This window comes from Fundulus heteroclitus, chromosome 15, assembly GCF_011125445.2.
Source record: "Fundulus heteroclitus isolate FHET01 chromosome 15, MU-UCD_Fhet_4.1, whole genome shotgun sequence".
NCBI lineage: Eukaryota > Metazoa > Chordata > Actinopteri > Cyprinodontiformes > Fundulidae > Fundulus > Fundulus heteroclitus.
In genome coordinates, this window is record NC_046375.1 from 20888825 (window position 1) to 20960157 (window position 71333).

The window sequence follows — 71333 nt, forward strand, 5'->3', positions numbered from 1 at the left end:
CAGAAAAGTATTTACAGGCCCAGATAACCTGGAGTCTTACCATTGTTGCAGATATGTTCAATCTAAGTGTCCAAACCAATATAATACTTAAAATTTGGAAAGGTGTTTATGCTTTTCCCGTACATAAAGGTAGTGGCCCCTCTGACCTAAACAACTACCCCTCTAAAACAAAATTTTCAGTATTGGATAGGATCCTTGAAACATACTTTTTATCTGACACCTTATGTGATTATCGATCTAGTTCTATTAGTGATCACACACTAATATCACTGCTGCCATGGCTGTGAGAAATTACCTCACTGGAGCCCTGGTAGAAAGAGAGCATTGGGCCATATTATATATAGATCTTTTAAAAGCATTTGATTTAGTTGATCATCAATACGTTTGAACAATGTCAAGAATGCTGGCATTAGTTTAAAAGCTTGATTTCAAAACTATTTAAAAGGTAGGAGATCATAAATTAGACTTCCTTGAGATAACTAGTGGTGTGCCACAAGGATCCATTTAAGCTCCAATCCATTTTTTCTATTTTCATAGGTAATTTAAGTAAAATATATTTAATAAACTGCATTTCTGTGCATGTGTGAGGTGTTTCCATATTGCCACACACCTGATTAAATCATTAACAGGGTTATGCAGATGTTGAAGGCTATGCCAAAAAGGTAATGGAGTCATTTCAATAACAAGTCTTGGAGTAGGAATGCATTTAAAGCATGTAGGGCGGTGGAGGCTGAGGACCAGGACTGGGGACCACTCATTTAAACTAAGGAGATAAAGACGTAAGCTGGGGAAGTGAAATACTGATCCATGGCAAATCTGAATGAGAACATCTATCTATACATAGACTGGAAGCCCAAAAGAGTGGAGAAGTTTCTTAATGTAACATTTGGGTCATGGAGCTTATACCTCTGGCATATATTTTACATGGCATGTTCCCTTTAAAGAGCAGATTTGCTGACAATTCTGAGGCCTTCTGTGTGACTTTGCAGAAGATGGAGAACAAAGATTGGATTCCTTCAATCAAGACTACATGGAGAACCAGAAGCAACACTGACTCAAAGACTCAGCAACAGGTAAAAGTCAGAGCTGTACCCATGGGATGTTAGAGTAATGCAATTCTTCCTTCAGTGAAGAATAAAAGGATGTTATTGCCTTACCTTCTACATAACTCAAAACTGTAATTGAAAAGGGAAAGCTGAAAGGATGTTTCCATTAAGATGTATATTCCAGGTATTTCTGCCATGGCACACAATTTGGCCCAATTCTGAATTAAAATCATTTCCCTATATTTGCCCGTGTTTGTTTCCTTTCCTCGTTTCCTTTCTAAAGCCGGACTGTCATCTTTGAATCTTAAACTACATTAGCCTCTGAACACAACATGTGACAATGAATCATTCCCTGTCTACAGAGTGCACCGAAGAATGAAAAAAGCTTGAAGCAGTTCAACAAGTCGGTGAATGTCCAGCAGACGAGCAGAAATCAGAACAGGAGGAAGACCACAGATTTCCATAGAAAGGGTCACCACAAGGATGACGAGAACTGTCCGCCCTCTCCTACTCTGCCCCGCGTTCCTCGCTCTGCTTCCCCCCCTTCACCCTCACCGTTCATCTCCCCCGACCCTCTGTTGGCAGAGGACGGGACGACGGATGAGGAGGTAACCATCTCTGTGAACACCAGGGAGACATTATTTCCTGAAGGTGAGGAAGTCTGTTACCCACAGTGCCTTGCAAAAGTATTCAGACCCGATGAACCTTTTCACATTTAGTAAGAATTTTGGCTTTTACTGTGAAGTGGCAGGAATATGATACATATTTCTCAACATTGTTTACATATCAGAACATGAAAAGTGTATTAATCATTTGTATTCAACCGTCTTTACTCTGATACTCCTGGAAAAGACCATGTGCAACCAATCGCTTTCAACGATCATAGAGGCTAGCAAAGACAAGCAGAAAGACTCGAGAAGGATTGTTTGCAGTTTCTTACAAATACTTCAGGGAACACGGCAGGGAGGTAGAAGAACATGAGATGTTCTTGCACAATCTGACCACCATCTCCACTGTAAAACACGGTAATAGCTGCATCATGCTATGGGGATTCTTTTACCGACAGGGATAGGGAAGCCCATCAGGAAGTAAGGAAAATTTAAAAACCCTGAAAGGACTCATGTTATAAAGCGGAACTCAGGCTACGTTCACACTGCAGCCTGAAGTGACCCAATTCCGATTTTTTTGCCCATATGCGACCTGTATCTGATCTTTTCATGACAGTCTGAATTACATAGATCGGATTTTTTCAAATGCGACCCAGGTTGCTTGGATATGTGGTGCTAAATCCGATACATATCTGATCTTTTCAAATGACCTGTGTCTGTACGGCCAGGTCGCATTTATCCGACCTGTACATTACCGATACTCGACAAACGTCACTATTCTGCGTCCTGCTATGCAGAAGCGGGAAGAAAGACGACACCCATAGCGGACAACAATGAGAAGAGCAGTCAATGGAGGGAAAGCTCCGGTTAGAAAAGAAATTAATGACCGCAAAATGCGCGCCAGCATTATAATCCGTGTTTACTTCCGCAAACAATGAGCACGCTTTGCTACGTGTGACGTCATCGCGTCCTCGAGTGCGCATGCGGGACACTTAGGTTGAGCGCATTCAGTTCAGACAGGAGATCACATACAAGTCGCATATATTTGGAAATGTGAACGGACACGCAAAAAGATCCGATTTCATAAAAAAAAATCGGAATTGAGCATTAAGACCTGCAGTGTGAACGTAGCCTAAGTGAACATTGCACTTTTAGGTTTTCTTCTGCCAAAATGTAGGAAAATCATTATTAATGTTCCTTCCAATTCACACTTAGTCTGTGTTGGATTATCACATGATATACAAATACAGTACGGTAAATGGTTGTGACATGACAAAATATGAGATCATATTTCTGAATCCTTTTGCAAGACACTGTAAAAAACAACGACAACATTACCACCAATCCACAGTGCAGAAATACTCAGTGGCCTTCTGTCTATGCATGTATGTTCTAGTGTGTGGAGACCGGGAACTTGTCCATCTTTCCCCTCCGAAAAGCTCAACTTCACAACTCTGTGACTCTGCGCCCTGCCATGTTCCCTTACCAGCTGAGCCCATCAGAGACAGCGTCGGGTCCAGACCAATCCGACACACGCACCCGCTCAGGACAACTCAGTCGGACGGAGCGGCAGACCCTGGGTCAGACTGCTTCCAGGACAAGTACCACCAGGAGAACTCTCATCACCTTAGCATCAATGAGAGACTGGAGAAGCTGCAGACGTTTTACTCCTCTGAAAAGAACAGCATCTCTCCCAGAATGCTCCTGGAGGCTGGTCCCATTCTCTCCCCAGAAAGAGGGCAGCTGGGTTCCACCCAGACATCACAGATGTCCCCGTCTGCTCATCTGCCACGCCTACGCAACGTCGGGCTAAAAGATGGCAGAGGAAGGAAGGTGACATGGGCGGGCCTGACCAGACCTGGACCTCCTAGACTTCTGGTGAATGGGTTGAAGCCACCGGTTTTCCCCTCGCAGAGACAACATACGTTAATCATGAAGAGCCTCCGGCAGGAGAGGGGAAGAAGAAAAGAGTTCACTGCCGCAGGCGGAGGCGAGCGAGCAGGAGAAGAAATCGACGGAGAGAAGAGGAACTCTGTTCAGTTACGTTTATCTCCCCAGCGGCGGGGGGCGAACCTGAACCTGCCGCTGCTTCCTGTGGCGTTGCAGGGTAAAACTGACAGGAAGAACCAGATACAAAGTTTAGACTACTGACACACTCCGGTTAGAGCGCTGGTGTCCGGAAAAAAAGGTCCACCGAAAGTTCATGGAAGTCAGAATAGCAATAAAATATTAGTCAACTGTGTAGAAACAGAGGAGTACGGCCAGAAACAATTTCAACGAACTACCATAAATGGCAGCTACAAAATTGTACAGTCCTTAAGCTATGTTCCCGTTATACTGTTCTATTCATGCCACGCTCAGAGGAACCCATCCTAGACAAACACCATTCAGTTTGTTTAACTTTAGCTGCAGTGCCAAAAATACTTCAGCTTCATACCTCAGCTGCTGGATTTCAGTCTTAGAAGGACGGGGATTGGTTTAAGTCATGGGAAACATCTCAAACCCCAACCTCCTCCCATCGGATTGCAGCTCAGAATCTGTTCTGACCTTTGATTCTTAAACAAAACCTCTGAAGTCAAGTAAGTAAATGATAAAGGAAAAATAAAGAATGTCATCTAAAACGTCTGCTGTCAGAATTGCTGAGAGATCCACTTTATCATCCATCCATTTTCTACACCCCATGTGGACGGTTGCCTATTCCCAGTGGTCAGTGAGCGAGTTGTCAGGTTGTCAGTCTGCTACATAACCAGCACAGAGAACCACGACCAACATTCACACACACTCACATCCACGGACAACTCTGCATCTCCAGTTAACCTAATGGTGTTTGTTAAATTTGTACTAAGAAGTCCAAAATGTGTTTATTAACTGAAATGGCATCTAAAGTTTCCAAAAAAAAAAAAAAAAAAAAACCCTGAACTCAAAATTAAACATGGCTCCCAAGCTTTAAAAATGGAGTAAAGGTTGCAGAAATGAGCTGTTTGTTGGCACTTTGTGGACGGCTTATATATCTTCTTAAATCAGCGTCAGCTGTGGTGCGTGTCTGATTTAAACCCTGAAGTAGAAATGGATGAAGTGAACATGATGACCATCAGTCTGCCAATACAGCAGGTGGTTACCATGGAGACTGAATGCAGGCTGGCGGAGAGATGCTGCTGAGCAAGGACTAGCACAGCCTTCTCAGGTGTGAAAAGATATGACAGGGGATGCTACACATGTCTGAAGTAAGACACTATGCCACTGATATCTCCAATAGAAAAACAATATTTCTTCATTATATATTTTTAATATCTATAACCTGAAAATCAAATCCCTCAGTATTCTTGTTAATAGTGGGTATAGATAGTCATTGAGAACAAATATTATTAAGTCCACCTGCGACTGCAGCATGATTAAGATAGAAATGCCTCATTCCCAGATCCACAGTCTGACATCTGGGCCAAATTGAACATAAGCGCCATAAAAACATTTAAAGGTTTAAAGGTTAAATTAAATTTTCTTTCCCATACATGCTCTTACAATAGCCCGACATGTAAAATGAGTTTTCCACTATTTACCGTAGTTACCTCTATAGGCTCTATTAGTCAGTTCATGAGTGAGTGATTCAGGCCAAACTCTCTATGTGCGTGGGTGCAACGGGCTGCTTGCTCTTGTTCACCTGGTTACTTTGTTGAGTCTCAGTAATAATCGATGCGAGAGAACACAGGCTAACTTCAGGCTAACTTCAACACTGATAACTTTCCTACCTCAGCAGACATTACGCCTCTAGACATAAGACCTGTGCAGTCACAGCAGCATAGCAGCACATGCGTTTGCTTTTCTCCCAAGTGCGTGCACAACACAGGTGACGTTTCAACTTGTCGCCAGAGGGGGCAAACTTCTGCAAAAACTCTGGAACTTACACTTTGCTCCTATTCATTATAAAGGTATAAAAGAAAACTAAAGTTCCTTGGTTTCAGGTAATTATGGTTTACACTGTTATGCTACTATGACATTTTATTAGCACAAATGATCACCAAACCCTTCAATTATTTAAATTGAGAGTTTGGTAGCATTAATAAAATTGTTATTTTTAAACTAATTACGCTGGTGACATTGAATCTGAAAAAGTTTCTATTTTATTTTTTTCACCAAGCAACCATTGGCTTTTTATATTTGGCTAGTTTTTTGAGCATTTGATAATTTTTGGTTTTGACATGAAAGTCTTCGCTTAGGAGATCACACCTCTAAAGGTGTCAGATGCTATTTTTAATATGACATAATAACATAAAAACAGTTATGTTGCTTGGCTTAAATCTCATTTCAGTCACTTAGTTTTTGTCCACAAGTGAAGGTCTATGGATCATTAATATTTAGATGCAAAGATGTGGAGGAATCTGGTAGCTACTTCATGGCACTCATCACGGCTGTTGAATAATTCACCTTCTGTTACATGATGCTGTGTTTTCAGTCGTGTGTGTGTGTGAACCCTTGTGTGTGTGTGTGTGTGTGTGTGTGTGTGTGCCTGTGTGAATCGGTGAGGCGCTTGTCCGATGAGGACGGATTGAACCCACTCAGGTGAATATATCTCCCACTCCAGTTACCTCTGGAGTGATATGAACCACTAAGCTCTGATACTGTAGCAGAACACGAGCTGATATTACACAAAGCAGCCACACTATGAAGGAGCCGGCTATCGGTAAGCATGTCAAGATAAGTGGTTTCTAAAGATCACCGGGGATTCTTTCTTGATTAGAGTAACTTTAAAGACAGCTCATGTTTTGGTATTTGCTGTAAGCATCAAGCATTTAACATATATGCCGGTTTGTTTTTAATCTGAGGATGTTGGCTGGTGTAAAAGACCCTTTCGTCCCTCCTTCAGTCGAGAAATACGATTTAGGCTGAATCTAAACAGAACGTGTATGAAAGAAAATGGCTTGGAAAATCGATGAATAATTTAGGTCGGACATAAAGATGTATCCATGACTGCGAGGACATTGTGTGCACGCTACATTGAGCATTGTTCTCTCTGAACGTCATGTGCTCCCAACACTGACTCAACAACCTTTAAACTGTGTCAACGATTGACCTGCTGCCCTTTTGTTGATTAGACGTCTAATCTTGCTTTAGCTTTTATGTTGTATTTAGTTGAATAAAATTTGGATTTTTGTTCTGATACAATTGTGAATAAATTGACTGAATTTAGAAGATTTAGGAAAGTAGATAAAATACAATCAGAATAATAATTGCTGGTCTAATCGGTTTCACAGGGTTTCTGTGAAGATGTCAAAAGAAAAGTGTCACATTGGTGAAGATCCAAGGCTAATATTTTGTCACACAAATCTTAAAAAGGACCTTTTCAGAACATACCCTACCCCATGCTGATTTAGCTATGGAGACAGGCATCACAGCCACACAGCAAGGATTGAGATGGCATAGAAACAGAATGAATAGACAGAGATTTAGAAAATGTCAAGTGTTCCTGGCTGTCGAAATAAAACATTTAATGAAAGTTTTTCTATTTCAGGGGAAGCAGTGCCTAGTGCTCTAATCAAAGTTTCTGGGTTGCCTTATGTATTTAGTACGTATGCATGAATGGTTCTCTTGAATGTGTCTGTGTTTAGCCTGAGATGGACTTGCAATCTATGGTAGGTCTCCAAGATTGGAGATTTTTTCAGTCTATTTTGGGAAAGAATAACACTTTAATTGGATCCATTAGATTTATAAGGTAACATTTAAAATGACTGTTACTGACTTGTGAACAAACACGATGGCCTGTGTTTTTCCTCTCTCTTGTTCTCAGGGGCTGTTCTGTCTTCAGGTAACCTTAGCTTAGCTTTAAAGCTTCAGGTCCGGGCTGCTCAAACAGCAGCATGCGGAGGTGAAGGTATTCCAGAAGTGGGGTTTTACTTTGCTAAGTAAGCAAGTATAGAGAGAAGCCGCCTCTCCATAGTTACTTAAATGTGTTTGCTGTGTTGAGTACATTAAGCATGCCTGGACTCGTCTGCTGGTAACTTATTATTTTTATGTTAGTTTAGCGTGGGTTGAACTAGTGACTTATTAGAGCAGGCCAAAAAAAAATCTCCAGGTAGGATTTTGGCTGTTTTTGTAAAGTTTGGGAAAGGTCTGTGGAGATGGTTATGTTTATGGTATTTTTTTGCTAGATCAAAGATGCCCAAAAGTTGCTGCTTTAATGTTCTGGTTTTATGTTACCTCTTTAGGGTCTTTCCTTATATAACAACTTACCTTTTGATGACTAACAGGCCTCAGGGGGACTAAAGCTCACTTTAAATACAATGGGCAGATGTTTTTTTGGGGTCAGGGTTAGGATCAAGTTTGGATTTGATTTTATCTCAGTTTAAGAATAGGTTAAGTTATAGTTAAGGTTAGAATAAGCTCCAGGTTTATGCATAAATGAGGTCACTCAAATGAATGGAAGTTAATGCAATGTGTTGTTAAGGATAAATATACAAACTTGTGTGCAAATGTGTGTCTCTGTGTTGACCCTGTAATAAAATAAATAGTTAGGAACCCAACCTAATTACCCAGCAATCACTTGGTGGGTGCCCATGACTGACTTTTGAAGTAGTTACGAGTTAAGTGAGGATTTTGATACTTTTTTTGGTCCATCCTTTTTTTCTGGGCTAGGGGTTAGATTTAGGACTAAGGTGTCAGATAGGTTTAGGTTTAGGGTCATGGTAAGGCCATAGAAAGGGTTGAAAATGAATGGAAGTCAGTGGAAGTTATGGCATGGCTCTCGCTTTGTATTGAAAACAAGGATGTGTGTGTTCTTGTACCTGCAGCTGAGGGAGAACATTTTTACTCATTCATCTAGTAAAGTGAGGACTTTGATGTAAAGTTAGGACCTTTTTTTTTTTGGTCCTCACTTTTTTTTCTGGGCTAGGGGTTAGGTTTACCACAAAGGTGTCAATTAGGTTTAAGTTAGGTTAGGAAAAGGCTTCAAAATGAATGGAAGTCAAGGCACGGTCCTCACCTTGCATTTTAAACAAGAACGTGTGTGTGGATACATTGTTGATCCACGAGCATCGGCCTCTCCCTTCCTTGCAGCAGCTTAATCCTTGTTTCGAGGACTGATGAGAGACGTCCTCTGTCTGCACTCATGCCTGGAGCAGATGCAGGATTAAGGCGTGGTTCAAAATGGCACATATACATCTACCCTAACCGTTACCCTTCCCATACAACTAATGAGATTAACATGTTTTCATATAAATATTCATACACTCTAAACTTTTTTCCTGTCATGTTCCAGCAACACATTTAAATGTGTTTTGAACTTTTACCGTGAGGTGTTTTACCAGGAAAAACCTTAAAAGCAACTTTGAGGTGTTTAGAGGGATGTGAAATGCCCCTAAACAGTTCAATCAATAACCTTCGATGGATAATCTGTGGGCATAAATGTTCCCGTCCTGTTTGAGATTCTTGGACTGAGGTAGGCCTAGACTTGGACTGGACCATTCTAACACAGGAATATGCTTTGACCTAAACCATTCCACCGTATGTTGAGGGGTCACCGTCAGTATTTTGCAGCCTCTAACAGGTTTTCTTCCAATATGGCTTGTATTCAGCTTTCATTAATCTTCCCATCAATTCTGACAAACTTTCTTGTATCTTCTGAAAAACTGCATTCCCTCAACATGGTGCTCTTATATCCATGGTTCATTGTGGGGATGTCATTTTCCGGGCAATGTGCAGTGCTTTTTTTCTGCACATTGATGTATAAAAATAGGAAGGATTTTTTTTTTATTTTTTTTTTTGCATTAAAAGCTTCTAAGTTTAGCAGAATATCCAGCATGCAGCATGCAGCACGCAGGCTGGTGGTCATCTGGAGGTTACGGGCGCAGCGGTGGAATGAAACTGAAGCTGTTGCTCTATTAGCACTCCAATAGTCTTGGGTGTCCCCGGGAATAATCGCTGTGTCCATCGCATCGTTTGTGTGGGCATGTGTCTGTGTGGCCAAGCGTGTGTTCGCCAGTGTCTGGTTTCTGATGATGGTCATCCATAATTGAGTTTGGCCTCACGCGGTGTGGGGTTGGGATGGCACTTAGCTGGGCTTCAGCTGCTCTCCAGGACGGTGTGTATGTGTCAGGGGGGGTCAGCGGTGCACAAAACGTCCAGCGGCACTGGACAGTAACTCGAGCCCAGCGCTGTTTAATAGATGCCACGTCTGATTAACTGTCAGTTCATGATCAACACCAGTTAATTCATCAGAGACGGTGTGACCGGCGTGGGAGACGGGCGCTTTAAACCCAACACGAGCGCTCAGCGCACTCACCAGGCTGAAATCTGAAAACAAGACAAGCTATCAGAGACAGGATGCTTATCTGTCTTTAATCTACCAAACACATCAGGTTTAAAACATGACGTTATTAGCACCAGACAATGACTGGACATGAGAAAAATGTCCCAAAACACTCAATAAAAACCAAAATGATTATTGGTTCTGCTCCATCAGTAAACACACAAAGTGAACCAACATCATTATACGGCCACCGCCTTGTTTCGTGGTGGAAATGCTGTGTTCAGGAGGATTTGCAGAGTTACTTTCCCACCGCACCGACAGTTTAATTTTGGTTTCATCTGATCGAAGCCTCTTCACGTTTACAGATTCAATCAACACACAGGTGGGATGAAGGCAGCATTTTTGCGCAAGATTTTATTTTGGATTATCAAAGTAAAGGAGGCTGAAAACAAATGCAGGAGACCCTTTGTGTGAGAAATGTTAAGAAGTATTGATGCAGTGACCCAGCATCTAGGATTCAGAATATCCTGCAGCATTGGCCCATTCTCTGACTGTCACAAAGCCAATCCACACCTCCTGGCTAGAACTTTTTGTTTGTATGGATCTTTTTTTTTTTTAACAAGCAAAGTGTTTCTTAATAATAATTTTTTTAAAGCCCTAATATGAGATGTTATTTACAACAAGTTACTGCAATTTAATAGGACGACTCCAGGTCCTATCTTTCTGAAACATATTTACCTTCACGTCAGCCTTCCCTGATGACCTTCTTATCTTCCCCGTGAGGCGGATTTAAAGGTTTCTGTGTGCAGACAATCACAAAAAAAAATAGAAGAAAGAAAGGAATATGGGTTTGCTGCCAGACAAGCTTGCATGCACAAGTTCGTATCAAATACTAATGAACTCTCTGTAAAAGAGAGCAGAGCATGAGTCAAATCTGTTCAGTTCAGCACATGTTGTTGATTCTCTGAGGGAGACTGTAGAAAATGCCAACTGTTGCATTATCTGTGAAACTCATTCAGGGGGAAATTGTGCTGAAAGGACTTTAATGGCTTCCACTATAAAGTGCCTCAGGTTTAGTACGCAGAAAACAGGCAGCAGGAATCTGCTGATCGAGACACGCCATCTGCTGGACGTTCTCAGAAGCGCAGATTGATTTTTCTGCGCTATTACCACATTTTTCCCCCTGCATTATGAAATATTCATTACCTATTCTCTGCAAATAAAAACATATTTGACACCAAATAAGTTTCATTTTTTTTAATTTTGTCAATTATAATTGGTCAGAAGATTTTTTTTTATCAGCGCAGCTATTTTTAAGATGAATCCTTTAGTGTCCCACAATGGGGAAATTAAAGCGTGACAGTGTTTTAAGATCTTTCAGAGAGATTAAAAGCATATTATTCAAATAGAAAATGAGTTTTATCACATACTTTAAAACATTTGCTTAGTCTGCTCAATGTCATATACACACATTATAAACTCAGGTTAAGCTGTGGAGGAGTCAGGCTGAAATAACCATTGATTTATTTATCAAACTGATTGCCATAAAAACAAACAAAAAAAAAGGTAGATCCCTCTCTTTTACACGACGGGAGACTAATGTGGTGTAGAAGGTTTCAGCTCCAGTAAATACCAGAAAAATCTCCTACTGAGGACTGTTGCATAATCGATGTGCCGCCAGTGCAGAGCTTGCACTGCTGAAAACCAAAGATTCTTGTGTCAAACGATAATATCACGTACAGATTAAAGCTCTGCAGGATGGTCAGCAGAGGACTGATGAAACCTCCTTCAGATAGTATGGGACATTTAAAAATATAAAATAAAAATGACAGCGACCATGCGTCATGAGTCCTCCAAAAAGTGAAGCATCTTCATCCACTCCAATGTGTGTTCTGATTCTGTTCGAGAACACTGAAACGGAGTAATTTCTTTCTGTCGATCCTGGTACAATGTGGTGATGATTGGTGGGTTTCTCAGCATCACGGAGCACCAGGTCGTAAGGGGAAAGTGAGAAAATGGCTCAAAATAGGTACCACATGTAAATAGAGGTGAACATATTGTGACTCAGTCTAAACAGTAGCAAGATGAGCCTGAATCATCGTTATCATCATCAATCTTGAATCAAGGATTAATTTAACCTATTTGCAAATAAAGTCTTCTGAAATAATTTCAGATCCTCTTCAGTTTCTCATAAAAAAACACACAAACCATTTGTGACACCGCAAACACTTTTGACCATGCACCTGCGCTGATTTTCTGCCAAAATGGTGTTAGACAATCACCTGGAACCTGATCTTATACTGAAAATAACACCCTGTGGTGTTCTCAGTAGAACTACATGTAGCTGCAGACAGTAGGCATGAGATTCACCTTATATGATTTACTGCTAAAATAAAAAGCTTTTTCAGTCTTTTAAGGAAACCAATATAACATTTAGTTAGCATGTGTTGCCCATAAAGATTCCTTTCCGATCAATGAGGAGAGTATGCATATTTTCAACGAGTTATTTCTTAATGTAAACTTTTTTTTCCCCCCCATCACATATTGCTTTTTTAAATTATGACATGCCTGTCTCGCTTCCTTTCAGAAACAAACCTCTTGGCTGAATGAAAATCACTTTGAATCTAGACCTGACACGGGTAGGAATAGATAAACTCTTTACTCATGGTGCTTGAACAAGTCAATGTGGTGTGATCCAGTGTTTGGTCGGAATTGTTCTGCTGATCAGTAAATGCATCCTATTTAGTCTAGTCTGTCTAGTCGTAATTTAATTGTAGATATCTGAAATGGGTATTTCAGATAGTCAGTAATTCATTCGAGATATCTTGAATTGACGTCTCCATACAACTCAATGGAAAATCTGATGTCATTTCGACTAGTCAGAATGTAATTAGAGATATCTCGAATAGGTATTTTAACTAGTCAAAATACAATTAGAGATATCTTAAATTGCTAAAACGTCTAGTCATAAAACAATTTGAGATATCTCGAATGTAAGGGCGCGACAACCGAATTTATGTTAAAGCTGCTTGCCATTTGCTATCCTCACTCAAATATGATCAGACCGGGCAAAGCAGAAAGCCTTCTGAGCAACTTTACTGCAGCTCTCTGCTGCCCTCATGTGGAGACTTAAGAAAGCACAAGTGGTTCAGAAAGGAAGATCAGCCTTCTGGGAACAATTTTTAATTTTTTTTTAAGAAAATTACTTTTTATTTTTGTTTGAGCGCTCCTGCCCATCACTGGTTAAATACAACACAAATAGCCACAATGACACTCTGGAGTGTGTATTACAAAACAGCTCAGCTTATTGTAGAGGGAGAGAATGGGAGGCCTGGTTAGAGTTAAAACCTTTTTTTTTTAAACCAAAAGCAAAGCTTACAGAAAATAAATAATTAAAATTACATTCTTAAGGAGCCAGGACTGTCAGCTGCACAAAAGAAAAAAACAAACAAACAAAAAAAACCCTCTTGTTTTATTGAATGGCACAGTTGTTCTCTCCCAGGTCATCACCAGGTGTACAAATCCCTAACTGCATCCAGCAGCGCTTGTAGTGTTCACACCTACAGCGACTCTTTTCCAGAAAAATCCCACTGGAAAACAAATTGGATTTGATCCAGACAGTAACGAGGCAAAACAAACAAACAAAAAAAAAAAAGATGAAACATTCAAACAAACAAAGAAAATAACCGTACATAAACAGTGTAAGTGCTGCAGTGTAGACAGCCGTGTCGATTGCAGTGCTGATTGGCATTGTGTCCGGGACACAGGAGAAACCTGCCTACCGTTGAACACTCCGTTTAAAAATAAAGAGGAAATAATAAAACAGTATTTACACAGACATTCAAACATACAGCGTATACACTCACTTCATGAACAGACATGTACACACGGAGCTGTACAGAGCAGACAGTGCATTTACTTATTAGAGACAGAAATCACAGCCTTTACAACGCAGCCACTACAGCAGCTCGCTAAACCACGATGAGCTACTCAGTTATGAAAAAAAAAAAAAAAAAAAAAAGGTTCAGGCCTGCTTGGCAAGCGTTTATTCACCTGCGAACATCAGACGTAAGCATCCGAGTATCTCTCCCTTTCAAAGCGATGCTTCCTATGGAGCGCTTACCTGAACAGGATCAGAGTTTACTGCATGGGAAAGGCGTCGGCCACTGATGGGTTTTCAAATCAAGTTTTTTAAAGGTTAAAAACGTCCCGTCATACCGAGTCTAGGGTTTGAAGTCATTTTCATGAGAGGGAAAGTGACTGGAGTTTTCTCCATGAGTATAAAGCCCACCCCTCACACACTGCTGCGTGCTGCTGGTCAGCTGGCTGAAAGAAGCTTTATTACGGAGAAAAAAATCAAAACAAAAAACTAAGTTGGCAATTTGCAAACACGTCCAGTCACATAAAGTACATACAGGCAGCCAGGAGGGGGGGGCAAAGGAGCGCCACCCATCCTTCTGATTAGGCTGACGCTGTTTTAAAACTTCAGGTGGATAGCTGTGAGCGACGAGGCGGTTAAGCGGCTAGCTACACGAGATTACCCGAAAAATTAAACAGCCTGGTAAGCTTGCGTTATTCAATAAAAAAACAACAAAAACAAAAACAAAACAAAAAGGCAGAAGAAAAGGGATACAGTTCTTGTAAAATAAGCAAAACTACCAAAACAAATACATCTTGGAGGGTATTTTCATTTTTAATTAGAAAGCAATTAATCATGTTAAACATTTTTGCTATAAAGTTTTGAGTAAACACCATGTTTTTTTTTTTGTACTCTGGGTTATCACACTGTCAGAATCACATACTCCTTACTCCCATATTTAAAACTAAATGTATAACATGGTCCAACTTCTATTATTAAACCAAAAAACGGCAATAATTACTCATGTTGCTGCTTAAATAATGCAACATATTGCTTACTTGATTTAAAGCAATGTCATCTCATACATTTAGTTATTGTTTTTTTGGGGATTTTTCTACATATACTGAAGAAAAAGTTTTAATAACCCACTACATTTAGCTGTAGTTTTCAAGTGCTTATTTATTTATTTAAAAAAAAAAAAAACTCCCTTCGTGATGTCCTACTTTTGATAAGGAAACAAGGCAGAACAAGCTGATAGAAGCAGGTCAATCAGTCAGGCTATCTATTCAGGTAGCTACTAACAAAAAGCCAAATCTGTCCGTCGTATAAGTGAGGAAAAAGCGTAGGATCCTTCTTTAAGCCAGTTGACCAGCAGTGCACAGCAACAAGTGGGGGAGGGACCAGTCAGTCATACATGTGGAGAGAAAAAAATTCTCACCATTCCAACGGTGTCTCTTGATAAAAGGACGTGAAGGAGAACGGTCTGATGGAAGATTTTAGCAGCTTTTAAACTGGAACGTCTTAAAACCTTGGGATAACTTGACGCCGGTACCGGGCCTACGCCCTGTATGGGAAATAAGTTTAACAGTGAATGGGCACTTATAGGCAGCCACATTACTCACAGCTCCAGAGGCAACGTTAGTAATCTAACTCTTTAACTGATCCTGACACAGACGCACATTCAGTGCTTCGATGCTGCTGACTTTTTAACGCAACAGATGGGTTGCATGTAGCGATGCACCAATCCATCCTCCAGAAATGGAACCGGCCAATTTTCCTCTAATCGGATCCGATTGGATTTTTTTTCCCCCTCTTCTTTAAATTGATCAAAACTAGAACCTCCTACATTTTCAGCCTGTAAACTCATTCAACGACCATATGCATCGATGCCAAAGGAGGTACCGTTGCAATCCCTTCATTTGCTCTTAGATTCAGAACTACTACCTCTATAAAAAGAACCTTTTATTTATCCTATGCGCCGCTGTCCTCGGAGGGAAAAAGAGCAATCAGTCGAAGGTTTTCTTTGAAGCCACGCCTCTAAGAAAAGACAACAAAAAAATCGGCATCAGGTCCAGTCCGATTGGTGCATCCTCAGTTGGGTCTTAGGTCCGTCTCAACGAACCTAAACCTTGTTTCTGTGAAAACGTCAGAAATAAACGCCCTCCGCCTCAGAGACAAGAGGACAAATGGCGTTTAACTGAATGAAAAAAAATAATGCAGCCAGACTGTAGGAGAACCCATGATCACATCTGCATGGCGGCAGGCGGCGTGAAGTGGTTTTGCGCTGTCCCGTGCGAAGGCTTGGTCCCTCAGAGCGAGTCCGCTCCACTAGTGGTTTTTGGACGCACTCTTCATTCAAGCGCTGCGCGACAAAGCGACTACCGCAGACACAAGCGTAGCAAAAAACAAATAAAAAAAAGAAAAGAAAAGAAATAAGAACGAATCACGACACCTCAGGAGGGAAGGGAGAGCTGGCACCCAGGTAAAACAAAGGGAGGTTAGTAAAGGTTAACCTGATTGAATTTTGTCCCAGTTAGTCAATAATCCACTCCGCTGTCACCGCAGAGCACCAAGGTAGAATTAATTAGAGGGTAATGTACGCAATCTTTTACAGGAGGAAGTCCTTCTAATAAGCTTCATTACAGAAATTTTACAAACTCCAATGTTCTTAGAATATATATATCTATATACACAAGAAGTTATTAACATTTATCACAGATGAAGCACTGGAAGATTAAAAAAAAAACCAAAGTAATTGACCAAACGGTTAAATTCTGGACGAAGCTGGACCTGTAGGAGCCCGGGGGTTCCCCGAGCTGCCAGGTTTGATCGACAGCGCTCCTTCAGACATTCCTGTTCACACAATTAAACTGAGATGGCGTTCCCCCCAGGACATTACTATACATTCATAACACTATCTGGGTCCTCTGCATCTAGAGACCTGCCGCAGATTATCTGGAGAATCTGCGTTTAGCGCGTCTGTCCGGGAGTCCCAACCCAATGGAGCAGACTGGATGACGTTTAAGATCTCGATTCAGGACTGAGGTTAAAATTAGCTTCAGTTTAATTAGTGAGGTTAGGATAAAGAGATCTTGAACGCTCTGGGTAATGAGGGCCCCTGTACGGTTTGTCTTCTCGTGGCTCCCGCGGGCTCCTGTCCTCACAACGGAACAACATTTCCGTAGGAAACAATAGCACCTCATTGGCTCAGCAGCGTCGGCCAATCACCAGCGACAGAAGCCGAAGGCCCCGGGGCCGACCCCGTCGCCGTGACCGGAGTCAGAGCCGTCTCTTTAGGAATGTGTGTTTGAGCGCGTGTGAGTGTGTCTTGTGTGTGTGTGTGTGTGCGAGAGGAGGGCCACCGTCCGTTTCACTTGCAGCGTCCTTGTGGGGGGGGGGGGGTGTAGGGGAGGGGGTTCGGTTTCCGTGGTGAGGGGTGAAGTGTCGGTAAGCCGAACGGAGGAGCAGCCTAAACCTCTGCTGCCGTCAGGCCGATTCGTTCCTCCTCCTTCTGTCAGTCCTGGCTGGGCTTCTTCAGCGAGAACGCGAAGATGTTGAAATGCTTGCTGAGCTGTTGTACCTGGCAACAACAACAACAACGACACAGTCAGATTTTACATTCCCCATCTGTTTAAAAGCACACAACTAGGATTCTACGTTTTGCAAAGCTGCGACCAGTGAGAAACAGGCCGATTATCATTTACATGGATAAACCTTACATCTGTTGTTCTGCTTTTATCTGGCATTTTGAGTCTGCTAAAACTTACTTGTTTGCACGAGTTAGAAATACAGAAAGTGTCAAAAATGATTTGCCGACGATGAGAAAGTTGATCAGTTCGAAGTTTCAGTCTAAACGGAGGTTTTTACAGCACAGTGATGCGTTCAGGTAGACTAAATAAAACAAATCACTCAAACAAACCATGAACCGTGTTTTTATACATGTAGCAGAACTGGTCATTCGTTTCTAATTTCTTTAACTTAAAATCAACTTTGTTCTACTCAAAACAGTAAGCAACAAGCACCTGAACATAATTTAAAGTAAGAGTTTAAATTAAAGTCAGAGTGGCTCATGTTACCCTGAGCTACCTCTATAGTTATGCTGCTATAGGCTTAGGCTGCTGGAGGACATCAGGGTCTATTTTTCTCACTCTACTGAGTTCTACTGTTCTCCAGTTTTGCATTGCTAGATGTCATTTCAGCTTTTAAGTTTTTGTCCTCTCTCCTTTTCTTCTTAGTCGGTACACCTGCTCTGGCGTTCTGTTAGCTGAGACATCATCCAGGGAAGACAGATCACCCACTATTACCATCTAATGTAGAACAGATTACTGGATCAATGTGTGCTTCTGTGCTTTTTTGTCTCTCTTGTTGTGTCTCTGCTCTGTCTTCTCTAACCCCCAGTCGGTCGAGGCAGATGACCGTTCACACTGAGCCTGGTTCTGCCGGAGGTTTTTCCTTCCCGTTAAAGGGGAGTTTTCCTCTCCACTGTCGCTTCATGCTTGCTCAGTATGAGGGATTGCTGCAAAGCCATGGACAATGCAGACGACTGTCCCTGTGGCTCTACGCTCTTTCAGGAGGAGTGAATGCTGCTTGTCAAGACTTGATGCAATCTTCTGGGTTTCCTTAGATAAGAAACTTTTTGACCAATCTGTATAATCTGATCCAATTTATATAATCTGATTGAATTTGACTTTGGAAAGTCCCTTGAGATGACATGTGTTATGAATTGCCACTATATAAATAAAATTGAGTTGAACTGAATTAAAAAATATTGTCCTTTCTACCAAAATTAATTAGTTTTTTAAACATGTTGAACCCATAGATTGTTTTATTTCACTTGTCTTTTATCTTTGGCGAGTCTAAACTAGTAGAACTTTTTTTTTTTAAGAACATGTTTTAATCAGTGGGTATTCGTTGTATTTTCAGATTTTGAATGACCCTGGTACATTGTTAAGTGGAATGTACAGATGCCATGTGATGCAGAGGATGTTGTTAATTATGACTTTACATTGTTTATGATTATGTTTTGATTGAGATTGAGTCTTACTTTTTGGAAGGTCTTTTACCCGTAGATGGTAAGGATAAATGTTATCACTATCTGGCTTAAAGTGTGATTTGTTTTGCATTCTCATCAAAATTCTACATGTTTTTTTTTTGTGCACTTAATGTAAACAAATGAAAATATGAAAATTGGCATATATGAATGGTTGTTACACCCAATCCTTATTTGGTGAGGCCAATCTCCATCCTTGCACTCCTCTGTTGGAGTTAGCCAATCCTGGGTGGTTTAAGCAGGTTAAAAGGATGATAGATGTGTAAAACACAAGACTTTGAATATTTAAAAAAACACTGAGTTATTTATGTCACTTTACACTTTAAATATATAATTAACTCAGTTTGGTGAAACAGTTTCTTAATAGAATTTTTTATTGGTTGATTTTATAAATGATTACATTATTTATGTTATCATGGAAAAATATATTTATGTCATGTATTAATTTCAGATTTAATTAAAACTTTCATATTTATCTATACATATTTATTTGACCAAAAAATAATTTGTTGGACAGTGAACTTTTGGCCTTGCACAGTTTCAGCAGGGTACCTGTGTCAAGGAGAGAAACTGGAATTTTCTGGATCTCAGGATCAGAAGAACTGTGTCTCTTCTGCCGCCTTAACGGTTGTCAAGACATGAGCCAGACTTCAGGGTAATGAGGTACATGAACAAAATGTTTTATAAATTTAACTTTCATCTATTAACTTTGGGATTTAATTATATAACTGAAATATTGAAAAGATGATATCTTTAGAAATATAATACTGAGTTAATGGAAGCTCTCAACTCCCCCTTTAAAAGGTTTATTCTACTCAGTAAAATAAAAAAACAACCATTACCTAGAAATATATTGTTTAAACCATAATAAAGTTTATTCTGTCTTCTGCTCTGTGTCATCTTGCACACAGAATGTTCCATTAGAATGTTTAGCATCACAGTGTTCTATGACATCACAGCTGATGACATCACTATGACATCAACAGAATCTTAACTACTACTGAACACCAAGCTGGTTTTTCCTTTACTGTTCCCGACCTTCATCGCGACAGTACACCTTTGAGAGAGCACGTTCGAATCTTAGCCAAACAGCGAGAATTCGATCTCAGATATCAGACGCCTTTCAGAGAAGCAACTATATCTGATTTACAGAAAGTTAGACATGGAGCAAACGCTTTCATGGGTAGACATGGTCGACCTCGACATCCAAGTCGACTACGATGCAATCATCTTCCCTATGGAAGATGGCAGTGACGGTACCAGTGAGCTGCATCCCACCCAGCCAGGAGATGGTACAGAGATCCAAGGGGAATCTGGTCCCTCTGCTGAATCTGAGACTCCTCCTTCAGTGGAGCTTCAGCAGGATTCATCTTCCTCTGCTGACTCTGGGTCTCTCAACTCAGAAGATATCCAGCCATCTCCAAGGTCAGAAAAACCAAGGAACGACCTCAGGGCTTGTACTTCCTCTCAGGCACCTCATTCATACCCCCAGTACTTTAAGAGTGACAAGACGCCTGAACACGCCTCAGCTGTTACGGTGATCCCTCCCTCGTTGGACATTGAACAGGCAATCAAACGTATCAGTGATCTCACGCAGCAGGTGGACGATCTTAAACAGGAGCTGCAAGGTAAGGTCTTTGATCTTCACGAGGAGAGAGAGCGAAGAATCAAGTTTCAGGTTGATTGCAAAGCGCAGCTGGAACAGATCCAACAACTGGAAAAAAGTTTAGAACATGAACGCCACATGAGATTGAAATGTGAAGAGAAAGTGGAGAAGCAGGAAACACTTGCTGCACCGCAGACTGCAGGTGCATCAAGATTTCCACGCATTCCCAAAGTTACGGTCCATGAGAGCGTTCTGAATGAGCTTCAGTTTTTTAAGAGGCGGGCAGAAAAAAATGCCTTGAACAGTGAGAGGCTAGCAGAGGCTTTGGTAGCAGAACAGCAGCTGAGAGCCAAATATGAGGATCAGCTGAGGAGTAACTATCAAGAAGCCTCCAGATTCAAAGAACAGCAGGAAACAATCACATCTCTGAAGAGTCAGGTTGGAGAACCGACCGTAGAGTTGAACCTTGCTTTGAAAAACCAACATCCTAAAGTTTCCTCGCAAACAGAAGCGTCCACACAAACAGGGCCTCAGAGAAACAGGACTGTTCATGAGGTTAGAGACCCCCAGCATGAACACAGGAGACAGAATACTAACAGAGGCTTCAATGCAAATCCAGGCCTGTACCCACATGCAGACCACCATAAAAACGGAGGCTCCCATGAAAATAGGAGACGTCCTCCTTATAGAGGCCAGTAGGCAAACAGGCCTCCAGGCTATCAGAAGCACTGGATCAAATTCCTGACTCTAAGTGTGTTTTCGTGTAAATATGTAAATATATGTCACAATCTGTAAATAAAAGAAATGCAAGAAAATCTAGAAAACAACAAAAAAAAAGAACTCTAAAAAAATGACAATATAAAACAAAGGATTTTGTATTTAGTTTTATTCTTTTATATGAAATTTTGTATTTTTTATAATTACTAGTTTAGCTAACCAACACACTAATGCAGCCTCAAAGGTGGCCACAGTGTCCTGTGTCCTTTTTGGGTCGGTCCCAAGCCCGGATAAATGCAGAGGGTTGTGTCAGGAAGAGCATCTGAACAAAACCTTTGCTAATGGAGCTGTTTTCAGCCCGTAATAAAAGGGACTATTGACCAACATATTTGATGTGTATTGATGTTTTCACTTGAAACCATTGAATATTTGGTACTGGTCTCACAACCTGTGACTTCTTCATGGCCTTTATGATGTTTTTATGTTTTCATGATGTAAAGCACTTTGAGCCACCTTGCTGCTGAAATGTGCTATACAAATAAACTTGACATGACTTACTTTTATAAGATAAGATATGATATGAAATTCCTTTATTTTATTGTCCCACAATTTCCCCATTGTGGGACAATAAAACTTATTAACAATGCAAATTAATAATATCCATACCAGACTGGTCAGGGCTCAGATTACCAATGACTGTAATTGGTGCTGGTGACCAACGGGATCCTGGTGGAAACTGGGCTAGTGTTGGTCAGCAAAGAAGAGGAGGAGGAAGACATGTCCATAGGCAGAGAAAGAAGAGGAAGGACAAGAGTCTAGGAGTGAGAGTAGGGACTTTGTTGGACCAGTGACAGGAAAAGCTAGAGAGTTTGCATGAGAGTTGGCATGATGCAGAGAAGGGAAGGTGGACCTACTGTGTGTTCAGGAGATCAATTAGAAAGGTAAGGCTAGAAGCTTAGGAGTAGGGCTCAAGCTATGTGTAGATGGGAAGAGAAATGGTGAAGTGACTGCAAGGTAGTGGTTGGTGATACTGTTGTCAGACAGCACAGGATGGTGGAGTGTAGAATGACTCTGATGGTGAGGAATATAAAGGTAGTGTAGAAGATAGTAGAAGCTGAAAAAGGAAGAAAGTTGTGTGGCTTTCAGGGAGGAGATGAGACAGCCTCTAGGTGGCCAGGAGGTGCTTCCAGATGACTGGACCACTACAACTAATGCTATCAGGGAGGCAGGTGGGAGAGTACTTGTATGATAGGTTGGACAAAAAGGAGGGAAAGAAGGATTTTTACAGGTTGTTGAAGTAGAGAGGCAGAGAGGGGAAGTATGTTTAGCAGATTAGAATGATCAAGAATTGACATGGAAATGTACTGACAGGTGCAACAAGTGTGAGAGTAAGGGGGAAGAGTTGATGATTGAGAAAAATGAGAGAGAATGAAGAGTAGACGAAGTGACCACTGTGAACCAGAGAGCAGCAAAGATTATTAACAATGTAGCCAGAAAGGCTTTGAAAAGGATGAAGAGTGAAAAGGCAGTTGATCCTGATGATATACCTGTGGAGGTATGAAAGTGTCTAGGATAGAGAGTAGTGGAGATTTTGACTAGACTGTTCAGTGAGATTTCCAGCAGAATTGTAGGGATTCTGCTAGAAACATGTTTATGGTATGTTGCAATAATTTCAGAAAAATTCAAATGATTATCTCTTCACAGCTACTGAGCCTCCCAAACATTTATTCTTTGGGACGCTACAACAACCCGTATGTTCCTAACAGAGCACTTCGCTCTCAGACTGCAGGTCTGCTGGTGGTTCCTAGAGTCTCTAAAAGTAGAATGGAAGGCAGATCCTTTAGCTATCAGGCTCCTCTCCTGTGGAACCAACTCCCAGTTTTGGTCCGTGAGGCAGACACCCTGTCTACTTTTAAGACTAATCTTAAAACTTTCCTTTTTGACAAAGCTTATAGTTATAGTGGCTTATGTGTGCATGTTTGTGTGTGCTTGGAGCGCAAGATTTAAATTTTGATTCATACTGAGATACTGCGGTTACCACAATTAATACTAGGCTACGAAACTAGTCCCAGTTAAGAAACTAAATATTATCTGCACTCAAATAGGTGAAAGCTGCTGAGCACAGTTCTGAAAAGAAGCAGGAGAGATTTTTTATTTGTTGAACTGGAGAAATTTAAGTAACTAACGTTAGCATCTCAAAATACCCTTTTAATTCTGAAGTATAATACATTTTATCAACAAAAACCTAATCTCTTTTATAAAACTAAATATTCTGTGCCAGGCAGGAGTTCTGAAAACTGCTGGGAAGATGGAAAAGCAAAGACTGCAAATTATTAAAAATTCAGATTCTTAGCCACAGCCATCTGAAAAAGAAAAGGTGAGGGTTTCCCTTTTACCAATATTGCATTGTTATTATTGCTTTCATTTGCTGTCGACCCTTTGATGCAGTTCAGGCATAAATAGCAGGTGTAATTTCTTTTACATAATATACAGTAGAAGAACACTAGATGCTGCCTAAACTGCTTTTTTTTTTTTTTTTTTTAGACTTTTGCTTAGTTATAATAGCATGATTAGGGTTCCACAAAATAATAGTGCTATTTATTTGACTATTTCTACTTCTAGAATTAGGATAAAGACAAATAAAACAGAGGAACACTATTTACATTGTTTTTTGTACATAGATTTCCACACTGTCCATTAGTAAATTAGTACAAACAAGAGGCAGAGTTAGACATTCTACTTATCAGGGACTTAGCCCATAAAATATTACATCGTTACAAGAGTAATTTGGTACACCAAAAAGTAAGCAATTATTTAATCTGTTGATGTGGTTGCAAAATTAATGTAATATAGGCCCGTACATATCTTAAAGTTTAATCTGCTGTTCTTTAATAGTCGTACTAGTATATTGCAATAGTATATTAATATGTTCTCATTTCAGTGATGAAATGGACAACCACTCATGTAACAAATCAGTCTTGGTGTCACCAATCTTACTCAAACTACAGTATTGGGTCCTCCATGCTCCTTATGTATTAAGATTTACTGCACATTTAAACATTGATAACTCACTATTGTTAGGGAAATAATTAGTTGTCTGAGAAGATGTAGGTAAGGAGATGCTGTTATCCATTCTTCAGATATATGATGTAAGAAATGTGTTTGGAATGTTAAGATAAATTACATGAAATGAGTTAAAGAGAGTAACTACAGCCCAGTTGTACATTTGTTGCTTGAATTAAATATTTGAAATGCTCTCAGTGTCAGTGACACTTCTACTCCCAGTGCAGAGTAAATACAAGAAATTTATGTGCAGTCCCTTAAATGTATAATTTTGCTGTTTTATAATTCAGACAGAGTATCTTAGATAAACAACAAAATAAGGGTGGGGTTTATCTCTGCACATTTCTACATCTTCAAAAGAAAATACTGGATAAATCTAGACAACAGACATATTTTGACTATATTTGGTTTCATAGGAAACGATTTATCATCTGTCTCTGCTTCTGGTAGTTCAAACGGAAAAAAGTCCAAATTTGACATTCATCAGATCTGGTGATGCTTTAAACATTAACAAACAACATCTAGTGTGTGTCGTGGACGAAACGCGCCCTGACGCTTAAGTCAAGCCTCAAAAAACAGGAGCATGCATATTGCGTAGGATTAATGACCTAACCCTAGTTTTGTGTCTTTAGGGAAATGATTTCTCACTTTTATCAATATAGCTAGTCTAACTATTGCCATCATGTAGGTTTTACAAATGCACAAGGTTTTATCGAGTGAAAACATTTTAATCTGTTTGTCGCTGCTTTTGGATGGGCCTATATTGTAACTTGCTTCAGCTCAAAAATTTGTCAACTCTAAGAATCTTACATCTGGACTAAAAATGAAAAGCCTGTTGTTCATGGCAGGAATCACAGTCAACACTGGGGGGTGAGCACCCCTAAAGATCAGATCCTAGAATCGCCCCTGGTTACCCTGAGCTACCTCTATAGTTATGCTGCTATAGCCTTAGGGTGCTGGAGGACATCAGGGTCTATTTTTCTCACTCTGTTGAGTTCTCCTACTGTACTCCAATTTCCATTACTTGATTGTTATTTCATCTTTTACCTTTTTGTTCTCTGTCATTTTTTTTCTTCATAGTAGGTACACCTGGTCTGGTGTTCTTGTTAGCTGTGACATCATCCAGGGAAGACAGATCACCCGCTAATACCATCTAATGTAGAACAGATTTCTGGATCAATGTGTGCTTCTGTGCTTTTTTGTCTCTCTTGTTGTGTCTCTGCTCTGTCTTCTGTAACCCCAGTCAGTCGAGGCAGATGACCGTTCACACTGAGCCTGGTTCTGCTGGAGGTTTTCCTTCCCGTTAATGGGGAGTTTTTCTTTCCACTGTCGCTTCATGCTTGCTCAGTATGAGGGATTGCAGCAAAGCCATGGACAATGCAGACAACTCTCCCTGTAGCTCTATGTTTACTCCTACATTTACTCCTTTACTCCAGGAGTAAATGCTGCTTGTTGGGACTTTGATGCAATCAACTGGTTCCCTTATATAGGAATTTTTTTGACCAATCTGTATAATCTGACCGAATCTGTATAATCTGATTGTTTTTGAATTTGGAAAGTGCCTTGAGATGACATGTCTCATGAACTGGCGCCATATACATAAAATTGAATTGAGTTTTATTGAAAGTAGTTGCGGTCTGTTGATACCATGATCACAGACATCAATTTAGGCAATTCAAGTTACTCAATTTCTAAATTCCCTCAAAGCACATAATCTGCATGGAGGCTTTGTTAAATTCATTCTTACTATTCAGCTCCACCGGGCTCCAGCCGGGTCGTTATATACGTTGCCTATCGCACTGCTGACAACCTATGCTGCTGAAACATGGATCAATAAAATACACAACGACAAAATAATCATCCCTACATACGAATGAACACAATTCACTTTTATGATTAATTTTTTTGTTTTTTTTGTTTTTATGGAAGTTCATCTCTGATTAACCTGGTTCACGACTACACAGACCAGCTTTTCACAATACTCCTGAAACCTGCAGTGTGTTTTAAGGCAGGGGTTCCCAAACGTTTCAGTCTGCAACCCCCAAAAATAACAGCATGAGAGACTGATGACCCCCTTTTGGAGATGTTGGGAATAAAGTCATAATATTACAAGAATAAAACCTTAAATTGTGAGAGTAAAATCGTAAAATTACGAGAATAAGTCGTATTTTTATCAGAACTCTTACAAAAAAAAAAGTGCAGGAAATAGTGAATCTCTTTAGCACATCAGCTTAAAATCATCTGGCGACCCCCACATCAGGAACCCGTTTTAAGGAATCTGCATCAGCGTAGAATAACTTTATTCAAGTTTGAACTAGAGGTAATCAAACATGGTCCAGATTCCTTCAATAAATGCAAAGCAGCCCATTACCGCTCATTTAGCTCAAAGCCGGATATGCCGGATATTTTAAAGTGCTAGTGCTAAAAATAAATAAATAAAAAAAGTGCTAGTCAACTGCGACAGTTTAGATTTCTTTTTACCTAAGATGCTGCAAGACAAATGATTTTAATGTGGGAAAAGCTGTTTCTGCGCTTTCCCCACCAAAGTCATCATGACTACAGTTGGACGCCCTTCATCGTGTTTTAATCTGGTTCCACCCATATTAATGAGAAGTTATCTCAACCATAAACTCCTGCCTTGTCCAGTAGTTTTCATCACATAAACAACTTTCACCTCTTACAACCCCTTTCCCTCGTTTTATGGCAATAGCTTCACAACGTTCCCCCCAAACATCCCGTCTAAAGCTTTAACATATGGCATGAAATTGTGACTGGGCGTGGGTGGGAGCTCTTACCACGGATATGCCGTAGTGTATGTGTGTGAGTATGACAACGGCCGTCCACAAATAAAGCAGCAGCGTCTCGTTGGTGAAGACCCCCGTGACGGCTGACGCCACCACCCCGGCCATTGGCACCAGCAGCCAGGTCAGCGGCTGGCAGCGCGTGTTGCTCATCTGACACACGATCAGCTTACACTGAAAGTCGGACGCAAAAGACGAGATTAAACACACGTTTGGCTTTGGTGAGTTAGACATGAAATGAATAAATAAATGGTCTGGTACTCACTGTGACATTGGCGAAAGCTGTTCCCACCATCAGGTAGTATATCCTGGGCTGCAGCTCCAGGATCTTGGATGGAGAGAAGATAACCCAGGTGGTGGCCAAGACGAAGAGGAGGACGGGAGACAGGAAAGGCAGGGAGGCTTCGTACAGGCTGTTGTGCTTCAGGGTGTGGTTCCTGTAAGCCCTGAAAGATGACGCTCACACAGTTCAGGGTGCTGCACTGAGATTTTATCTGAGACACCAGCACTAAGCAGTGTGGAAAAACGTGTGATGTGCATTTGTATTCAAGACCGCCGAGTGAAAAACTTTGCTTTTTGATGTAATTACAGCAGAAAGCCTTTAGAGGGCATGTTTCCCCCAACTTTGGTCAGTTAGATATTTAACTTATGACAATTAAGGTCTGACAATTCTTAGCTAAATAGCTGAAGTTCAGTAAGACGGAGAGAATCTCTAAATATACACGTTTTCAAGTCATAGCACAGATTCTCGGCTGAATTCAGGGCTAGACTCTCACTGGGCCATCCTAAAACATGACTTTACTCTGAAATACACCAGTCCGCTTTAGCTCTGGCTGTATACCTGAGGGTCCTTTGTGTTCTCCATTAGGTTTTCTTCTATGATTACCCTGCATTCAGCTTCTTCCTTTTCCTCGTCAACTTGGACCAATTTAACTTTTCTTGAACGGAAGCGTCACAAAAGCAAAATGATGCCACCACCACATTTTAGAAGTAGGCCAGAAAGTTCTCTTTCTATTCCATCTGTCCGGAGCACCATGCGTTCTGTGTCTCCTATAGATTGAGCTTTTCCTCTTGCCGCTTTTCCTAAAGGCAAGACTTTCTGAGGACGCTTCTAATAGTTGTACTTTCTGTTCCACCCGAGCTACTGATCTCTGCAGCTCTCACAGAGATACCATGGCTTTCTTTGCTGCTTCTCTGATTAACACTCACCCGGCCCAGATGACGGCCATGTCTTAAAACTAACTGGGTGACTTATAAAAGGCAGCAAATTTTATTTACGGGGGTCAGACTAATGGGGTGCTGAATACAAATACATGCTAAACATTTCAGATTTGTATTTGTAAAAAACCTTTTTAATAGCATGCATTTTTTCTTTCCACTTTAAAATTATGTGCTACTTATTGCTCTAAAACTTAAAATGACAATGAAACATGATGGAATCCGTAGTTGTAATGTGACAAAATGAGAAAAGGTTCTATAACTGAATTAAATAAAAACTAGTGCGAACTGTACTCACTTCAAGACGTTGTAGAGGCTCATGGGTAACGTCACAGTGAAGGAACAGGCTGGAAATCGGCAGACCTTCATGTTAGTAGCCGCCTGAGCGAGGACACAAACTCCTTTTAAGTGCCCAAGCCCCACTCACCTATGATCATAAAGGTGAAAATATCTCTGTAGAGAAAGTTCCAGATGACCGGCTGGTACCAGGTTTCCACTCCCACCACAGCGGTGACCAAGTAGACCAGGGAGATTGTCTGGAAGGAGACGGGACCAAGGGTTTTAACGAGGCCAACCGGCTGAAACCACAATCACATTACATGTGTGCATGTGTGGGGGGTCTTCACCACTTGGCTGATGTCGTAGCCCCAGGGCAGAAACAGGATGCCTGTGTTGTACTTCTCCCAGTGGGACAGGATGAAGGAGAACAGCACCACCCACAGGAAGTAGTAGAGCGTACTGACGCTGACGCCGCTCTCCCCGCGCCCAAATATGGAGTAAACCGTGGCCACGAAGAAGATGCACGCCCAGCTGTCGAGCCCGTGGTCGAAGAGCTCCCCTAGTGGCGTCGAGGAGTTGGTGCGACGGGCCTGTTTGCCGTCAACGCCATCTGTGATAGGGCAGAGACGTTGATTTATGCGTTTAGTTATGTAAAGACATAACATAACATAACACAGAGGGACACAGAGGTCTCCCACCTCCACGCAGATAAAGCTGCTGCCCACACTCACTAAATTCTTTAGAGTCACACACATTCCTACATCCCACCACTACTACAGCAGCAGCATATGTAAGCTTCCTGCAAAAAAAAAAATGCACAGAAAGAGCTTCAGTATGATTCATGGAGCAAACGTCAGAACAGACATGCTGGTAGAGAAACTAGGCAGCAGCTTTCCCCGCCATCCTAAAAGCTACATGATTATTTGAAAGCATCTCTGTACTATAGAAATTCAAAAGCTGTTTACATGTGTGCAACATTGGCACAGATCCCGTTCACTACAGGCTTTCACTGACTTAAAGCATTGGGTTTTGTAGAGTGGAATGGTAACAAAACCAAAAAAAAGATTCATAAATTACAAGAAAAAACAGGAATGGGTGCATACATTTGAATTTATGGGGATTTTTTTCTAATTAAAACATGTGCTAATCACACACAAGCTCAACTATACAGCTAGCCCTCACCCACTCACTACTTGTAGATCAAGTTTCCTTTAGCAGGCTGTAAAAAAACTAAACTTTTAGTTGCTGTCAAAAAGCTTTCTGACGTATTTTTGGGAATGAATTTAGTCACACTTAATATTGATAGAGCTAATTTAAATTGGTTGGTTTGCTGACATCAATCTAGCTTTTAAACGGTTCACAATTTTTTATTTGGTTTAGGGTTGAAGCTTTGGAAAACCATAACAATGCATTAGTCTCCTTTATCCAGGCCAGGGTTTCACCCACCGTACTATAAGCTTAGTGGGTTGCCATGCTTTCCCCACCCCCCGCCAGGTGTAGTTTTTTTATTTTAAATTATTCAATGTTTGAGAGCGACATAAAAGTGATTAGTAAAGTTGCTGTCTGGGAGAAAACCTCCTGGTCAAAATAAGCTAGCGCTTGTGGTGAGGTCTCAGTCCATGGCGATGGGAAACCTCTGAAATTACCTTACTCAAGCTTTACTATCTCTACTGAAGGTAGGTCACTCACAGGAAACCATTCAATATAAATAAATATAAAGTCTACCAAGAAGAGCAATATCTGGCAATAAATACATCAAGAGCTCGCTAGTGTTTGGGGCCCTTAAGCAACTCCCTAAAGGATATTTATTCAGGTATTAGTGAGCATGTACTGTATTTTTTTGGACTATAAGGAATTTTCTCAAAAATGTATGGTGTGCCTTATAATCCGGTGGGTCTTATATATGATTACTGTTGTGTTTACTGACTGATTTAATGTGGTACAATGCGCTCATAAATCTGTTAAAATGACTTTGGTTAGCAATGAAGCGGCTCCACTCAATGGATATTCAGAGCATTACGGTACACTGTGTTACTACCTGATCGGACCCATGAGCTGTCTACCAGACTGCCTGACTGTAATGTCTAAACTAAAAGTGCATTAATGCAAGGCAGCCCTCGCCCGGAGCAACAATAAACCAAGTAAACTAATTCAATACAAAAGTTACGTTTATTTTGGCTTTATGTTAGAAACAGGGCAGTGTTGTCCATCGCGCTGCTTTTGTGTGAACACAGAGACAGACACATTAATTCATAGTGCGCCTTAAAATATGGTTTATATTTCACTCTCTGTGTAAGCTTTAACCTCCGTGGATTACATAAAGTCTAAAATACGGTTAAATTGAGCAACTAAATACATTTTTTTTTAAGAAAGACTGAAATAGTATGATTCCATACACCTTAAACAAATTCACTAAATTCCCAACAACATGAGGTTCATGCGTGAATGTAAGCGTCAGCACATTTACTGACTGTTACATCCAGGCCCTCCAAATGACAGCACCTGTTCACGTGACCCGTTTCCGAGCGTCTGCTAGACTTGTGACCCTCCACTGCTGAGCGGCACTGAGAGTGCAGAGAACAATAACAAGCCGACGACCCAACAGATTTTTGAGCAGAGAGGGGGGCTTCAAGCTCCCCCTCTGAGCTTCTCAGAAAGCCGGAGACAGGGGGAAAAACCTCGGACGTCGACGCAGGGTAGAACTCACCGAGTGTGTAGGCTAAGAAGTTGAAGATCCCAGCTGCCACCCACACCAAGCTAGGCACATGCGGGTTTCCTGGAGCTGAGACACAAACAACGTTAACGCACAACACAGACACATCAGAGACCTACAATCAGACTGACACTTTTCATATTTGACATAAATTCATCCGGGATACTGTGGGGGTACGTATGATGGGTTTAGCTGTTATCCTAGTACCCCACTGCTGACACAAAAACTTTTTAGAAGTCAAAGTGTCAGGCGTGTATGCAAAACATGTGTGGTAAGATGACACAACAGACAAGCCAGAACACAGAATGTCAACACAGATTGTTGTTCAGCCTTTGTTTCACAGAAACACACCAACCTGGCGACCCTGATAACTTTCTGTGTGTGTGTGTGTGTGTGTGTGTGCGTGTGAAGGATTTAACAAGTTAAATATTATCCTGAGCAATCAAAGTCCATCTTGTCTCCATGAGTGACAGACTTCGCCCTACATCAACAAATAAGGAGCTGACCTAACTGCAACCGCTACTATGTTTAAAGGTCAAAGGCACGCAAACCAGGAGAACAAAACCATGGACCTACAAGAGGCAGTGAAGTCAAAGTCGCAGACGGCCAACATGAGGAAGTTCAACACGAGGAACATAAAACCCGTAAATGTGATGAGGTTCGGAGCCAACCATGTTGGTAAAAACTGTTGGAAGAGAGACACAGAGAAAGAGAGAGATACAGCTGATGGACTTTTTATTTACATTACAGCACAAAGAAAAAGAACATGTAAAATCAACATATTTCTGTGCTTATACGAAGCTGATGCTGTTCAAAATGTTTCATTGTAATAATCCCACATTAATTCAGAGGGATTCACCTAAATCCCATATTTATTCTGTTATTTTCTCAACAAAATTCTTTATCTACTTAAATATGTTGCCTCAAATAACTTGTTCATCTCAAAGCAAATATACACAAATAGGAATGTATGATAGGAACCATTTTGATCAAATATGGGTCAGGATAAGTATGTTTTTAAACTAATCGTCATATTTTTTTTCCCTGTATTGTCAAAAATGTTTTACCAAACTGTTTACGGGCAGAGAAGAATTCCTCCATTTTGTTCATGCAAGTTGAGGTGTGGAGGGTTTTTGAATTTTTTATGCAAGCATCTAACAAAACTACTTTTATTCCTGCGCTGAACTGCCGGGGTGTTTCCTAAAACACTATGCTCCGGAGAAAGTGGGAGCGATTAGGCCCGATGAAGTGGGTTCATCAAAACTGTCCTCTCAGACCTTTGAAATTAACTCTGTCTTGGTGGTGTCTCGACCGACCAGGGACTTTCCAGCCGTGTACCTCTGAGGTATCAACAGCTGTGGTTTCAGTCATAGAGCGGAAAAAAACAGAATGGAGTGATGACAATCTCTGTATTTACTACAAGCAGCATCTGATTGCCAAACCCTGGACTGTCTGTGCTAAGGACGTGGTGACTGTGGCACACCGACAGCACAGATGCAAAATGTGTTTTTTCTCACTCAGAGAAGAAACCTCTCCCAGGCTAACGCCAGCGCCCGATGTTATAGAGGGACTCTGGCAGACAGGACTGCGAGCTGAGCAGAAAACATGAGATGAACAAGTCTCCCCACGTTTCCCCAAATCTCACAGCTAGAATCGCTCTGTTACCATCAGACATTAATTCAGGTAAATTTACCTGACTCCTTGTTGTAATCAATTCAGCCACCGAACTCATAACAAGCTTGCTTGTGGGGCTTAGTTACGATACAGAAGAAGTAAAGGAGAATAAATAATGTGTGAATTTACAGAGCTTAATGTCGGCGCCAAGACACTAAAGATTTTAACTCATGGCCAGCTGTTGGCTGCTCTACACAGCTCTAATTCTCACATAGCGCAGCGTAACAGAGGGACCAGTTTAGTAAAACTTTCTCTAGACTTCGTGTATTACCTAGCTGTTTGAATTACCCAGCAGAAGTATCCAATTTATTATGTACATGTATATTTTAAAAAAAAGGAATAAACTTTTTCTATATATTTTGGGTTTTTCGAATTATTATTCTAATAACTTCCTACAGTTTTTAGCTCTTTATTTTATTTTGTGCAGTTAAATGTTTACTGTCAGAGCTTAATTTTATTGTTATTTACAATTTAATGGGACTAAAACCCATCTTAAATGTACCATCTGTTCCGGTCTCTGCTCTTTAGGTCCCGCACTGCTTGCTCCACCTCTGTAACACAAGCTTTAAGACCTGTAGCCTTCCCCCCCTACGGTGTTCTGACAGGACAGTGATCCCTTCCCCCTTGATAACCTTCAGGTCTTGTTTTGACATCACTGTGTCAGATTTGTTGCTTTACTATTATTATTTTCACAAAGATTTGTGGATCCAAGTGGTAGAGAACGCATTTGGAATAAAGGCTCACACATGTAAAAGGACTCCTGTATTTTAGATAGCAAATTACAACTTGGTAGTTTGGAATCAGACATATGCCAGGATTTTTAAAACATTTTTAGGGGTCCATGGAAGTCTAGCCCTGTAACACTGGAGCTGATGACTGGAAACTTCATTAATGATGGAGCGCTCAGACAGACAGAGACGGCGCTGAACAGGTTTCTCTCTCTCACCTTGACTAAAAAGTTCCAGAAAGGATGCATAACGTAGACAGACAGGGGATTCGTGTCCACGGCGCTGTACTGCAGAAACACAAAAAAAAAAAACAACATGTGACTTTTACACATAACACATATTTCACCCATGTTTATTTCATTTGATTTAACACGTGCTGTGTTTACAGGATCATCAAGGGAGCCTTAAGATCAAAACAAACCCGACTCCAGTGTAACGTTATCTCGGTATGACAAACATGTGTAAGAGAACCCATTTAGCAGGAGAGCACGGCTGCTATCAAAAGTACACGCTGTCCACTGCTGGTCGTTTCAGTATTTTGGCAGGCCAGCTCCTACCCTGTCGATTTTTAACCTTTATCTGCCTCCTTTAAAGGAGTAGTAGGATTTTCCTTTTCACTTTCACTGCTGTGTTTACTGTGAGATGAGTAGCAGGTATTTTTACTACAGCAGCCCACCTAGGAAACAGTTTAATGTTGGAACACAGCTCTCTCTCATACCAGGACACCAGCATGGACTGGACTGCGCAGAAATGAGCTCATAGGGCCTCTTTAAGCTGCAAGTTAGATAAAAAGCGCTTATAAAGACCTCTATATTAAATATTATTTTTATTAGATTAAATATCATATTAAATATAATAATTTGAGATGTCAAGAGTGCCTACATTTTTACCAAAGTGTACGCAGGAATATCACAATTATGATTGAACGTTTAACATAACATTATTTCTGAAATATTTTGTTTGAAGAGCTTCAGTCAGGCTTCAGAGCTCATCAATAGCACTGAAACAGCTCTATTGAAGGTCACTAATGATATTCTCGTTGCCTCAGTTAATAGACTTCTGTCTGTACTTGCCCTGTTAGATCTCCGTGCTGCTTTTGATACAGTTGATCACAATATTCTCCTAGAAAGACCTCTAGGATTTTATTTTAAACTGTACTAGTGGTGAGGAACTGGAGATCGTCTAATTTGCATATTTGTTCACACATTTGTGACCCAGGCTGTAGGAATAAGAAGCTTTTGACAAGATAAATAAGTGATCAAAACAGAAATTAAATGTGTTTGAAACTACAAATGATCTTTATGGAATGTTTTATGAATTTCAACACAATACCTGAATCCACACTACATAAAACAAACTGTACCAAAAAGACAGCTATCAGAGGCACACAAAGTGAACGAGGTGAATAAGTGATTGAAACTGTGTGTAATCTGATTCAGGGACTTACTTTAGTGCAACAATTTAAAATTCTCCTCACGTATAAAGCCCTTAATAATCAAGCTCCATCATATAACAGAGCTCTGATTACCCCATATGTTCCTAACAGAGCACTTCGCTCTCAGACTGCAGGTCTGCTGGTGGTTCCTAGTCTCTAAAAGTAGAATGGGAGGCAGATCCTTTAGTTATCAGGCTCCTCTCCTGTGGAATCAACTCCCAGTTTTGGTCAGTGAGACAGACACCCTGTCTACTTTTAAGACTAGGCTTAAAACCTTCCTTTTTAACAAAGCTTATAGTTAGTTTATAGTTCAGGGTCCTCACTAAGATTTTTTTTTTCAGCATAATGGTGGACGGCTGGAGGGGTGTTGTTCCGTTCCCTGCATGCATTCCCAAAGCGGAGCGTTGCGCAATGCAGCTCAAAGGGGGCTGTTTGTCAAGCTAATAACTGCTAGCGTTAGCTAATGTGGTTTGGCCGGTTCATAGCTGTGCTGATGCACGTTCAGAAGCTTTACTAACTTTTCTATGTCGTTCTTTAATATCCGTGTCGCTCTGTTCTGTGTCATACTGACCATAGACATGTACACGGCTCATTGGCCGTGTACATGTCTATGGAGAGAACACAGCTAAGGAGACTTAGCTGTGTTCTCTCCTAGATAAAGCCCCTAGGAAGCTACTGCTGCCATCAGCATTTTAATTTTCTCCCGCATAGAAATACTCCTGGGTCAGTGCTTCAGTGTTTTTGTTTGCATGCTCTGTCTCCTCAAACCCCCCAGTCAGATGGTCGTTCACGCTGAACCTGATTCTGCAGGAGTTTTCCTCTCCACTGTCGCCACATGCTCATCCAGGAGGAGCGAATGCTGCAAGCCGATGGCTTGATGCAATCTGCTGGGTGTCCTTAAATAGAAAACCTTTTAACCAATCTCTCTGTATGATTCGATACAATCGACTTTGTAAAGTGCCTTGAGATGGCGTGTGTTGCGAATTGAATTATACGCAAATACAGATCACACATTGCACTTTTATCTTGCTAAAAGAGGAAGAAAACTTTTCACACCATTCAAGGGCTCGCAGCAGTCAGAGTTACTCGCCCTCGTCTGTATGCTTTGGTAAAATATTGGTAAAATGACTCATGTTAAACAGACGGTGAGTCTGAAAGAGCTAAAACATAAAGGATATTACAAGTAGAGGCTGCAATGTGGCGGCAGAAGAAACCCAACTCAGAATATCGTGCACAGCAGGTATGGGAATGTCCGTTGTAGCAAAGCTTTTAAAAGATGTGGTTTCCAAACTGTTAAAATTTTCCATCGCATCATTCCTCCTGTTTGACTCTTTATAAAAAAGGTGCCAGGAAAACCGGAGTGACCCCCACCTGTTACTGAACACTGGTTAAAAGGAGGCTATGACACTAAGAGTGGATACAAAGTCTGCTGTTTGTAAACGTTGCGGTTCAAAAATTAAGGATAGTCAAGGTGCGGTGACTAAAGGAGCACCACGCATCGCTCCAGTTCAAGTAATGCTGTTTTAAAAATACAGTTACCTAGCTACAAGGACCATGTTTGTTAATCAACTGAACAAAGACTGGCTACCTGAGCAAACAGCCTGGCTATTTAACCAGCTAATACCAGGCTGCTACACTTGTATCACCCTATAACAGCGATTTCAAGTTTCAGTAACTTAAACTTTATGGCCTTTTGAGACAAATATTGAAATTTAACATCTATATCAATTAAGATAAGCAACTAAGATAAGGTAACATAACATCTTTCTAAATTATATTTGACTTTAGTTAAATATAACTTAGTCAATTCAAGTTGATGATTTTCAACTTAATAATAATAATAATAATATTTATATTTTTTATACCTTCAACTTTTAAAAAAATGTATATCTAGATTACCTTAATTCAACCATTTCTTGTGGTCTACATTAAGATTCACTACACATTCACACTAGGCTTTAGTTAATTATTCTAATCTCCGTTTTCAAGTCAAGCCTCATTAAACACACCTTTTTTTAATCAGCTCTAAGTAGATAACATTACAAGGAGAGTTTTATTGTAATTGCCTCAATATGGATATGACAATTACATATAAATCTTTTTAAGGCCCCACAGAAACTCCACAGAAAAAAGAGCAATACAAGGAAAAGGCGTAAGATTTTGCACCATTAGTATGTCTACTAAAATTGATTAGCAGATTTTTCAAAATTTTTGTTGAAGTCTACAAAATATTGAACCTTAGTAATACAGAAATCGCTAAAATAACAGTAACTTAAGGAGTATGTTGTAGGTTTTTTTTTAAGAAGATGTAGGGATATGTCGCTTTTCTGTTTTAAATAGAGGTTATCGGATAATAGTACAAGTTTTTTTTGTTCTAAATTTCTGCATTAACACTGTGCAACTGTGTTGAGTTTGGACAAGTTGTATCACACCAATCCAAGTTTGGAACGCAATGCGATTACCAGAGGAAGGCAATTTACAGGCAATTACTGTAAAAAAAAAAAAAAAAAAAAAAACACCTCTTAGGACAAACAAAATAGCCTGGGAATACAAAACACACAACTAAGAAGCTGAAAGTGTGGGCTGTACTCTATTTGATTGAGAATTCTGCTCATATGTCACAATAAATCATATTCTTTTTCTGCATCGTTTTGAGATAAAACTGGATAATCAAGGAACTCGGAACAGCACTCCTTTCCAGTCCAGACCATCACACACACAACTTTGCAGGAACAGAAATATTAAATCAAATCAATATTGGGCTCTGGTTGCGCCATTTTTCCAACATTGTTAAGGCTTAAAGTCATATGCATTTGTATAAAATATGCCTGACAGCCCCTGGCTTTATGCTGGTGTTCAATTCTCATCCCTGCCTCTGGTTCCCTGGCGCCTTATTACAGCTCTACTACAACAGACACCAAATGGGCCTTCCATATGAAATCAGTCCTAATAAATCGGCCACTGGCAGAGAAAGGATGGCTAGCCATTAGCCTCTGCACCAGTGTAAGGCAGGAGACTGATCAATGCCACCTTACTTCCGGTCAACATGAAAAAAAGTGATGTTTGAAGACCCCGCTAACCCGATGTAAGGTGTCTCTATACAGTTAAGGAAGAGGAACAGGTTGAGCTTTGAAACGAGCCCTAAGGCAGTGACAATAAAGGGGGGAAACCAGAAATAATATTCCTAGCAGTTGGAATTTTCTCCCAGTATGAATTGAAACAAATAAAAGTTGGGTTCGACAACCGAACAGCGAACATTTTTTTTATTTAATATGACATGAATAAAAAGTGCGTACACCCTGCTTACAGTTGATTAACGGCTGATTTGCCGGGGAGATAGGACTGTCTCACATCCGGTATGGTTTTGGGTAAATGTCTCGTTTCCCCAGCATCAGAGGACAGTACCGCGACAGCTATCATCCCGACACCTTACGTCGGCTCCAATGATAAGTCCATCAGTCTTACCTTATATCTGTCGAAACCCGCCAACTGCTCCTTGGTGACATATTCGTAAAGAGCCATGGTGGTAAAGTCTGGCTCGATCTCTCTACCTCTGGAGGTGCAAATCCCTAACGCTAGCTGCCGACTGGAAGTACCATCTAGCTTTAGCCGCCGTCGTTCACGCCGGGTGAGGTGATGTCGAACCACCGGAGCCACTCCTACACCGAGGGGCACTCCCAGCTCATGGAGCTCAATACCGCCCCCTTCAGGCTTGGATGACTCTTATATTAACGCGGCTAGAAAAGCGAATCAAATGTGCTACTTGAATAATAAATACGAGGTACATCTAGTGTGCGGTGTTAAAATACCAATTTTCACGACAAAGACTTTAAAGGTTCCGACACAAGAGTTTCAAATGTGTTCGCGACGAAAGTGCGATCTATCAAATGTATTTCTATGGCACCAGTGAAATAAATGTGACGTGGCTTTAGGCTGCAGCGCAGCCGGAAGAGAGGCAGATTTATTTGCATATATGCCGAGAGGAGCTGGAGTGTCAGTTCAGCGTGATTGAAAAAAAAGGAAAGAAAACGCATTCAAGGAAGAAGGTAGAGACCACTGTCCATCCACTGAATTTCATTTTGATTATGTGTGTTTATTGCTACTCGTTTGAACTAATGCGTCGTCTCTGAAGTAGCATTGATTGCGCTTAGTTAGCCTACAAGCTAAGCTAACCCTACCCGGATTCACCAGCTACTGGCGATATTTGCACCCTTTTAAACGATTCCCCAAACTAATTTGAATTCCTCTAGTTGCTCTAGTTAAAAAATACTGAAAAATATAGGTTTCATGTTTAGTTGCAAACGAGTCCATGTATATTTTTGGCTGCAGCGACAACGTCTCATAAACCCAAGACGTTCTGTGGCACAAAATGTTAAGCTTTTAACAAAACGGCCATGGTTTTTGTTCGATTGAATAAAACCCAAATTATCTTAGAAGGCATGTATGTTTTATTTAAAATTTTTGTTTCACTATTGTTTCTCAAAGCTGCTAACCAGATTTTTCTATAAAAACTCAATATTCATAAATGGTGTTGTCATCCGTAGGTTTTCATAAACTTGTTTTTCTGTAAATCCTTACTTTATCAAGGTTAAATCTACCCCAACTTCCACACGCTAGGATGACATCACGCAATGCAACTGATCAAGTTATTAATTTTTTTGGACACCTCTGTTTCCTCTCTTAGCCCGAGGGTTTTCCCCTATTTAAAATTTACACCTGAATGACCTGATTGACCATCAACGATCTGTAACATTTAAAGCCATATCGTCTGGTTAATGCATTCCATTAAGCTTGAAGTTGGACACTAGCCCCACGACATTCACTAAAATGCTTACCAAGCCCACATGAGCCCTGTCCTACAAGTTAGTCCCACCATGCATCTGTGGTGTCGCCATTGTTTCATTGGAAACCAGAGGGAAGAAGCAAGAAAACTCCCATCACCAAGTAATCAGAAATATTGCTCAGGCGGGTACATTAAATGTGTTTAGACCGCCGCTGTGCCGGTAAATCATGGCTGTCATAATATGGCAATTATTCATTTTAATTGTAGTGTTAGATATGATCAGAAACCAATCAGATGAAGCAAAAGAAACGTGTACCAGTCCATTAGTGCTTTGGGCGGTGGTTGTCGTCAGTTTGCTTCATTCAGGGCAGCATCCATCATGGACTGGGGGACATCAGAATCTGACTTTTGTAAGGTTGAACCCTCTTTGCAACTAAAATGGTGAATTCATCTCAAAATCTGTCAAAAGCTGCTCTGTCATAATGTCAGAATATCAGCTCACAGTTTGCTTCTTTTTTTTTTACACCTCAGAGCAGTTTACATTTCTCTTCTTTGTGAAATCTGGCAGTTGAAATCCATATTTTGCTGTCCCTTTGCTTGTTATTGTCTCTGTTGTGTTGATTGGGGGGGGGGGGAGCTTGGTCATTTACCCTTTTTATTTGGAAAATATCTCAGAAACCTTTAAATTACCTCCTTAAATTAAAAAGTGAAGTCATGCAGCTGCCAAACCTCTGCAAGATTTTTTTCTTCTCCATCGACTGAGTTAAAAATGCTGTTTCTGTCTTTTTTGTCCAGGATGGTGACTGATGTCCAGCTGGCCATCTTTGCCAACATGCTTGGCGTGTCGTTATTCCTGCTGGTTGTGCTCTACCACTATGTTGCTGTAAATAACCCCAAGAAGCAGGAGTAGCTTTCACTACAATGACTGGACACGTGAGTGTATTCCTACTGGTTTGAACCACAATTTGTTTCTCTGTATTTGGGTTTTGGCTGTGAGACACTCGTTAAGCGTGTCGTCACCTCCTGATTGAAGTGCAGCTTTTTTGTTTTTTTTTAATTCCATGAAATCTGGGACTAAGTCTTGATAAAAGCCTAATTTTTTTCCCCCCCTCTCACCCTCAGGTGATCTGAGAATTGGAGTCCTAATCTTCCTACCGAGTCCACCTTTACAAGATGAAGTTCTGTTGCCCCCTACTTTTTTATTTCTAATAAAAAAATGTCAGAATTCAATTTGTTATAGCCTCAGACCTTTTTCCACACCTGCTTTCCTTCTTCATATTTTAGTTATTTTAAAAGATGCATTTAAAGCAAAAACCCTCACATGAATCTGTTGTACAGGGCCACCAGAGGTGAAATCAACAGAAATATTTAAAACCTTGAACATTAGTTTTTAACTGATTTATGCAACTAGAAATGGAAAATACAATCTTTTAAAAGCAGAATCAGCCGTAGCTGATAGTCCATCTGTTAGGTCTTAGGGATCGGAGTCTGAATTTATGAAGTCTGATTCATCAACCTGTGCCCTGGCAGCAACTTGTGATTACATTTTTAGACATGTTTGAAGACACTACTCTTGATGACGGACATGATACCTGCTTCTGGTGCCTGTTGTAATTTCAAGCATCAAATGTCTTTTGTGTACCAAGTACGATAGAAGGATCCGAATATCCATGCTGCTGTCGGTTTCTTGAAATAAGGAAGCTTCTTCTGGATTTCTACGTGTACAGGCGCTTCAACAAATTAGAAAAGTTCATATATTTCAGAGATTAAATCAAAGTGAAATTAGCTTAGATTCATTACGGTGAAAGTCTTGCTTCTGCACCTTTTTTCTACCACAATTGTTTCTTCCACTCACATCTTCCATCAACATGCATGCAGCACATTAGCCAGATTCTGTAAAAAAATATTTGATTTTTTTTTGTGGCACATGTGCAAGTCAAATAAAATTAGTTTTATTTAGCTAATTCCATTCAAAAAGTGAAACTTGTATATTATGTTCATTCATTCCATACACACATTTCAAGGTTTTTTTCTTTTGATTTTGATAACTGACAACGAAAACCCCAAATTCAGTACCTCAAAAAATTAGAATATATTGTGAAAAGGTCTAATATTGTAGACACCTGGTGCCACTCAACTAACTCAAAACACCTACTGTTGTTCTTAATTGCCCAGCAAACTCACCTGACCTTAACCCAATAGAAAATTTACGGGGTTTTGTGCAGAGGAAGATGCAATACACCAGACCAGACCTAACGATGCAGAGTTGACGGCCACTAACCTGAGCTGTTATACCACCTGAGCAGCGTCACACTGATGGACTCCATGCCACGCTGCAGTAATCCAGGGAAAAGGAGCCCCGACTAAGTATCGAATGTGTGTACATGCTCATACTTTTCATGTTCATCCTTTTTCAGTTGGTCAGCATTTCTGGAAATCCTTTTCTGTATTGGTCTTAATTTTCTGAGATACAATATACAAGTTTCACTTTTTGAATGGAATTACTGAAAAAAAAAAAAAAAACATTTTCATATTCTAATTATGATCAGCACATGTAACGTCAACTGTACAGTTTTGATTGCGTACACAAAAACATGGGCACATCAGGGTTTTTTTAATCACTAAAATTAAGCACTTGAAATATATCCCAGTATGTATTGAATCTTTGTTTCACCAACTGATCTGATTTACTGAGATATAATTGCAGTGATATTCTAATTATTTGAGGTGCTCTAGCACATATTTTACGGTGCCAGTTTCTCAAACACTAGAATATCTACAGTAATGAGAACTAAAGTTGTACTTTTCTAAAGCCAATCACTTGACCAAATGTTTCTTCAAGAACCATCGTCACAAAACACTACACAGCCCAAAGGAGGGAAATATCCTTTTATAAACAATAAAAAGCACGAAATACTTAATACAGTCCATTTTATAACTCTGGTTTAAACAATGACATTAAAAAAGTGCAGCTGCACTCAGGTTTGAAGAAGAAGGGAAAAAAAATCAATGGAAATAAAAGTTAAATAGGTGAATCAAAATATGTAGCTGTACATGATGGCATTGGTCAGTCAATGCATTTTTTACTTTGCTGAAACGATAATCGGGACCAAAATAACCAGGCGTAAATAAAACACAGTGATCGGAGCTGAAACGTTAAAGGGATATTTCAAGTTTATTCTTTAGCGGCTTTATAATCCGAAGGGGCAACATTTATGCTAAACTACTGCAGCTGCTGTTAAGGTGTCGTGAGGAAAGGCACTTGATCCTCAGTTGCTCAGTGATTGGAATGCACTCTTCGTTAATGCTGAAAAGGTTACTAGAACAGTTGTATTGCACATTAAACACACTCTCTGATTTCAAATATTGAGAAATATTTTGAAATGGGAATGTAGGCTCACAGTTGGCAAGAAATACTGTACTTTAATTGTAAGCTGCTGGACCTTGGTGCAGTTTCTAGGCTTCTCCACACAGGGTCGCTGTCTCACACAGGTTCATAACCTCTGGCACCGGCATAACTGGCCCCTCCTCAGCCTTTAAAGAAAACAACGCCTTGTCAAGCTTTAGTCAGTTGAAAAAAAATCATGTTTTTTTTTTCTACCTGAACCTTAGCATGTGGTTTCTCACCAGTCCTGCAGGTCCATCCATCTCTGCTGAGGTCTCTGCGTTGGCATCAGCCTCGTTCTTCGGACTCTTGTCTGTGTTGTTCACCAGCAGCGGCCTATAGCTGAGCAAACTGTAACTCGATCTTCAACCTTCTGGTGTTTGAATAAACCGTGTACAGGCAGGAAAATAGGGTTCGTTACAACGTTCATTTTGAAAGACTGAAAAGATTAAAAAGATTGTTGAGACGCACATTGTATTCGGTTAAACTCGATGATACGTTACTCCACTTGAACCGTGAAGAAACCATTTTCAATATAATTCAGAGATCGTCAAAGTGCAACATGAATATGTGATAGGTTTGACTAAATGGTTAAAAACATCCCAGTCATTGGTTCAAAATAGTGTTCGTGCCCCTTAAACCTTTTAGGCGTGGAAATGAAGATGTTTTACTTTTCTTAACGAAATATAGCAATGGTGTCGTTACATTATCGTTCAGTTAGTGTGAAAAGACTGAAAATGTAACACTTGTTGGTGCGATCATAAAGGATTGCTATGTCGCTTAAAACTCGATTGATCACTCAATATAACACGTTATGAGAAAGAAAACGGCTCTGTGGTCATTTTCACATGTGTCACGAAAATATTAGCTTTATGTTATTAGATTGTCGCATGTCTGTCTGCTGAAACCAATAATCCACCTTCCTGAGTTCATCACAGCTGTCTACTGCTTCTCTTTTTTCTTTTTCTTTTTTTGACCCGCATGAATAGATCATATAAAGCGGATTTCACGTGTGATCAAATGAACACTGAATAAAGAACCATATAGAGATATTAACCATATTAAGAAAACGAGATATGTCGCTTTTAAAAATAGAACAATGTATTAGGAGTTTAAAAAAATCAATTTAATTTTATTAGTGTGATGTTTAAAAATATTTAGACTTCACAAAGATGGAGGTTAAAAGTTTTATTGATTTCAAACACTCTCCCGACGCAGGGGATACAAATTCTGCCGTGGATAAGTCGTTTGGCACAACGACATCTGTCGCCTGTGCTATCCTAGCGCAGCAGGTCTTGGTGATATCACAGTAAAATAGGCAAAAGTCTGGGCTATTTCTGCCCTGCGATGAACTGGCGACGTGTCCAAGGTGTACCCCGCCTCTCGCCCATTGACAGCTGGAGATCGGCACAAGCACCTCGCGATCCCAGCAGAGATCTTTATTGCCATTAAGATCTTTGCCAACTAGCACCAGAAAATGCTATTATTGGGCTTTCTTCGTCTGGAAACAGATGCATACTACCCTTTAGGGGCGCAGCCATGATGAACTGGTTGAACTCGCTCAGCTGACAATACAGCGATCTGATTGGCTGAGCAGCAAAAATCGAATCACGAGAACCTCTTGGACCGGAGCGCAACAGTTTAGATTTTTTAATCGCCTATAACTTATTAATGTGCAAGTGAAAACGTGGGAACATCGGTGTTTTGAGATCACTGCTATGTGTAGCAACTTATCCCGCTGGAAGAAAGTTGCACCCTGGCAGTTCATACGAAAAGTCACCGTACAGATTCTGGCCCACGGCCTATTTCACCTTTCGTCACATTACAACACATTTCAGAGTTTTTTTGTAGGGATCATACTTGACAGAACACAAGCTAGAACAAATTGGTGAAAGAAATTAAAAAATTACAGTTTTCCATCCTTTTTACAAATAAACATATGAAAGGAGGTATGCATTTATTTTCAGATTCTGTTGAGCCAATACTTTGTAAAACCACCTTTAGCAGCAATTACAGCTTTGTGTGAACGTGGCTCCACCAGTTTGCACATCCATATACGGCAATTGGCTATTCTTCGTCGCAAAATAGCTCAAACTCAGTCAGACTGGCTGAAGAGCAGACTCTATTAACCCGTTAGGTGACCGCTGGAGCATCCGATCGTCCCGAGTTTTATTAACTAATGCCTTTCATGCTTATTACATTCTTTTCCCCATTGTATTATAAAACATATAGAAGCTTTTGATGTGACAAAATGTCTATAAGTTTGAGATGTGAATGATTTCACAAGACACTTCATTCTCATTTTTTGAAATTCAAATTTAGAGAAATTGATCTTTTGCCAAATGCAGACGCTTTGGGTAATTTATGAATGCACAGCAAAAATGAGTGCGAAAAGCGTGTGCACATGCCTGATATGGTCAGATGTCTGTGGAGGCCCGGTCTGAGCAGCTTCAAGACCTTCATGGTGGAGGCCACCTCCTTGTCTCCGGACAAGGGGCTAGAAGCTTTAAGGTGAGGCAGAGGAGCGTCAGATGATCCCGCTCTGCGAATGGGGATGCGGCTGGAGTGACGCTGCAGCTCGCACCTAGGCAGGCGGGAAGGAAATGATTAAATCTGGCACAACGATTTGTTTCTCTTCTCCAAATGCCGATATCCCTCCACGTCTGACCTCTTTTATTTTGGCTGAAAACCCCGAATTGCAAAAAGCTGGACTTACTTGCTGAATTTCATAGATGACAGGATATGTTCGGGCCCCTTGTCTTTAGACGTCTGTGACAGATCGACACATTAGGATGTCATAAATCAACTCCGTAACGCAATGTGGACATGTAGTAAGTATAGAGCAAGTACACAGAGTGAGGAGAACTTCTCCTCACGATGAGAGTCTAGATGAGCTAACCTCTCCACGGCTCTCTGCCGGGCGGTGACTGACTGCGAGACCTCGACAGCCTCGGCCTACACGGCCAGCACGCGTTCTGGACCAGACAGCCGTACTGGCTCCATCAACCTTAAAATCAGGGCAGCTGATGCCTGTCAACAACAGGAACGGACATAAATATAGAAGAATCTTGTGCACACTAAAGTTCTGGCACAGTTCAATCTCCTTATTTGCATTTCTTTCTGACTTTAAGGCAATTTTTAAAACGGAAGCTATGACATTTAAACTTGACACAATCAAGAGAGATCAGAGGACTCACACACACGCTATTAGCTTTGCAGGGAGACATTTTTTTTTTTTATTCCAGAAGTTAAACAGTAAGGCGGTAAAGGACAGCAGCACATTCAGCAAAGATGATATTAACCAACTATTACAAGGACAAACGCGTATCTGTAGTCTGGTGTGGGGAGGCCAGCACCACATTTAGGAAAATGGCACAATTCTCACAGAGAGCATAACGGACAAACGTCTAATTAACTATGCATACAGCGTTTCCACCTAAAAGCTGCTGTTCTCATGTTAAAACCAAGGTGGATGCACTTTAATGTCAAAACAGGCTGGACACAGACATCAAAATTCACAGTGAGTAGAATAAAACAGCTAAATACGCTAATCCCATCCTGCACGGTTCTCATCAAAACTGAGCACCAAACACAGTAAAAAAAAAAATAATAATAAATAATGGCTACATGAAAATAATCAGCATACAGATATTATAGGGGCATTAGATGAGGCTTAATTTGTCCCATCAACGCCGTAAGTTGCTCATTTGTTCTTAAAAAGCTGAAACTTTGCTTTAAGCCGTTTATAGATAAGGACAAAGTTGTTTTGAACAATAGAATGTTTAAAATATATATATATATATATATATATATATATATATTCTTGGGTAATAAAGATGCGTTAAAACACAAAACAAATTCATCTTCTATTGCAGTAGCATACTACAGTAAAAATGTTGAAAAAAAAACAAAAAAACTTTAACTTTAGTAAATGTACTCTGTGAGGAAAAGCATCCTATGATCCCATAGTCGCTTTTCACAAAATCTCCAGCGGCAAAAATACTTCATCCCCCCAAAAATCTAATTAATTAATTCATTTGTAACTGAAATATTTTAAATTAAATGTCAATTTTAAGTTGATCTGTTTTGTGTAACTGTCTAATAGGACTCCACAACTTCCTGTGTCTCTGGGGTATACATAGGATGTGACAGAGTTGTTCAGTTTTCTAAATCCAGCTGAGACTTTAACTGGAAAGACGTGTTTGTCAGATGAGACAACATTGAGCTTTCTGGCAACAAGAATTTCCAGTGGGTCTGATGTCAAACAAGGATGAACATGTAGAAAAGCCCTTTATTTCCACTGCTAAGTACGGTGGAGAGTCTGTGATCTTGTGGGCTGGTTTCTCATCCAAAGCCCCTGAACACTGTGAGAGCGCATGTCATCACAACTGTTTTATATCAAAAATAATCTGGCAGACTCTGAAAACTGGTTAGAACTGAGTCTTTTAGCAAGATAATGATCCAAAACACCATCAAATGAATCGTCAGAAATGATTCACCAAACTGTACATGAACCATCCTTTATGATCGCAAGTTCTGTCCTTTTTGCTAAAGGGGGTTGTACAGATTATTGAAGACAGCTGTACTAATAATTGTGCCGCTGAAGATTCTGTAATAAATAAATAAAAAGTTATTTCTTAACATGGGATTGAATTTCCTGCACCAAATAAACCCACGCTAAAAGGTCAGCTTTTCCCAAAAATTCAGTTTAAGGTTGTGCTGGTGCCTTTTTTTTTAAACACATCTTTTCATTTCATGGAGTTTTATACCATGAAAATGCTGAAAAGATGTGAAATATGGACAAAATGTTTAAACCAACAGTTTACAACAAAGCCAGGCACGCTATAATTACGATGTGTCACAGCACTGGGTCAGATGGCAGCTACAGCAACGCAAGGTCAGTAACTATTTTCACCCAGATCAATCCAACAACGTTCCTGCTACTGAACTCTTCTAATATCACAGATACTCCACCTTTGCATCATCAGTGCAACTAAAACAAACACCACCTTTAGGTACCAGGAAGACAACACATAAAACCAATGAACAGACAATCACTGTTTTTATTCCACAACTGAATAAAGAGTCAATATTTTTTTTCTTTAAAAAGGTATATAGCCACGTTATATGCTTATAAAAAAAAGACCAGAAAATGTTTGATCATCATAAAATAAGGTTATAAACATCAAGCGTCCATCCTGATAGTGTTTTGATAGTCCTTTCAGAGCCTAAATATAACCCTGCAATGGGCGCAATGAGCAGATATAAACAGATGTAGCTCCATCTACCGGCAGTATCGCAGGACTACCAGAAAGCCATTTCTGATAGACTAATAAATCACAATTAATAATAATGCCAAACCGAGCCTGACCCTCTGCAATGCCTCGCGGTGAAGCGGCAGCTCAGCGTAACCGAAGACCAATGGTTAACTAAATACATCGATCTAACAGCAACTCTTAGAGCCTCATATCAGAACATCGCGGAGAAATGAATGTCCCGTTCATAAATGCAAACAGGGACATAGCTCTAGGGTAAGAACCAGTCAATCAATCAATCAATCAATCAATCAATCTATTTATGATGTTTGTACTTCAGACTGCAGAGGCTAAGAAGAGCATTGGTATTACTATTATCGCAGTGTAAAGAAGGACGTTTACTCACTTCAATCAACTCTGCAGTCACATTCCGGTAGTTTGCTTTAGCTTTCGCAAACATCAACGTTCATACTGTATTCCCAGCGCTATTCCTGTCTTTTCCGTCTTGGAATCATATTTATATATGTTTTTGCGTTTTTTCCCCCACTGGATCTTGGACCATTCTTCATGGTTTTTACATTTCGCTGGGAGATGCTAATGGCCGTTAGCTGCTTCCTGGTTTAGTAATAGTAATATCATCTTTATTGTCATTGAAACATACATTGAAACATACATTACAACGAAATTTGTTCTCTGCTTTTAACCCATACCCTTGGGGTGTAGTTGGCTGCCATGTGCGGCGCCCGGGGAGCAATCTGGGGTTAAGGGTCTTGCTCAGGGACCCAGAGTGTCGAACCGGGTACTTGCATCCTTCTCTGAGTGCAAGCGCGCTGCTCTAACCACTAGGCCAACACTCCCCATACACCAGACGACTACTCAACCCATCAAGCCACAGTCGCCCCTCCTGTGGACACACAGTGTCATACTTCCATTGTTATAAATAAATAAACACGAACGGCTTCATTTACTAACAGATCAAAGAGCAAAAACGAAGCATAAAACGTCAAAATGATAACTAATACGCCAGCAGGACGTGATAATGTTACATAAAAACTTTGTATGCAACCAGAGTGAGCTTGTGACGTGTGTGTATATATATATATATATATATATATATATATATATATATATATATATATATATATATATATATATATATATAAATAAAAGAGTCAAATAACGTGGCTATGCACCTTTAAAAATGTATTTATTTACTCATGGTTGTCCTAGATGTTAAAAATATAGAAACTTTAACCATTGGCAGCCTACTGTGTACCTGCCAAAAGCTTTTTAGTTTACACCAAAAAACTTCAATAAATAAGCGCATATATTTTATTTACAATAAAATAAATACTGACATCATATAATAACAATAATAATATGTCAAACCTGACTTTTTTAAGTTACCGATTGTTGGCAACCCCTGTTTACTTTCAAGAAACTTTCTGATTGCACCACTAGTAAGGGTTGAAGCCAGTGACTTTCTAGATGATATTAGGCTACTCAGAGAACATTATAATGTCATAACCCTTGTGGGTCCAAAACTGGAATGACAAAGATTTAAGATGAATAAAAAACAATCACTGAACTTCATTAAAAAAAAAAAAACATACAAAGCTCATTTCTAAATCAAATTCTTAGTTTTCAGGGTGAAATGTACTGAACAGAACTCTAACTGAACCAAATGTAAATGACTGCAGAACGTGATACAGGTCTATGTAGCCTGCACTTGTTTTACATTTAAATAAGAATAATAGAAACAAAAACCGAAACAGTTCAGCCAAACTGCCAACTCAACTGTGAAAAATAATAACACTGCTACAGTTCTAAGTGCAACATGGGGGCATCTTCAGTTCTCTGGGTGATCACGAGCATTGCTCTTTGAAACACAACAGTTATTCTGAGCAACGACTATAAAGCTGAAAACAGACTGGCTCACGAAAATGTAAGTTACAATGATTTCTTTTAGCTTATTACTTATTCATAAACGCAATATTACCATACTTCAATTCCAACATATACATTTACTGACAAAGGGACAACAGAAAGGATAAGCACCGAGACAAGCACCCATGGGGAACGGTCCAGTTTGGAAATCGTTTGGTACACACGGCAATCAGAGATGATGGGTTTGTCAAGAATCCAATTAGCGGTGAGGTTTGACAGAGTGTGGAGGCTTGAGGCAAAGGGTTGGATTGCACAACTGCTCTACGGGTATAGATTAGGTATGGGCCTGGTTAGCGGCATTATATCATGGTTTTAAAAAGTTGCCTCTTTAAAACAGCATAATTATCCCAGAAATTAGAAAGAACACTATTAGCAAGCTGTGAGCAGCAGGCTTGTTAGGCAGCTGACTGGAAGCTGCACAGGAGCAGATAGCCCAACCAAATAATCCGCTAACATCAGCTTGTTATATTCCCAGGGTTATTCTCTAAAGAGAAAAGGCAAAAAGGGATCAACTTCTCTGCAATAAGCTTGAGGAACTTTATCTCATCAACCACGTCCATCTAAAAAGGCTTTTTGAAATAAGTTTTAGTTTAAATTAATGTTTAATTGCATCTCCCTAACATGATCTTTAAAATATCGTTGGCTTAAGGAACGTGATTGGTAATTCACTGTCATGAGTCTGAGTAGTAGAAAACTTTCACTGTCAAATTAAAATAAACAAATCAAGGAGAGCCTTATTATACAGTTTCTATTTTTACAAATTGCCGTAGCTTTACAGAGTCAACAATCAAGAATTTTAATAACATTCTGGACATTTGAGTGGAAAATGTTAAACTGGAACCCGCCTAGATAGTAGTCAGGTCTAGGTACCACAAATAATGAAATAAAAAAGCTATAATTGGCTTCTGAAAAGGTGTGGTATGGGGTCACTTTACCTCTTTACTGGAATCTGAACCAACTTCATCAGACCACCTCTAATTTTCAAACAAGGAATGAAGAATCTTCATTTCACAAATTTTTTTTTTTTAAATAATCTTTTTAATTTTTTTTTGTTTTTACAAGTAAGGTTTCATAACTGTTTTTATTGTTTTGCCAGGTCTCCCTTGAAAGAGATGGTTAATCTCAATGGTGACTTTCCTATTTAAAGATCTAGTTGGTAATCCTGTTCAGAAACACTTTTTACACCTTCCATCCGAAAAATAGTTAATACGTTATGTATTCAGAAAAATTAGGTTAAAAACAAAAAGGATCTCTGTGGGAGCTACAGGTCTGTAAAAGCTCTGAGAAATCCCTGGTCTTTGCACTGAAGAGCAGATTTTGTTCCTGCTCTCACTCACCTCTGTCCCTCAAGTTAGCGGTTAGCTTAGCAGTTAGCTAACGGTAAGGAAGCTAGTATTTATATGAATGTCTGAAACAGCAAAATTAGTCAGCTGCAAGGAGATGACGCGGTCTGCTCATGCGCTCTTTGTTATCTGAGAACCGAGTCAGGGAAAAAAACGGGCCGAGCCCACCCATCGAACTGGTCTAGATTTAGCGCGGTCCGGTTGTGTCTGACACGGTTCAGATTAGTTTGCGATCCATTTACACTCGATAGTTATCTCAGTTACCGAGCTCGGACCGGTCTCGGCACGGTTAAAAATGGGTAGTGTGAACGGGGTAATAAACTGCCATCAATGTAAAAGAAAGCTCTGGAAATATGATCTAATGTGCAGACCTTCTCATCGTTTTGACCGTCAGGTCATCTGCCTATAACATTCTACAACAATGCCACGGCTTGTTACCTTCGATGCTTGTTATTGATAACCAGATCCTTGTGAGTTAAACCGTTACTGATCAGCATGTGGCCCAAAATGACACCTAAATTAGACCATTCCCCCTGGGTGTTTAACAGAGTTTTTTTTTTTTTTTTTTTGTCAGTGAGTGTCTATGCACTGTTGATATCTCAATCTTTCACAAGGGAATGCAGCTTTAATCACCAAACCATTCCCTTGTGAGCACATACAGTCAACCCAGTTTACTGGGAAATTTGTGATATGCCTAAAAAGCTAGCACCAACAATATTTTTGCACGTAGAAACACACAGAGTTTTTATATGATTTAACAGACTTGTTTTATGATGGATGCTAACTTGGCCCATTCACGCACACAAACACTTCCACAGTCTCACTGGGCGAGTTAGAGTTAGTCCGAGTTAGGCCCCGTTGGAGAGCTGGTGGCAGGTGGAAGGCTCTGGAGGAGTAGCGGGCTCAGTTTGGAGAGCAGTCCAGGCCGGGGCAAAGCCTGGAGGGAGGGGAGCAAGGTGGACAGGCAGGGGGGCTGAAGGGTGTACAGACCTGTTATATTGACGACGGGAGCCGGTAGGGGGCAAGAGCCTGCGGCACACACTGAGGAAGAGGTGGAGGACGAGGATGAGGAAGGGGGTGATGGAGGGGGACGGGAGGGTTTGTGGCTGTTGCCGGGAGATCTGAGAACGGAACGGTTGTGGGGGGGGCGTCTCTTCTCCTGAGGTTTAGCGTCTGAAGAGAGAGAGAGACACACCTGGCTCAGAAACATGCAGGGACTGGGCACACACACATTCGCACTCAGGGGTGAAAGCTATTGAAGTCTTCCCACATTGTTTGTGTTTCGGACTAGATTTCAATTTTTTTTTTTCCAAATTCAGTCTCCGAAAGGTTCTTCTCCCCAATAAGCATGCAGAGATTTTATTCTTTGCAAAAACAACAGAATAAAAAGGTCCCACATATTAGTATTTGTGCACAAATGTGGACAATTATAGCTGCACCCTAATACTAGGTTTAGCCAAGCTTTCCTGTTTGGCTAAAATTTACCTATGGTTGACTAAATTTACCAAAGATGAAAAATAGCTTTTAGCACTATGACCGTCTTTAGATTTGTGAAAACATATACAGTAATAAAGGTGCAGTCTAAAAGGCCAAAATGCAGTTGCTCCAATCCTTAAAGGAAAGAAAAACTATCAGGAAGTCTTCAGAATGCATAGATCCATAGACATAATATAACAGTAGACCCCGCATTCACTGTCGCGGCGCAAGAATTACGGCCGCCATCTTGGGGCGGTCGACCTGCTACCTTAACTTGCTGATTCAAGCTGAACACATTAATGACACCTCAGCACTGTGTGGCGTATTTTTGTTTAAATCGACGGACTATTGACTTCAGGGCTCAAGGGATAACTTTTCACAAGTAGGATTAAAAGATATTGTTTATATTAGAATGTTATTTTTCTAATATTAGATAGAAAGATACAGGTCTACATGTCCAAGTTTTTGTGACTTAGCCTCTCCAAAATTGCATCTACTCCGCGAGGGCATCAGAGCTATAGACATTGGTGAATAATTATATATATATATATATATATATATATATATATATATATATATATATATATATATATATATATATATATATTTATTTATTTATTATTATTTTTTTTGAGTGAGTGAGTGAGTGAGTGAGTGAGTGGCTGTGTTTTGCAGCATACATACATTCTGTCAGAATATTCAATTACTTTTAACCACACTAAGAACATTTAAATGCACTGAACCATTTGTTATAATAGCTATAGCTTTAAAGTTTAAAAAAAAAAAAAGCCACGTGAAAATTAGTTCAATAATCAGCGAGTATAGTTGACTAAAATTGAGTCTGCACCTGGTTAACACATTACACTGAGCGGAGTTGTTGACCGCCCCAAGATGGCGCCCCTCAATCTCGTTAGCACCTATAGGCGAGAGCAGTCGATGCGTGGTCTACTCTTTATATATGTCTATGCATAGATCTATCAAAGCAGTCTACAGTTTAACAACAAATGACGAGAAGCTCTGGATACTCAAAGAAAATCAATTCAATTAGATATTTATAGCATTCGCTGTTACACTTTAGGCTTTGTGGCTTAAAGTGAAAATGTTTTATCTTAAAAGCAAATTGGTTTCCTGTTTTCTTTTCAAGGAATGTAAGTGCTAGGTTCTTGTCTACCAAGAACTAAACCAAGCACTAAAGTGTCCTCACAGTCAAAGGCTGGCAGCATCAAGCTGTGGGGATGTTTTTCAGCTGAAGCAAATGGGAGATTGGCTATGAGAGTAAAACATGAATGCAGAAAAGTACAGCGTAGATTAAAGCAAGAGTGTCTCCAAGGGGCCCACTGTCTCAACTTTTATTAGCTCCAAAACAAATAGCTAAAAGACCTTCTCAACCTGTCAGCTCTGCAGAAGCTTCTAAATGACCAATTTATTCAGTTTTTAGGGATGCACGGTATATTGCCATTGACATGTGTCAGAGTTTCGTTTCTGCTCTCAACCCCCTCTGTCCCTCAAGTCCTACCTTACCTATTGGCTGTTCCTCATGCCAATGATTCTGACGCACTCATGTAACGGCAGTGTGTGCATATTACTTGTTAGTTTCCGCTTGCTAGCTGTGCATGCCCACTTTTAGTTTTCGTGTATCCTGTTAGCTTAGCGGCTAAGTTAGCGGTTAGCTTCGGTGTTAGCCGTTCATTGTAGCTCCGCTGCTCTCACTGTATACTTTCAAAATGGCTGAGAGTCAGAAAAAACAAACCGTGTTCATGTTTATGAGAAGACGAGGAAGGCCTCAGTAGAGAGAAATAAGACCAGAGAGGATTTGGAAGATTTTTTTCACGCGATCCCCCTGAAGAGCGGAAGAGCAAGGTCAGACGGTCTTGCACATGCATAGTTACTGAAAAAGGGAAACTTCCAGAAAAATAGCTGACCCTAGCATTAAATATGTAGAGAACATTGCAACAAAATCTCTCTCTTTGTATCTTTTACACCAATCAGAATAAAAGGCCGACTGCTTAGCAGCTGGTAAATGCAGTCGTAACTTGAATGTATTACTTGGCATCAATCACAGCTCCCATGTCTGAGTCTCTAATAACTTAGTCATTCCACTCATTTACCTTTTTCGAACCCTTGTAGTTTTGGTTGCTTCATAGCCAACTTTCTCCGGTCATGAAGCCATCTGCTGCTGGACGTTTCAAAACAGTTTTACAACTGACATTTTAAAGCATTTTTTTAATTCTGCTCATAGTCCACTGTAAGGAAATGCTGATTTGTGCTATCAATAAATTATATCTACCAACTAGGTTATTTTGGTTTGATCATGGGTCATCAATTGCAAAAAACTGTTTGGATGCAATAGAGGCTAGAATATCTCAAGTGTCATGAATTCAAACTTCTTGTCTCATAATATATTTAGCTGGTTGGATTGACTGGAACTGCCCTTTGTCCTCACACCTGGTGTGGATCTTTATGACAAAGGTGTTAAAGCTTAATGACTGGTGGGGACATTTTGAAAACGGAAAATAAATTTAAGAGAGGAAATGGGGATAATCTCAGTGAATATCGTCATCGCAATATTTGAAGATGATATTGCTGTCTTGGGTTTTCCTAATATCTTACCCTGGTTTCTTTAGAGGTATGAAATGGTGCTGTGTGGGTAAGAAATCGGGGTACGAACTAGGAGAGGGATGAACTGATTAGGATCCCTTTAATCACATTAGACAACGTGTTATAGAAAAGCATGTAAACTGATTCAGTAAATAGTATTTACTGAATATGTACATGATAGTTTTAGAGAAGCAAAAAAAAAAAAAAACTAAAACAATCTGGAACCAAACAATTCTCCCTCTAAGTGAATAGTTAGATATCCTAACTGACCTGATAGCTGGATATTAAGTCTGAAACATACCAAAAATATGGAATAGCAAATGCAAAGACTTTAAAACATATTTTCATCACCTCCCAAAAATCCTGCGTTAAGAAAATATATGTTTTAAGAATAAAAAAAATAAAAAAAACTCTGAATTTGGTCAACATGATAAAATGCCTTATTGAAGACTAATGGTGGAATAAAAGCATGCGCTGGCAGAAGGAGGGTCACGCTAAGGTATGGCTTGGAGGGAGTTTAAAGTTACCATCCCAGTAAACTTAAAACCACCACACGTCAACCAGTCCCGAGTAAAAAAAAAAGGACGAGCCTCACAGACGGAGACTGTGAGGCAAAATCCCCTCTGGCAACGTGGTTAGATGGAGATCGACTTACCCCGAACAGGTCCAAGTGTCCTGTTGACGCCGCGTCCTCCGATGTGTGTGTTGTTGTGCTGTGCGTGACTTCGGGGCGGGGGGCAGCCAAAGGTAAAGCTTGGAGAGCTGTGCATTTTTGGAGAGGGAGTCTGGCTGCTGCTGCTCTGGCTGTTGCAGCGGACGCGGCCAACCGTGTTTTCTGACGCTGATCCAGACAGAAAGCTGCTGGAGATCAAGGACAAACACAGAAACCGGTGACCCAACCATTATCTGTAAGGAGGACAAATACAGGCACTCTGGTCCAGTTTCACAGAGAACTCACTTGTTGAAGCTTTTTGGTGGCGACACCTTGCTGCCATTGTTATGTACTTTTGGGAGCGCATTGATGTGCATATTCAGACCTTTGGTATTGCGGACGTGCTTGAGGATCCAGGCTCGGAGATTGGTTAGGCAGGTGTGCTCAGAGAGCACGAGACGTGGCCACGGATTACACTCTGCCATATCCAGGGCAGAGACAGCCACAGCACGTCCCACCTGATGCACATGGACAGGAAAAAACACACAACTATGAGCAGGAGCCTGGAGGCATCACCCTATCGAGCTGGAACAGTAGCCCACATTTTCACTTTACAACCACAAATGCAATCTATTTTACCATATTTTTTGGACCATAAACCGCACCGGATTATAAGGCGCACTAAATATTCTTCCCAGGTGTAATATCACTCCGCCCCTCCGTGTACACAGCTCTCTCTTCAGAGGGAGAGCTATCCGTCTGGAGGACAGTGTAGTTGGACTATGCTGCCCTGTTTCTATCATAAGGCAAAAATAAATGTAACTTTTATATTGAATTAACTTACTAGGTTTATTGTTGCTAGGGCGTACTCTGTGCACGGACTACCTAAAGGCTCCCACATACTCGAGCGTACTGTATGCATACTGTGAGCTTGGTGGACTCCTTGCTGAGTCTCCGCAGAAGTTTTACCCTTCATAGTCCAGTGTACTGTTGCCTACATTTCTTGTGGCAAATTCCAACAATTACCACCCTTTCTGCCAGTGGGACGAAGCGGCGGAACGGATGGTAAAATGTGTGATTAGCTAGCTGAGCACCTAGAGCTGTTTCTTTTCCAGCAGGCTCCCACCGCACGCCTGTCAGTGAGAACAAAGAAGGACTATGATGCCGCGCGTCCTGGCGTACGGCCGCGGAGAGAACTACACCCGAGTATGTGGAGGCCTTTACACGAATTTCACTTCTAGTTTCGACATTACAGTCAGGCAGTCTTATAGACAGCTCAGGGGTCCGATCAGGTAGTGACACAGTGTACCGTAATGCTCTGAATATCCATTGAGCAGAGCGGCTTCACAGCTAACCAAAGTCGTACTTACGCATTTTAACAGATTGTTGAGCGCATTGTACCACATAAAATCGTATCAGTTAGCAAGACAAGTATGGTAATCATATGTAAGGCGCACCATCAATTTTTGGGAAAAAGCCTAGGATTTTAAGGGTGCCTTATAGCCCAAAAAATATTTGTATAGGGATTTAGACGTATATTCCAAAACCAAGTAGGGCATAATGGTAAAGTGGAAGGTGAATGATATGAATGATAACTTTGCCATAAGTAACCTGTTTGAATGTAGTACTTTTTTGGTCTCATTTGAGCAGAGCATCTTCTTCTGTGTGTTTGCTGTGTCCCCTACATGGACTGAGCAAGCTGCCAGAGTGACTTTATGGTTTTCTCCTTATCATTCATCCATAAAGGTTAGATGTGTGAGATACACAACAAATCCACATCTTGTCAAAGGATTTTCCCCATCTGAGCCATGAGGCCTTCCTAGGACAGCTGCGTTCACATCCATATTAAATCAGACTTCTACTTACTAATTAGGTGACTTCTAAAGGTAATTGATTTTATTCAGTTTTATTTTTATTCTTATTTTACTCAGTAAAAAAAGGCTGAATATATATGCATGTCTAACTTCTCAGAATTGTATTTGAAATGCATGCTTTTCCTTCCACCTCACAGCTGTGCACTACTCTGTACATAAAACACGTCGCCCTCTGTTTGTAATGTGACAAAATGTGAGGAGTGAATACTTTTGCTAAACACCGTAGTAGCTGTATAAGGAAGGAAACATTCAAAACGTGTTTCCACCTACCTGCTCAAATATCTCTGGAGTGTATTTTGGAGGAAACGATGAGGGCGGAGGCGGGGTTGCCCGTCCGTTGTCGTGGCAGGCGGGTGGGATACTGTTCATGGTTTTTCCTGTGTTATAATTGCACTCCAAAGTATAACTAATGTGCACCAAAAAGAAAAAAAAAATTATAAATACACATCTATTAATCCAATGCCTTGAAGCAAGCAAGAACAAATGCTTTATAATTTAAAGTAAATACTTCAGCCGCTTTTTGGAAGTTCATTTCCACAAGACCCCCATGAGATGGAGTAACTGGGTTAAAACAAGCTGCTGGGTAACTTCTACAGTGAACATAAACCACTGCGCTGATATAACAGATGATGTCTAACCTGTGAAGCAGTCCTATTGCCTTGTGAACGGCCACCCGGCCACTGCCTTCTTTAGACTGACCATCCCTCTTGTCACGCGCATACATGTTTTTTTCTGAGAAGTTACAGCCCAGGAAATCAAAGTGGGCAGAATTCACAGCAATCAGCCTCGGATACAGCATGTTCTCCACCTGGGAAAAAAAAAAAAAAAAAAAACAATTACAAAATGGGGCGAGAAGAAAAAAAGAGAAAACCCATCAATTTAGTTGAAACAATTTGTGATTTTTTTTTTTCTGACAGTTCGTACAAAACAAAAGCAAGTCATTTCAACCATAAACCAAAATAATGCAAATGGAAGGACCTGCTCCCATTACCTGCTGGCTCTCATCTGGAAGGTTATTTCCATACATGAAACATCCGCGTTTGGAGGCGTGGCCGTGTAGGTCCACGTAATACGCCACGCCTCCCTCCTGTGGAGGCACTGATTCACTTTCCTCCACCTCTGGACCAACGCTCTCTCCCGCTTCAGAAGCCGCCTTCTCCGAGGAACCCGAAGAGCAGTTCCGGTCCTCTTTCCCCGACTCTGTGGCGGTCCAGCTGTTCTCCTCCATCACCATGGGCACCTCCGTCTGCGCGGGACTCCCGCCTTTCTCAGCGTTTCGTTGGTTCAAGCTGATTTCGAGGGGAGTAAGGGGAGGGGACTGATGCTGATTCGTTGGCTTGTTGGTTAGAGGAGCGGGCTGTGTCTGGTGGGAGCCGTTGCCGCGTGCGGCGGGTTGCGTGACGTGTAACCGGTTGTGTGTGTGGTGGTAAAGCAATAAGGTTTTGGCTGCATAGATGGAAGGATGGAGTTCAGGGCTGGGGTTCAAGTACTGTCGGTTTAGGTTCACCCCTCTGGAATCAGTTCTGTGGGGGACAAAAAGAAGTGACATTAATCCACGTTTCAAACAAATATAGGCCCAATATAAACACACTGGAAGAGTAGGCACTTCCTAACATGCAGTGCCTTCCAGAAGTATTCACGTTCACTGGACATTCTCACATTTTGTTACGTTACAACCAAAAACGTCAACGCTTTCCACTGGATATCTGAGTAACAGCCCCACCCCAAGTAGTCCATCATGGCGAATTGAAAACAATGCACTGTTTGCTAAACCCATATCCCCATGCTGTGCATATGCACCCAGAGTGCACTCCATTAATCTGGCCTTTATGGAGAGGCAAAAAGAAAGCCACAGGAAGTCGTGTTTGCACTGCAAAAATAGAACTAAAAACAAGTAAAATTTTCTTGAAATGAATGTATTTACCCTTGATTTGAGCAGGTAAATAAGACTATTTGCCAATAGAATAAGATTTTAGCACTTAAAATAGGAAGATTTCATCTCCATCATCTTATTTCAAGTGCAGTATATCTTATTATCTTATTTTAGGGGTAAAAATACCCATTCCATTGGCAAATAATCTTATTTACCTGCTCAAATCAAGGGTAAATACATTCATTTCAAGAACATATTACTTATGTTTAGTCCACTTTTTGCAGTGTGCAGTTTGCCACAAATCATGCCAGTGTTATTGCTAACAAGCGTGCTCTGGTCAGATCAGATCAAAATAGAACTTGTCGGCATAAATGCTGTACCAACGTCACATGCTGAAATATACTGCCAGCAGCAGCAGCATACTGTGGGGATTCTGTGCTTCAGCAGGAAGAAGGAAGCTGGTTAAATGCATCTCATACTTTACAGATTTTTATTTGTACAAAAGACTAAAAAACAACGCATCCTTTTCACAACAAAGGCCTACTTTGCGTTAGCCTGTTACGATGAACCACTTTGAGGTTTGCGGTTGTAATGTGGCAAAAATGTGACGAGGTCCACGGGGAATGACCAGCTTGAGTCAGCGTTTACCCCTTATAGATGACAAACGTTCACCTGTAGTGTCCTCGGACAACCCCGTCCGGGTTGAGCATGGGAATGAGCTTGAACACAAACATGCTGCGCAGCACGTGCGCCCGGGGGTCGTCCCGTCGAAGGATGAAGTGAAGGAAGCCGTTGAACACGAACGAGGACGGCGTTTCTCCGGGGTGCACGCGGCTGCTGAGGAAAAACACCTGCGCGCACACAAAAACGGCAGAGGGAAGGATGAGCTCGGGCCCGTGCCGCGGCGACCGCCGTTAGCAGAGCCCCCGCAGAACGCATTACCCTCTTGTCCGGGAAACGGTGCGGCCTGGGAGTGTTGGTGTCGGGAAACAGCTTGGGCAGACGGGCTTCTCTCTCGTCCTGCATGCCCCCGCAGTTGGTCACAGTGAGGAGGTCCACCCTGTTGCCATCGAGAGAGTTGCACAGCAATTCCCTGTGATAATACACAGTGCCTGGTGGGCTGAAAGGAGAACACGAACGATGAGCGGGGAGGAAGGAAGGAGGAGAAATGCGAACAATGAGCGCAGCCAGGACGCTCGACGTGAAGCGCATTTCTCCTCATGCGCGCGTTTTACCTGCTCGGACTGAGCTGAGCGGCGTTGGGGTGGCTCTCGTCCAGCTGCCGGAGCATCTCCTGGCACTCGGTGTAAGAGAACGGGTAGCAGAAGGAGAAGTAGGTGGTTGCTCCTCGCACATCCAGCAGCCGGTGAGTGAAAGACAGAATGAACTGGTTGTTTACGATCTGGAGGGAGAGAAGGATTTTTTTTTTTTTTAGAAGGATAATAGCCACACTGACAGTACCCTGCCTCTTTATCTGGTCGGTTCCCAGATTATCACACAGAGAGCCTCACAGTACCTCGGTTGTGGGTCTGTCGCGGACTCTTTCCCAGCGGTTTTTGCCAGGTGAGGTGCGCACCAGAGGAGCCATACCCTGACTGTAAAGCTTCCGCTGATTGTTCATGTTCATCACGTTAATCTTCAGCAATTTCCCCGGCATGGCGCCCCGCAAGCTGAAGTAAAACCATGACCTGGAAAAAAAAAAAAGAAACACGTCGTAAAACAATAGACAGCAAATGATAAAGATGACACGTGTTCAGTGAGGCCAATTTACCTGTTTCCATTCTCGTATTCTGTGCCAACGCAGTCTGGCTGGGTCCACACGTTGAACTCGTAGTCAGGGGTGAGGTGTGGGCCCGAGAGGGAACTTCCCCCGGAGGGTCCATCAGAGGGAGGGCTCGAGCTCCCCTTCTCTACTTTCTCCACTCGTGCCAGGTTACCCGAGTCAAACTTGGAGCTAAATACGATGTTACCGAAGCGGACCTCCATGCCCCCGAAGTTTGGAAACTCTCCTCTTTTTTTTTCCCCCTCACGCCAAGTATTAAGTGCCAGTAAGATCTCTGACACAAACGGCCTGTCACAAAGTCAGAAATACAGCAGATTAGTCACATATAAACAGAAAACAAAGTGTTTTATGCACAAGCATTACGCAAAAGTTCTTTCCAAAAGACGCCTGTTTTTTCCTGATATTCACAACAAAAACAGTTTTACTTTTGGCCCTTTACTCGGTCATTGAATTATTGGGTTTTTATCTGTGTGAATGTCACAAATGTGGTTGATTATGCTAAGAAGAAACACGAGGAGAGCCAGATAAATTAAGGTAAAGGGCTTTTTCTGGATTCTCAGCAAATATGCAGCCGATATAGACTTTTATAAAATAAGAACCATGCACAAATTAGAAAACCATGAAGAGAAAACATTAATTTTAATACGGTTTATTAGTAAAACATCTGAGCGTCTCAGTGTTTGATGGAAAAAACAACCTGCAACAGCAAATCAATGATAAACAACAGTGTTGTGTGCACAATAATGCACAATAATTACAATAACAATAATTCCTTTCGGAAAAGTAGCAACTATTTATTACATCTTTTTTTTTTTTTTTTTTTTACAAAGTACAGTAATTAGGCCAATAATTGTTACTATTACCACCACTATTGTGTCACTTGTTGGGTTGGATTCATTAGGCACGACGGGAAAACTGTGTTTTCAACGATGACGTTCGTGCGGAGTTCACACTACCATTGTTCAGACTTTTTAAACCATCACGCCATGCAAACAGTGCTTCCTGTTTCCTCTCCTGGGGGAACGGTGTGCCTTGCCACAAAGCATTCCAGGTGTTCACATGGCCTCCAGATTACGTTTGTGAGATGGGCGGGACGAGCAAGTCCGACTGGCAATATTCAGAAGAGGTGGTGGTCATAATGTTCTGCCTGATCGGTGCGTGCATTAATCCCAGACGTTCAAGAACCCCAGCGGTGTTTTAAATGTAATTAAAAAGAACATTTCGGAAAAAAATTAAAATTCCCATATTATTACTCACTTCATATTCTCAGGTAATATTAAATCGCAAAATTATTTAATTATTATTAAATTATTATAATGGAGGTACTCCAGTTCTAAAGTCAGCGGGTACCAGCGCCGCCCCGTGGCCGCTCAGAAAACTGCAACCGTGTCTGGCGCAAACAAGGTGCGACGTGATCTTTAAAAACACACGCAAACAAAACGTTTGCGTGTGTTTTCACTGCTGCTGGCCGCTTTGCCGTGCAGTCCAGACAGCCCGAACACAACGGCGTGTAGGAGGACACAGCCACGGCCTTGTTTAGGATTAACAGCGTAGCAACGCCAACAGCTGACTGACCGAGCACGGCGTGAATGGGGGCGTAGAGTAACAGCTTCTATAACAGTATAACAACACAGACTACCGGCCGGTCATGTTGTCCCAACAGCCCTGTTACGGCCGCAACACCAAAACGTCCCGTGCAGCGGTCGCTCTTAACCCGTTAAAAACGATGCGTTAAAGCGAGCGGACGTCTCGAAGCTTCCCAGGCTAACCTAGCCACCAGCCTAGCAACGACCGCTCGGGAACGAACGCCGTTTTCACACGAAGTGCGTTTTAACGACCGGGCTGCACCGCCACGTTTATGCGCTACACGTTTCCTCACGCGAACAAACGAACTGTCAGGCTTACCGGGCTATTTTCGGTCGATGTCCATTTTTTTTGTTGTTGTCCTCTCTCTCTATCCCTCAACGCATCCTTCCCTGTGCTGCGTTCACGTTTCTCCGGAGAAACGAGACTGCCTGGAATTTTCTGCGTCGCCTGCCTGACGCACCCAGCTGGAGGAGGGCAGCGCGCTCCTCAAACATGAAAATAAATACCACAAACCTAACAAAAAGCAACCCGTAACCTAAATAATCATTAAACATACACAAACAGATCAGACACTCTGAAAATTCAGCCCCCTTTAACTTGATTTCAAAATAGATCTACTGTTATAAGTGGCTTGATGTTGTTTTTCTTTATTATTATTTTTTGTCCAAAGGCTTATAAACAAACGCACTAATTTAGTTCAAACAAAAAATAAATAAAAAACAACACAATAAACAAATTCCACTGAAATATTACTCTTTGACATTTTGTCTGGTGTACATTGCACTGCAACAAGTTGTTTTTGGGATGCTTTATTATACTTTTTCCTCATCTTTTGCAATTGTTGGATTATTTTGTGTTTCGTTTCCAATATTATCCAACTGCAGCGTCTTATATGTTATTTTTTGTACCAAATGCATCTGTTGACTAAGTCATTGTTTCTCTGTCTGAATGAATGAACGTTTTTTTTTACATCTCATATTTAAAATCATGCAAAATAAATACATGTGGCAACCTTCTGTTTTAATCTCTGTTCTCAGAAACAGTAAAGAGGAACACTTGTTCAAGGAAGTTCAAAAGCATGTTGCAGTGAAAGGGAGAGAAGCAGTGGCCTTCACTGCTAAATGATTACCCTGTAAAACTGTGCATCATAGGTGATTCAAAATGAATTTAATTGGTTCCTGCATCTGTTGTGTTGGCTTTTAAGTTACTGTAGAACTGAGCCACGACTGGGATGAATGCTGAATCAGAATAGGAATAAACAAAAATGTCACACCTGCGCAGTCTACTGCTCCCCTAACTTATAAATGTCTGTTATAACCTAAAATAATACTCCCAGAGAGCTATAGTAAGAGGCCACGCTATTGTGAGCAACATCAACCTTTGGGGGCAAAGTCTTCAAGGTGTACTCCATGTGGAGATTTCCCCAGTTAAACGATCTCTTGATGTTTGATGCATTCGGGTAATTTTATTGGAACTGAATTTGTTGCTGACATTTTTAAATGTTACCTGCATGGTGACCAGTTGATTTGTAAGCTTTGTGCTCTTGTTTCAGAATGCAGCCGGAGCCAGTTTGCGCCACATAGTGAAGGGCAATCCCACTTTTAAATCTTGCGACCCAATTGTAAGAAATTAGATGGATTTAGGTCAATCAATATTGGTCTCATGACTGAGTTGTTTACGAAATAAAAAAGAAAACATTGAGGGAAGAGCCAGCTTCTGCAGCCGAGGATCGGAACGCCAAGGTCCCCGCCCTCTACTGCTACCCGAGGGAGGCGGGGGACATTGAGTCTGAACGGACCATGTTCCGCGTCTCTATTGTTGAGGCGGCTAGTCGGAGCTGTGGCCGCAAGGTTGTCGGTGCATGTCGCGGCGGCAACCCTCGAACCCGCTGGTGGACACCAGCGGTGAGGGAAGCCGTCAAGCTGAAGAAGGAGTCCTACCGGGCTTTTTTGGCCTGTGGGACTCCGGAAGCAGCTGATGTGTACCGGCAGTCGAAGCGGCAGGCGGCTCGGCTGGTCGCCGAGGCAAAAACTCGGGCGTGGGAAGAGTTCGGAGAGGCCATGGAGAAAGACTTCCGTACGGCTTCGAAGCGATTCTGGTCCACTATCCGGCGTCTCAGGAGGGGGAAGCAGTGCAGTACCAACACTGTTTACAGTGGGGGTGGTGTGCTGCTGACCTCGACTCGGGACGTTGTGTTTCGGTGGGCGGAATACTTCGAAGACCTCCTTAATCCCACCAACACGTCTTCCATTGCGGAAGCAGAGCCTGATGACTCTGGGTCGGGTTCTCCCATCTCTGGTGCTGAGGTTGCCGAGGTTGTTAAAAAGCTCCTCGGTGGCAAGGCTCCGGGGGTGGATGAGATTCGCCCGGAGTACCTTAAGGCTCTGGATGTTGTGGGGCTGTGTTGGTTAAAGCGGCTCTGCAACATTGCGTGGACATCGGGGGCAGTTCCCCTGGATTGGCAGACTGGGGTGGTGGTCCCCCTATTTAAAAAGGGGGACCGGAGGGTGTGTTCCAACTACAGAGGAATCACACTCTTAAGCCTCCCTGGTAAGGTCTATTCAGAGGTTCTGGAAAGGAGGGTCCGTCGGATAGTCGAATCTCAGATTCAGGAAGAGCAGTGTGGTTTTCGTCCTGGCCGTGGAACACTGGACCAGCTCTATACCCTCAGCAGGATTCTGGAGATTCATGGGAGTTTGCCCAACCAGTCTACATGTGCTCTGTGGATCTGGAGAAGGCATTCGACCGTGTCCCCCGAGGGGTCCTGTGGGGGGTACTCCGGGAGTATGGAGTACCGGGCCCTTTAATAAGGGCTGTTAGGTCTCTGTACGACCGGTGTCAGAGTCTGGTCCGCATTGCCGGCTGTAAGTCGGACTCGTTTCCGGTGAGAGTTGGACTCCGCCAAGGTTGCCCTTTGTCACCGATTCTGTTCATAACTTTTATGGACAGAATTTCTAGGCGCAGCCAAGGTGTTGAGGGGATCCGTTTTGGTGGCCTTAGGATTGCGTCTCTGCTATTCACGGATGACGTGGTCCTATTGGCTTCATCAGGGCGTGATCTACAGCTCTCACTGGAGCGGTTCGCAGCCGAGTGTGAAGCGTGCGGGATGAAAATCAGTGCCTCCACATCCGAGACCATGGTCTTGAACCGGAAAAGGGTAGAGTGCCTCCTCCGTATTGGGGAGGATGTGCTACCCCTAGAGGAGGAGTTCAAGTATCTTGGGGTCTTGTTCACGAATGAGGGGAAGATGGAGCGGGAGATCGACAGGCGGATTGGTGCAGCGTCTGCTGTGAAGCGGGCGGTGTACCGGTCCGTTGTGGTGAGGAGAGAGCTGAGCCAAAAGGAGAACCTCTTGATTTACCGGTCGATCTACGTTCCTACCCTCATCTATGGTCACGAGCTTTGGGTTGTGACCGAAAGAACGAGATCCCAGATACAAGCGGCTGAAATGAGTTTTCTCCGTAGTGTGTCTGGGCTCTCCCTTAGAGATAGGGTGAGGAGCTCAGTCATCCGGGGAGGACTCAGAGTAGAGCCGCTGCTCCTCCACGTCGAGAGGAGCCAGTTGAGGTGGCTCGGGCATCTGGTCAGGATGCCTCCTGGACGCCTCCCTGGTGAGGTGTTCCGGGCACGTCCCACTGGGAGGAGGCCCAGGGTAAGACCCAGAACACGCTGGAGGGACTATGTCTCCCGGCTTGCCTGGGAACGCCTTGGGATTCCCCCGGAGGAGCTGGCCCAAGTGGCCGGGGAGAGGGACGTCTGGGCCTCCCTACTGAAGCTGCTACCCCCACGACCCGACCCGGGATAAGCGGAAGAAGACGGACGGACGGACGGACATTGAGGGAAGTGAAATTGAGATAGTGGACTCATAAGTACCTGGGTGTTCACTTGTTCTACCTGACATAGAGGCTGATGCTTTTGAAGTGCAGAGGGCGCACCTGAAGAACTTTTTTTTTATTCTGTCTGGCAAAAAAAGAACATAAATGTTGGTTAATGTCGCCCACCCCGTGCATGTTGCAGAGCTGGAAAGCTCACTTTTGAATCATAGGAGCACAAAGGAGCATTATCGCAGAGCCTTCCTCCTAGCCGCTGCTAGACTTTCTAAGCATCAGTATCCAAGCAAACTCAGTAAGTGTTTACATTTCTGCTTTTATTGCATTTTATATTTCTTTTAAATAGTATGTTTTTTATGCATAAAATACATGCATATTCTTTAAAAATCCCCCTACTTAGTGGCACACTTCTTTAATCTTTTAGTATGTAATTTTAACTAAAACTGTACCGTTTTTTTTCTCTTTTGTTGCAAATTCCTCTTACTGTACACTCTCCTATTCATTTTTTAATTTTTTTTAATCTATTACCCTTGTGTGTATCTGCACACTTGCATTTGCGTTTCACTTTGCTGCCAGTACACCTGAATTTCCCCACCGTGGGACAATAAGGAATATTTCAACTTTATTCTGTTATGCATTTGAAAATTAATCAACAGGAACTCCAAGAGCTACAAAGCCAACGTGCATTTTTCCTCCATTACAATAATAAAAAAGGAGGTCCTTTACTATGTTGCCCATATCCTGACACGTACATCCATTTTCTATACCTGCTCAATTTATCCATGGTCGTAGGAGGGCTTGTGTCTGTCTTACACGGCCATTGGGCCCTTGACCAATGACAGGGCTCACCCTGCACATGTCACATGTAGACAAAGGGCAGACAACCATGCAAGCCCAGAGTCAGTCCTAAGAGTAACCGAGAGTGAATGGTAAACGTACAGTTCTCGTTGTTTGTCTGTCACTGAACCCCAGAGAAAACATACAAAACTCCATGCAGAAAGACTCCAGTCAAGAATTTGACCTTCTTGCTTTTTTTCAACTGTGCTGAGCCATAATTGTGCGCCCCACGGCCCAAATCCGGAACAGACAGAAAAGAAAACAACAGTCTTTTCGTTTTGATCATTCAGTCTCCAAACTGTAAATCCACAGAATCCCCTAATTGCTCACAAGTTTTCTGCTCCTTTTTTGAGGCGACAAAAGACTCAATAACAGCAAACTGGCTCAATATATAAAAAATAAAACAACTTTTTTTAAAACATGCCAGTATGTATAAAGTTTTCTAGTGAGGAAATTATGATCTGTGTTTCTAGATCCTATATGGGAACCTGATGCTGTTCAATTTTTTATCAGAAACATGTTTTTTTTATTTCCTCTAATCACCTGTGTGCCATCCGATAAAGAAAAGGATCTATCTCTGTTTTTTGAATGACTCAAAAAGATACACTTGTACCTTGTTTTCTTTTATATGTACGGATGGAGGTGATCCTTGTTCCAACTTTGTAAATCTTAACTTATTTGGTAAGGGATCTGTTACTGTGTGTGACTTATGTTTGCACCAATCTCACAGTTGATTTACTTTCGTGACAGCCGTCGGGATGTGAAACAATCTTTCACAACTTTTTCTGGGTTTTGGTGATTTATACGACACACAGCCTCACAGTCATTTAAAAGTGGATCATCTGTTGTTTGCAGCCGTGATGAATTTAGATTTGTACAATTCTTTTCTTTAATACTGAGTGTAAATGAATGTGACATTTTTTGCTATTTGCTGTGATAATTAGAAGTTCAATTTGAGATCAGTTTGCTCAGGTAATGTAAGTGGGAAGTGGAGTGTCTGTTGGTTCTTGTCAGGATTTATGGATTCTTGTGGATCACCTTGATGTTCTGCCTCAGGCTTATTTGCTTCAGACTGTTTTTTAATGGGTATTACATATTTTTGATTAATCTCCAGACAAACTTAGACTAGCTTTTGCTTATAATTAAATATTGGCCATAAGTCTGTTTTTGTTTCTGTGCTGAAGTATGCTGTTGAAAGCCCTGCCAATATTAGAGCTCCTTCAATCCCACTCTTTAAAGTTTCCCCTGAATTATTCATCTAAATAATCGTACACTTTCTTCGGATCCCCGTTTAGTTCTTTGTTAAATTTAGGCATTTCTCATTTTCTCTGCTCTATACCATTACATTGCAAATTGAAGGCCTTTGCAGCAACAGCATTTGGTGAATGATGCAGTTTTATTGTCTTTAGCAGCCATTCTTTGTAATATTAAACGACAGATGGGATTAGTTTAAAGATTGTAGGTCCTTGAAAATAAATTTAAAAGTAGAGATCCGACAATCAATCAAGCAAAATTTGAAATTGACTGATTATGCTGTGATCAGCACATTCTGTTGATCAGCATGTAAATAACTGATTTTTTTTAACTGTTTATTAAATGCAAATTTACTCTGCATACCCAGAACCAGAACCAAACATGGAGGAGCAGAATTTAGTTCTTATGCTTTACATATCTGGACCAAACTCCCAGAAGACTGTTAACCCTGAGTTCCTATAAATTAAGGTTAAAAACCTATTTGTTTAGAGTAGTCTTGAGTGGTCTACAATGTTAATGTTGAAGTTGGTAATCCAACTTGTCTTATATCTTGATCTGCTGCTACTATTCCACTGCAGTGCACATTCCACATAGACTGGTGTTTCCAAGCATTTATTTCTGTTAGTCACGATGAGTTCATGCTAACTGCTGATAAAAACATAATATTTAAGATGCGAATGTTACATCAGATCAATGAAATTTTTTAAAATGCAGTAATGTGGGTTTAATGAAAGGTTTAAGATCTATTTAAAGGTTGTTATCTTAAAAAGGCACTTTTAATTGTCAGATTCAAAGTGCCTTTATAAAATGGCAGAAATAATTGAATCTGGCTGGATATTTCAATAGAAGATAACCCTGAAAATGATTGTCCTTTCATTATCAGATGTTTCAGTGGCCCCACTTTTGTCTGTGGCCTCTCCGTGTGGCGCTCGCATAGGTCCCATCTCAGCAGGGCTCTGCTCTTTGTCCTGGATCCTGCCTGGTGGACGCATCCATTGAGAGATGTTATCTACACTGCAAAAAGAGAACTAAAAATAAGTAAAAGTTTCTTGAAATTAATGTATTTGCCCTTGATTTGAGCAGGTAAATAAGACTATTTGCCAATGGAATGAGTATTTTTACCCCTAACATAAGATAATTAGATAAACTGCACTTGAAATAAGACGATTAAGATGAATTGTTCCTATTTTAAGTGCAAAAAATCTTATTCCATTGGCAAATAGTCCTATTTACCAGCTCAAATCAAGGAAAAATACTTTAATTTCAAGACAAAATTTCTTATTTTTAGGTCTATTTTTGCAGTGTATCTGTTTGTGGCCAAGCACCATGGGCAAAAAGCTGATGCAAATTATACTGTTCTTGTTCAAGCTACTGGATCCTAACAGCCTGGTGCACCCTATCCCTAAACATTTCTCCCGTCATAAGTAAAGCACCTGGCCAAGATGACAAACCCCAGGTCATTGTTAAACACCAGCTCAGAGAAGCTCCTGGAGACCCAGCATCGGTGGCAGCCCTTCACAACAGTTAATGAGACTGTTGCTGCTCCTGTAGAAACCTTTCTATCTGCCACTGAGAATCCTTCCAACAATAGGTCCGAAAAAGACAGTTTGACAAAAACAGAAAATGAGCAAAGGGTTAAATAGATTGTTCAAAAGAAGCAGAACCAGCAAACACCACATGTAAAAAAAAAAAGTGAAGCAGTGACTGTCTTGTTAGTGGTCAGCCAAAGTCCCGTTTCCAAGGGGATGGGTCCACAGTTCCTTTTTTTAAATCAGTCTGGTGAGGTGGAATACTTTTACTGCTCCAAAAAGGTCAAACAA

The 71333-nt window shown here is 41.1% G+C and overlaps 5 protein-coding genes and 1 long non-coding RNA gene across 8 annotated transcripts in view; 3 read left to right on the plus strand and 3 right to left on the minus strand.

Annotated features, from left to right (window-relative positions):
• Positions 1–4275, plus strand: part of LOC105930614 (serine/threonine-protein kinase BRSK1) — an 8821-nt gene extending 4546 nt beyond the window's left edge. The window contains exons 6-8 of the mRNA XM_036147649.1: positions 990–1073; positions 1409–1697; positions 3051–4275. Coding sequence (XP_036003542.1) covers positions 990–1073; positions 1409–1697; positions 3051–3805 — 1128 coding nt within the window. The 3' untranslated portion in view covers positions 3806–4275. The remainder of the gene's footprint in view (positions 1–989; positions 1074–1408; positions 1698–3050) is intronic.
• Positions 4276–14937: 10662 nt separating this feature from the next.
• selenoi (selenoprotein I) lies at positions 14938–38694 on the minus strand. Its single transcript, XM_012868918.3, has 10 exons — positions 38502–38694; positions 33820–33888; positions 31776–31884; positions 31194–31268; positions 28834–29096; positions 28635–28743; positions 28506–28554; positions 27255–27435; positions 26984–27163; positions 14938–17332 (listed from the first exon to the last, which is right to left on the minus strand). Exons 1-10 carry the CDS (start codon positions 38556–38558, stop codon positions 17222–17224), a joined length of 1203 nt encoding a protein of 400 aa, XP_012724372.2. The 5' UTR covers positions 38559–38694; the 3' UTR covers positions 14938–17221.
• On the plus strand, positions 19837–21220 carry LOC118566225. The gene is made up of 2 exons (XM_036147653.1): positions 19837–19874; positions 19959–21220. Exon 2 carries the CDS (start codon positions 19965–19967, stop codon positions 21105–21107), a length of 1143 nt encoding a protein of 380 aa, XP_036003546.1. The 5' UTR covers positions 19837–19874; positions 19959–19964; the 3' UTR covers positions 21108–21220.
• Positions 38695–38954: 260 nt separating the features above from the next.
• Positions 38955–41049, plus strand: ost4 (oligosaccharyltransferase complex subunit 4 (non-catalytic)). Its single transcript, XM_012868920.3, has 3 exons — positions 38955–39082; positions 40615–40752; positions 40942–41049. Exon 2 carries the CDS (start codon positions 40616–40618, stop codon positions 40727–40729), a length of 114 nt encoding a protein of 37 aa, XP_012724374.1. The 5' UTR covers positions 38955–39082; position 40615; the 3' UTR covers positions 40730–40752; positions 40942–41049.
• Positions 41050–42691: 1642 nt separating this feature from the next.
• On the minus strand, positions 42692–43546 carry LOC118566226. Its single transcript, XR_004932888.1, has 2 exons — positions 43447–43546; positions 42692–43353 (listed from the first exon to the last, which is right to left on the minus strand). It is a non-coding gene; the product is annotated as an uncharacterized LOC118566226 (long non-coding RNA).
• Positions 43547–45487: 1941 nt separating this feature from the next.
• Positions 45488–64021, minus strand: agbl5 (ATP/GTP binding protein-like 5). Of its 3 annotated transcripts, none has more exons than XM_036147655.1 (15): positions 63911–64021; positions 61994–62293; positions 61739–61910; positions 61458–61624; positions 61165–61342; positions 60895–61073; positions 59341–59872; positions 58988–59157; positions 58620–58755; positions 56782–56993; positions 56479–56681; positions 52740–52922; positions 46104–46234; positions 45921–45973; positions 45488–45788 (listed from the first exon to the last, which is right to left on the minus strand). In XM_036147655.1, exons 2-15 carry the CDS (start codon positions 62206–62208, stop codon positions 45503–45505), a joined length of 2817 nt encoding a protein of 938 aa, XP_036003548.1. In that variant the 5' UTR covers positions 62209–62293; positions 63911–64021; the 3' UTR covers positions 45488–45502. The 3 variants fall into 3 exon arrangements, with proteins under 3 accessions (XP_036003548.1, XP_036003547.1, XP_036003549.1); XM_036147654.1 differs by having other exon boundaries at positions 56479–56684; XM_036147656.1 differs by lacking the exon at positions 52740–52922 and having other exon boundaries at positions 56479–56684.
• Between the last annotated feature and the right edge of the window lie 7312 nt (positions 64022–71333).

What these genes read in the sequence shown, in the direction of transcription:
- LOC118566225 (XM_036147653.1), top strand. Translation starts at nt 19,965, where the DNA reads ATGGAGCAAACGCTTTCATGGGTAGACATGGTCGACCTCGACATCCAA.
- ost4 (XM_012868920.3), top strand. Translation starts at nt 40,616, where the DNA reads ATGGTGACTGATGTCCAGCTGGCCATCTTTGCCAACATGCTTGGCGTG.
- agbl5 (XM_036147654.1), bottom strand. Translation starts at nt 62,208, where the DNA reads ATGGAGGTCCGCTTCGGTAACATCGTATTTAGCTCCAAGTTTGACTCG. An exon ending in GAATACGAGAATGGAAACAG is followed by an intron (nt 61,911 to 61,993) that starts GTAAATTGGCCT and finishes TTTTTTTTCCAG; the next exon opens with GTCATGGTTTTACTTCAGCT. An exon ending in GCTCAGCTCAGTCCGAGCAG is followed by an intron (nt 61,343 to 61,457) that starts GTAAAACGCGCG and finishes TTCTCCTTTCAG; the next exon opens with CCCACCAGGCACTGTGTATT.